The following is a 72,089-nucleotide window of genomic DNA, read 5'->3' as shown; positions in this document are numbered from 1 at the left end:
CTATCTTTTAAGTTGTTCAAGTTACACTGTATCGTTTTGATTTTTTTTCCATGGGAAAATTTGTTGAAGAAAAATAAGTTGCTAGAGGTTTAAGTAGTGCAAAATATAGGTGCTGACAATGATCATAGAGAGATATTAGAACTTGCCTCTTAGCAACAAATTTAATTCTTATTTGTTAGATTGCACCACTAAGAAAATCCTTGGGAGTCAGAAGGTAAAAATTGGTGTGTTGTTAGCTCCTGGCAACAACAAAAAATGCGGCGGCTTCATCCACGTTATGTGAATTGCTACTAATTCATGTTGTAATATTAAACTTTAATGAACTTGTATGTCTCTTTTGTTTGGACAGTCGTTCAACTTATATATAATCGATGCTATTTATTAGTAGGACCATGAATCGTGCTATTATAGTTGTAATATTAAACTTTAATGAACTTGTATGTCTCTGTGAATTGATACTAACGTTTTGTTTGGCTAGTGCATAGAGATGCCGTCGTATGTCGTGTACAAGGGTAAGGTTCCCGGAGTCTACGACGACTGGGAAGAGTGTCGGAGACAGGTTCACCGATTCAGCGGTAACAGTTACAAAGGGTACACCACAAGGGCGGAGGCGGAAGTTAGATACGCGCGCTATCTAGCGGGAGAGAGGAGGGAGCGTTGGAGGAACCGGATGAAGACCAGTTTCATTGCGATTATGCTCATCGTGATGACCGCAGCTCTCTTCTATGTGATGGTAGTTTAGATGGTCGATATCGACTTGTAATGTAAAGACAAACTCGCTACTCGCGGTCTCGAGACTTGTAATGTTCTAACTTTGTTTGGTATTTTCAATTCGGAGACTAATATGATGAATTGTATTCGGAGACTAATCTTCTATTGTATTCGATAAATCTGTTGTTTATATGTTGTGCGATCTATATTCTGTGCAATAATATATTTTGTAATCTGTGCAAATATCAGAAAAAATAAAATAAATACCTAATATTCATACTAGTGGCGCATCACTCAGCACACTAGTGGCGCATCACTCAGCACACTAGTGCGCCATTAGTATGGGTAAATATGGCCCTGGGAGGCATACTAATGGCGCACCATAAGCTATACTAATGGCGCACCAGGATCTATACTAATGGCGCACCAGGATCTATACTAATAGCGCACCGGGATCTATACTAATGGCGCACTACTTGGTGCGCCATTAGTATACCAGATACTAATGGCGCACCGTGAGCAATACTAATGGCGCACTGTCTGGTGCGCCATTAGTATACCAGATACTAATGGCGCACTTGTGGTGCGCCATTAGTAAAAAAATCTAATGGCGTGATGCTAGTGGCGCACCTATAGTGCGTCATTAGTAGCCAAAATAGGTGCGCCATTAGCAAGCCTTTTCCTAGTAGTGGTAGGCTTGCTGGACGGTGATGAGTTGGATGAGATCTATCATGTAATCGAGTTAGTTCTTGACGGGGATTGATCTCTAGTATCCACTATGTTCTAGATTGATGTTGCTACTACTTGGCTATGCTTAATGCTTGTCACTAGGGCCCGAGTGCCATGATTTCAGATCTGAACCTATTATGTTGTCGCCAATATATGTGTGTTTTAGATCTTATCTTGCAAGTTGTAGTCACCTACTATGTGTTATGACCCGGCAACCCCGGAGTGACAATAGTCGGAACCACTCCCGGAGATGACCATAGTATGAGGAGTTCATGTATTCACCGTGTGTTAATGCGTTGGTCCGGTTCTTTATTAAAAGGAGAACCTTAATATCCAATAGTTTCCATTAGGACCCTGCTGCCACGGGAGGGATGGACAATAGATGTCATGCAAGTTCTTTTCCCTAAGCACGTATGACTACATACGGAATACATGCCTACATTAGATTGACGAACGGGAGCTAGCCACATATCTCTCCGTGTTATAGCTGTTACATGATGAATCACATCCGTCATACTCATCCATCACAGATCCACTGCCTACGAGTCTTTTACTACTAGTCCTCGCTACGTTACTTTGTCTAGGCTTGTCCCTTGCTACAAAAGGGATTGGGCCACTTTGCTACTGTTGTCACTTTGCTGCTATTGTCACTATTGTTGTTACTTGTTACTTTGCTGCTGCTACTACTGTTCCTTACTACTCCGCTATTACTTGTTGCAAGACTTTGTTGGCGTCGTTGCTGAGGCTAGGTAAGCGGTACTAACATCCCGTCAACCAAGGCTTTTTCTAGCACCGTTGCTATCATACTACCTTGCTACTGATACTTTGCTTGCAGACACTAATCTTTCAGGTGTGGTTGAATTGACAACTCAACTGCTAATACTTGAGAATATTCTTTCGCTTCCCCTTGAGTCGAATCAATAAATTTGGGTTGAATACTCTACCCTCGAAAACTGCTGCGATCCCATACGCTTGTGGGACATCAAGGCTTTTTCTGGCGCCGTTGCCGGGGAGGCACAACTATATTCTCTGACTCACTTGGGATTGACGTCTGCTGGTCACTATGAGGAATCCGGAAGATCCAAGAACTAAAATCTTGCCTTCCACTACGAGGAGAGGTAAGGAATTGCCATCTAGCTCTGCACTTGATTCACCTTCAGTTTTGAGTAAATTTGCGACTTCGCCTCCTGCTAGAAATCTTGATATGTCGCCTGTGCTTGATGATGCTACTTCCGCTGCCCATGATGCTTATGATGCTATGCTAGATACTATGCCTGATGATGCTATGCTTGATACTATGCGTGATGATGCTATGCTTGATACTATCATTCACGAGAAAGGGGCCGGTAATTGGAATGCCCAGTTCCATGCTCAAATCGAAAATATAATTACAAACAAAACTCCCCCTAGATTGTTGTTGGTATGGACGGCACCCGAGTATTCAGCTACTCGTGGAGTGTGATTGATCGGTGGTTGGGGAGTCAAAACTTTACTTTTCTGTTTGGGAACCGCCTATAGTATGTGTAGCATGGAAGATGGTGAAAATTCTTAGTCATTGTGTTGACAATGAAAGCATGCCACCCAAAATTATTATCTTTGTTTTCAAAGCTTGAGATCTGGCACCTCTGCAAATCAATGCTTCGCTCTGCGAAGGGCCTGTCTATTTATGTTCCTGTTGAGTCATCCTCCTCTAACAAAAGCACCAATTAGAGAGCACCTCTGTCATTTTTATGCTTTGCTTTTAACTATGTTGAGTGTGACTATGACTGGATCTTTTGAATTATAATGTTTAGTGAGCCCTTGGTCTTTGAAGGTGCTCTGCATTTATGTTTTGCGGTCTCAGAAAGAGCTAGCGAGATACCATCTATTTGTACTACTTCATGTTGTTTTGATTGAAGTGTTGATGTTTGAGACTTATTATTATTTGCTCGGTAGTTGATTATGCCATTGATATGAGTTTACTGTGAGACCTAGATGTTATTTGCTTATGTGGTTTGATTGTGATCTTGCTGAAATTCTAGTTGTGAGTTAGACATAGTTGCAACAACAAGATCAAACAGAGTTCGTCAAAGTTTTTCTTTTGTCTCTCTCAGTTTGTCAACTGAGTTGCTTGAGGACAAGCAAGGCTTTAAGCTTGGGGGAGTTGATACGTCTCCGTCGTATCTACTTTTCCGAACTCTTTTGCCCTTGTTTTGGACTCTAATTTGCATTATTTGAATGGAACTAAATTGGACTCACGCTGTTTTCAGCAAAATTGCCATGGTGTTGTTTTTGTGCAGAAATAAAAGTTCTCGGAACGTCCTGAAAATTTACGGAGATTTTTTCTGGAATAAAAGAAAAATACCTGCGCAAAGATCCACCGGAGGGGGCGTGCCAGTGGGCCACAAGCCCACAGGCCGCGGCCACCCACTATGGCCGCGCCGTGAGGGCTTGTGGGGCCCATGTGGCACCACCGCCCCCAATCTCAGCTCTATATCTTCCGTTTCGCCTGGAAAAAATCTGAGAAAACGTTTCATCGCGTTTTGCGATACGGAGGCGCCGCCACATCCTGTTCTTCATCTGGAGGGCAGATCTGGAGTCCGTTTCGGGCTCCGGAGAGGGAAATCGTCGCCATCGTCATCATCAACCTTTCTCCATCGACAATTCCATGATGCTCTTCATCGTCCGTGAGTAATCTCATTGTAGGCTTGCTGGACAGTGATGAGTTGGATGAGATCTGTCATGTAATCAAGTTAGTTCTTGACGGGGATTGATCCCTAGTATCCACTATGTTCTAGATTGATGTTGCTACTACTTGGCTATGCTTAATGCTTGTCACTAGGGCCCAAGTGCCATGATTTCATATCTGAACCTATTATGTTGTCACCAATATATGTGTGTTTTAGATCCTATCTTGCAAGTTGTAGTCACCTACTATGTGTTATGACCCGGCAACCCTGGAGTGACAATAGCCGGAACCACTCACGGAGATGACCATAGTATGAGGAGTTCATGTATTCACCGCGTGTTAATGCGTTGGTCCGGTTCTTTATTAAAAGGAGAACCTTAATATCCCGTAGTTTCCAATAGGACCCCGCTGCCACGGGAGGGATGGACAATAGATGTCATGCAAGTTCTTTTCAGCACGTATGACTACATACGGAATACATGCCTACATTAGATTGACGAACGGGAGCAAGCCACATATCTCTCCGTGTTATAGTTGTTACATGATGAATCACATCCATCACCTATCCACTGCCTACGAGTCTTTTACTACTGGTCCTCGCTACGTTACTTTGTCTAGGCTTGTCCCTTGCTACAAAAGGGATTGGGCCACTTTGCTACTGCTGTCACTTTGCTGTTGCTGTCACTACTGCTGTTACTTGTTACTTTGCTCCTGCTGCTACTACTGTCTTACTACTCCGCTGTTACTTGTTGCAAGACCTTGTTGGCGCCGTTGCTGAGGCTAGGGAAGCGGTACTAACATCCCGTCAACCAAGGCTTTTTCTGGCACCGTTGCTACTGATACTTTGCATGGAGACACTAATCTTTCAAGTGTGGTTGAATTGAAAACTCAACTGCTAATACTTGAGAATATTTTTTCGCTTCCCCTTGAGTCGAATCAATAAATTTGGGTTGAATACTCTACCCTCAAAAACTGTTGCGATCCCATACGCTTGTGGGACATCACCTCACTAGCCCACTAAGGGCTAGTGCGCCACCCTAGGACTATTAGGTTCACTCCCGGGTGGGTGGGCCCCTTTCGGTGAAAACCCGGAACCCATTCGTCACTCCCGGTACACTGCCGGTAATGCCCGAAATCTTTTCGGAGACCAAATGAAACCATCCTATATATCAATCTTCGTTTCCAGACCACTCCGGAAACCCTCGTGACGTCCGTGATCTCATCCGGGACTCTGAACAACCTTCGGTCACCAACACCTATAACTCGACTATACCGAAACGTCACCAAACCTTAAGTGTGCAGACCATGCGGGTTCGAGACCTACGCAGACATGACCTGAGACACTTCCCGGTCAATATCCAATAGTGGGACCTGGATGTCCATATTGGATCCTACATATTCTATGAATATCTTATCGGTTGAACCTCTGTGCCAAGGATTCATATAATCTAGTATAACATCCCCTTTGTCCTTCGGTATGTTACTTGCCCGAGATTTGATCGTCGGTATCTCTATACCTATTTCAATCTCGTTACCGGCAAGTCTCTTTACTCGTTCCGTAATACAAGATCCCACGACTAACACTTGAGTCACATTGCTTGCAAGGCTTATATGTGATGTTGTATTACCGAGTGGGCCCCGAGATACCTCTCCGTCACACGAAGTAACAAATCCCCGTCTTGATCCATGCTAACTCAACGGACACCTTTGGAGGTACCCGTAGAGCACCTTTATAGTCACCCAGTAACGTTGTGACATTTGATACACACAAGGTATTCCTCCGGTGTCAGTGAGTTATATGATCTCATGGTCATAGGAATGAATACTTGACACGCAAAAAACAATAGCAACAAAATGACATGATCACATGCTACGTTCATAGTTTGGGTCTTGTCCATCACATCATTCTCCTAATGATGTGATCCAGTTATCAAGTGACAACACTTGGCATATGGTCAGAAAACCTTAACCATCCTTGATCAACTAGCTAGTCAACTAGAGGCTTACTAGGGACATTGTTTTGTCTATATATCCACACATGTATCTATGCTTTCATTCAATACAATTATAACATGGATAATAAACGATTATCTTGAAACGGGAAATATAATAATAACTATTTTATTATTTTCTCTAGGGCATATTTCCAACAGTCTCCCACTTGCACTAGAGTCAATAATCTAGTCTCACATTGCTATGCCATTTACATTGGCATGAATCTAACACCCATACTGTTCTGGTGTTGATCATGCTTCGCTCGTGGAAGAGGTTTAGTCAGTGGATCTGCAACATTCAGATCCGTGTGCACTTTGCAAATATTTACGTCCTCTCCTTCGACGTAGTCGCAGATGAGGTCGAAGCGTCGTTTGATGTGTCTGGTCTTCTTGTGAAACCTTGGTTCCTTTTCCCACACGCATCGTCACTTCATCCTTCGCCAACCTTCGCTTATTCCGCAGTCCCTACTTTGAGTTGCAAATATGAGCAACAGAATCGGTATCAAATACCCAGGCACTACTACGAGAGTTGGTTAGGTACACATCAATAACATATATATCACATATACCTGGTTTGGCGTTGGCTCCCTTCTTATTAGCCAAATACTTGGGCCAATTGCACTTCCAGTGACCCATCCCCTTGCAGTAATAGCACTCCGTTTCCGGCTTTGGTCCAGCCTTGGGTTTCTTCGTCGGATTGGCAACAGTTTTGCCGCTCTTCTTGGAGATACCCTTCTTGCCTTTGCCGTTTCTCTTGAAACCAGTGGTCTTATTGACCATCAACACTTGATACTCTTTCCGGAGTTCTGACTCTGCGACTTTCAGCATCGCGAATAACTCGCCGGGTGACTTGTTCATCCCTTGCATGTCATAGTTCAACACAAAGCTCTTGTAGCTAGGTGGCAGTGATTGAAGAATTCTGTCAGTGATAGCCTCTTGCGGGAGTTCAATCCCCAGCTCAGCTAGACGGTTTGAGTACCCAGACATTTTGAGCACATGTTCACTAACAAACGAATTCTCCTCCATCTTGCAAGCATAGAATTTATCGGAGGTCTCATACCTCTAGACCCGCACGTTCTTCTAAAAGATAAACTTCAACTCCTGGAACATCTCATATGCTCCATGACGTTCAAAGCGTCGTTGAAGTCCTGGTTCCAAGCCATACAAGACTGCACATTTAACTACTGAGTAGTCCTCCTTACGTGATTGCCAAGCGTTCAAAACATCTTGGTCAGACGTAGCGGGTGGTTCATCTCCTAGCGCAGCATCAAGGAGATAATTCTTTTTCCCAGCTTGTAGGATGAGCCTAAGATTATGAGCCCAGTCTACAAAGTTGCTACCGTCATCTTTCAGCTTAGCTTTCTCTAGGAACGTATTGAAATTCAGGGTTGCTACTGCGTGAGCCATTGATCTACAACATAAAATATTGCAAAGTGGACTTAGACTATGTTCAAGATAATTGGAGTTTAACTAATCAAATTACTAATAAACTCCCACTCAAATAGACATCCCTCTAGTTACTTGAGTGTGGAAGATCCAAATTCACCAACTCAAATCCGATCATCACGTGAGTTGAGTGTAGTTTCAGTGGTAAACATCTATATGATAATCATATCAACTATATGATTCATGCTCGACCTTTCGGTCTCTTGTGTTCCGAGGCCATGTCTGCACATGCTAGGCTCGTCAAGTTTAACCCGAGTGTTCCGCGTGTGCAACTGTTTTGCACCCATTGTATGTGAACGTTGAGTCCTTCACACCCGATCATCACGTGGTGTCTCGAAATGACAAACTGTTGCAACGGTTCATAGTCGGGGAGAACACAATTTTATCTTGAAATTTTAGTGAGGGATCACCTTATAATGCTACCGTCGTTCTAAGCAAGATAAGGTGCATAAAAGGATTAACATCACATGCAATTCATAAGTGACATGATATGGCCATGATCTTGTGCTTCTTGATCTCCATCATCAAAGCACCGGCATGATCTTCATCGTCACCGGCGCCACACCATGATCTCCATCATCGTGCCGCCATCGAGGTTGTCGTGCTATCTATGCTATTACTACTAAAGCTACAACCTAGCAATATAGTAAACACATCTGCAAACACAAATGTTAGTTTAAAGACAACCCTATGGCTCCTGCCGGTTGCCGTAGCATCGACGTGCAAGTCGATATTAACTATTAAAACATGATCATCTCATACATCCAATATATCACATCATGTCTTTGGCCATATCACATCACAAGCATACCCTACAAAAACAAGTTAGACGTCCTCTAATTTGTTGTTGCATGTTTTACGTGGCTACTATGGGTATCTAGTATGATCGCATCTTACTTACGCAAAAACCACAACGGAGATGTGCAAATTGCTATTTAACCTCTCTCCAAGGACCGCCTCGGTCAAATCCAATTCAACTAAAGTTGAAGAAACCGACACCCGCCAGTCATCTTTATGCAACGAGTTGCATGTTGATCGATGAAACCGGTCTCTCGTAAGCATACGAGTAATGTTGGCCCGGGCCGCTTCAATCCAACAATACTGCCGAATCGAGAAAAGACTAAGGAGGACAGCAAATCGAACATCAACGCCCACAAAAACTTTTGTGTTCTACTCGAGATTACATCTATGCATGAACCTAGCTCATGATGCCACTGTCGGGGAACGTTGCATGGGAAACAAAAAAATTCCTACGCACACGAAGACCTATCGTGGTGATGTTCATCTATAGCGGGAGATAGGATCCACATACCCTTGTAGATTGCTAAGCGGGAAGCCTTAAGAAACGCGGTTGATGTAGTGGTACATCTCCGTGATTCAAATCACCGTCGTCCCACGATCCGTCCCGATCTAGCACCGAACGGACGACACCTTCGCGTTCAGCACACGTACATCTCGATGACGATCTCTGCCTTCTTGATCCAGCAAGAGAGACGGGGAAGTTGATGAGTTCTCCGGCAGTGTGACGGCGCGCCGGTAATGGCGATGATCTATTCCTGCAGGGCTCCGCCCGAGCTCCGCAGAAAGCCTATCTAGAGGAAGAACTATGAGGTATAGGTTTGAGTTGCACGTGGCAAAGTTGTGTCTCAAAAACCCTAAAACCTCTAGTATATATAGGAGGAGGGGAGGGGCTAGCCTTGGGGCTCAAGAGAGCCCCAAGGGCGCCGGACGAAAGGAGGAGGAGGACTCCAACTCCAATTCGGTTTGGGGAAGTAGGAGTCCTCCTCTTCCTTCCCAACTTCCTCTTTTTTTTCTTTTTTTGGTTTTCTTTTCCTAGTACCATAGCCCACTTGGGCTGGCCTCACCAGCCCACTAAGGGCTGGTGCGCCACCCTAGGACTATTGGGCTCACTCCCGGGTGGGTGAGCCCCTCCCGGTACACTGTCGGTAATGCCCGAAATCTTTTTGGAGACCAAATGAAACCATCCTATATATAAATCTTCGTTTCTGGACCATTCCGGAAACCCTCGTGACGTCCGTGATCTCATCCGGGACTCCGAAGAACCTTTGGTCACCAACACCTATAACTCAACTATACCGAAACGTCATCGAACCTTATGTGTGTAGACCGTGCGGGTTCGAGAACTATGCAGACATGACTTGAGACACTTCCCGGTCAATATCCAATAGCGGGACCTGGATGTCCATATTGTATCCTACATATTCTACGAAGATCTTATTGGTTAAACCTCTATGCCAAGGATTCATATAATCCCGTATAACATTCCCTTTGTCCTTCCGTATGTTACTTGCCCGAGATTTGATCGTCGGTATCTCTATACCTATTTCAATCTCGTTACCGGCAAGTCTCTTTACTCGTTCTGTAATACAAGATCCCGCAACTAACACTTGAGTCACATTGCTTGCAAGGTTTATATGTGATGTTGTATTACCGAGTGGGCCCCGAGATACCTCTCCATCACACGGAGTGACAAATCCCAGTCTTTATCCATGCTAACTCAACGAACACCTTCGGAGGTACCTGTAGAGCACCTTTGTAGTCACCCAGTAACGTTGTGACGTTTGATACACACAAGGTATTCCTCCGGTGTCAGTGAGTTACATGATCTCATGGTCATAGGAATGAATACTTGACACGCAGAAAACAATAGCAACAAAATGACATGATCACATGCTACGTTCATAGTTTGGGTCTTGTACATCACATCATTCTCCTAATGATGTGATCCAGTTATCAAGTGACAACACTTTGCATATGGTCAGAAAACCTTAACCATCCTTGATCAACTAGCTAGTCAACTAGAGGCTTACTAGGGACATTGTTTTGTCTATATATCCACACATGTATCTATGCTTTCATTCAATACAATTATGGCATGGATAATAAACGATTATCTTGAAGCAGGAAATATAATAATAACTATTTTATCATTGCCTCTAGGGCATACTTCCAACAGAATCATCGATTTTTTTTCTAAGATTTAGTTCGAGAACTACTCTCTTGAACCCGATACCTCCAACACATCATCTTTTCTCGGACATCCGAACTAGTTTAATATCTCACATTAAAGCACCACTTAGGTCCATACCCAGGATAATGTGCACTTCTGGATATCTGTGTTTTCTTTCCTACCTTTTAAAGTTTGAACAAGTTTGGAGTAATAAGAAGTTTTTGTCGGTACTTTTGTGTGAGTCACCTTTTGTGATTGGTGGTATTTATGATCTCTCTATATAGATAGAACCACACATGCCTTTGTTTTGGCAAACCAAGAAGTTAATTCATTCCATTCCAGGATCTATCCAACCAATTTGTCTGAGTACTTGTGAGCCTTGGAGATATATAAAAGAATACTTTTAGGTGATTCCAAGCTTCTTCTTAGTTCTATGAATGCCTAGCTCCTTCCTTTTTTGAATACCTATCCCCAAGTGTCCATATCTCTTTCTTCAAGCTTGTCCCTTGTGTTAGAGTAAGATCATACAGGTTCTTTAGAGGGCTTCGATAGAGTCTTTTTGAGGAGTTCATCCGAGTGACTTAGATTTGTTTGTTAGTCTTAAAGAGTTGGCACTTGTTTGTTGCAAGATCATATAAAGGTTGGTTTTGGCAAAGAAAGATTGGACATGTAGGAATGCACAACCTCAAAAAACTTATCACGGTGTCATATTTTAGGCGCCAAGTACATTAACATCGGGAAGGAACACCTTTGTGGTGTTTGTGAAGCAGGGAAGCAACTCAAAGCCTCCCATCAGGCTAAGAATAAGATATTGATACCTCACACTCCACATGAATCTCTTTGGTCGAAATCACTACAAGAGTCATGGTTTTAACTCGCTTGGTATTATTATTATGGTTGATTGTTCAAGACTTACATGAGTCTTTTGGATGGCAAAGTGTAGGTTTAAAGAATCTTATATACATTTACAAGGGCTCGAAATCAAATTTATGTGAAGATTAAGAAGACTTGGAGTAGGAATGCAACAAAATTAAAGAATATTACCATTGAAGATTTTCTTGATGAAGAGTGAATTATCTATGATTTTTCTTATGTGTATAATCCTCAACAAAATGGAGTGGTTGAAAGCAAAAAAACATACCTTGAACAAAATGTCGAGAACAATACTCGATGCGTACAAGACTCCAATGTGTTTTGGGTGGATGCGGTAAATATGACATGCCATGTCATTAAATGTCTTTACCTTCACGAATTGCTCAAGAGAACTTTTTTCGAGAATACGTAAGATTGTGTCTCATTCCATTGATAGATAAAAGTGAGTTCCAAGGATACAATGTGGCATGTCGAAGCTACGTACACTAGGAGGTGTAGATGGGACGTCATGAGAAGGAAGAAGGGGGATGCTCAGCCGAAAGAGTACAGGCTAGGCTACTTGTAGTACACTATCCCTTGGTGCTGGATGGAGCCGAGCGGCGCACCTCGTCTTTGATGGTATGAACCAGATCCATCAAGCAAGGCGTGAAGCAGCCGAAGATGGATGCGTTGCGATGCTTCCAAATGAACCACACAGTGAAGGTGACTATCGACCTTAGGCCCTTGCGGAGGGAGGCCGGGGAAGATTCCATGGCCGAAGAAACTAGGATAGGATCTCTTGCCAAGTGATACGCGCGAAGACACACCCAACGGTAAGGTGATCAATTGTCACCGGTTACCATGAGCAACTGATGTGGGCGAGTCATGGGGGGTGTCGTGTCTTGCGAGGCGATCGACGGTCCAACAACGACTCTAGTTAGCCAGCAAAAGGAAGAATTTGACTCTGAGGGGTTCTTTCATATAATATCCTAGTTGGTGGAGGTTGTAGTACCAAGGAAGAGGGCCTTGTAATAAGAGCTTGCGCAGTAGACTCTGTTGTTAGTCCACTTCCAACATATCCCGTCAGGGGTCACATTAAGTATGACTATCTAGATGAGACGCCAAACATCGACATATTCGACGGGAGCAGTCGTGGAGACGACACCATGTATGTTATAGATCCTACTCTGCCTTGCAGTGCCTCGTGTGGTTATGGCGGCGATGATGAGGGACACGGGCTGAGAGTTGAGGCGCAAGCTCCAACTAGGATTTTCCATGGAGCCGATGATCCGACAAGAGCACGTGCATCCATGTGCAAGTTTCCATATGATGGAGGCACGGAAGAATTGACAAACCTCGGGGCCACAAGGTGGCTGGAGGTGGGACCATGGATGGACGAGTTAGTGGCCTGGATCCAAAGCCGCCAAATGCAAAGGGACATGGGGGTGCGGTGAAGGTCGTGCACACCCATCTCTCCAAGATCTAGATAGCGGCACACCTTTGGCCAGCTGACGAGGCAAGAACTAACGTGGGAATCTTTCCGTCCATGCCAAAGGAACTCGCAAATGACACAGTTAAGATTCTTTAGGATCGAGGGGGTCGCCATAGCAATGAGGATGTGAACTCGCATTGCCAAGAGCACGTGGCGGTAAGGGCTAGGCGCTCCTGTCGAGAGAGCAAGGATGCTTTCCAAGTGGCTAGTTTCTTCAAGAGATTGTCCGCGAGCGGAAGCAGCTGGGATGAGGCAACTTTGTGGATGAAAAGCGAGAGGCCGAAGTATCAAATAGGGAAGGGTATCAACGAGTAGTCTAGGGTCGCGATGATACCTTTAGTGGTAGAAGGAAGGCGTTGTGTGGGAGTGTCCGAGCACTTGGAAAAATTTGTCTGCAACCTCGACAATGACCCAAGCGTCTCAAGAAGGCCACGAACGACCTACAGCTCGAAACACCACCACGTTGTAAGCAAACAAGGATATGCTACAGGTCGCGTGTCGGGTGGTGAGACAAGAACCCCTTCCTGAACCGAGCATTGCAACAATGAGTTTAGGGTGTCGATGACGATGACGAATAGCATTGGCGAGAGGGGGTGGCTTTGTCGCAGACCACATGTGTGTCGAATTGGAGGCCCATTAGTCCCATTGATCATAACCCCCGTGGAGGCCGGGGGGATGAGGATGAAGACCCATTCCCTCCATCGTGGGCCGACGCGAAGGTGGTTGAGAGTATCAAGTACAAAGGGCCATGAGGCTAAATCAAAGGCACACGCAATGTCGAGCTTAAGAAGGGCTATCGGGGACTTAAGGTTGTGAAGGTGCCTCGCCGTCTGCTATACAAGCAGGAAGTTGTCGTGGACGCTCTTGCCGGTGATGAAGGCACTCTCATTGGTGGAGATGATCTCGCCAAGTCGAGGAGCAAGCCGAGGGGATAATCCCTTGGGGAAAAGCTTGGCGATCAAGTGGATGAGACTAATGGGTCGGTAATCAGATAGCGTCGAGGCATGTCCTAGCTTTGGGAGAAGGGTAATAAGGGCCTCGTTCAACTTCTATAAAGCCCAGCCGTTGAGCGAGAAAAGTTTGTGGAACACGTCGCGTATGTCATGCTTCACGATCGGCCAACATGCACGAAGGAATTCCACGGTAAAGCCATCGGGGCCTAGATCCTTGCCTCAGGGAAGCCTCTTGATCGCCTCCCAGATTTCCTCCTCGAAAAATGGCTGCTCAAGCTAGAAACGGTCAAATGAACGAGGGTCAATGGCATCAAGGTCGATGGAGAAGTCCCGCACCTTGCTGGAACCGATAACGGCCAAGAAGTGGTCAAAGGCCGCCTTGGCTAAACCAGCCTTGCTCGAGACACACGCATCACCCACCCAAAGATCAAACTACCTACGAATTTCTCACGGATAAAAGCCCCAAGTTAGTTACTTCAGAGTTTTTAGGTCCAAATGTCATATGTGTGACAAACATTCTTCTTGTATCTTTCCCCCTGAATCACATGAGGGATACTTGCTAGGTTATGATGCAAACTCTCGTACTTATCGGGTTTTCAACCATTACTTCAGGTGAAATAGAAGAAATGGTAGCTACTCCCTCCATCACAGTATAGTGGGCGTATCTCACGAGGCTCTGAGATCTATATGTTTTTTTATTGGTAGGAAAAAACGAGCCGACGAGCTGCAGAAGCGTCTAATTAATCGCAAAACTGACATATTACTAACTCCCCGTCCACTAAACGAGCGACTTCCTCGCAGCATTGGTGAAGACGGTTTTCAAAACACTCCAATTAATAGGCTAATTAATGTCATGCGTCTTATTTCCTTTTAGTTGTGAAAAATTATTGTTTTAGAGATACGTTCAATATATTGTGATGGAGGGAGTATGAGAGTCTAATGCAACGGCAACTACGTATATTACGAACATGACATAATAATAAATATGGCACAATATTAAATAACGAAAGAGATGATACATGTATCATATCATTATGGATGGATACCTATGTACTGCTCCCAACTTAATGGGATTTCTTATTTTCCTTGACCAATGGTTATCACGGCCCAGGTTAGTTATTTACAGCTAATGGTATGATATACTAATTAGTACTCCCTCCGTTTCTAAATATAAGTCTTTTAAAATATTTCACTAGAAGTCTACATACGAAGCAAAATGAGTGAATGTATACTCTAAAATATGTCTATATACATCCGTATGTAGTTCACTAATGAAAATTTTTTAAAGACCTATATTTATGAACGGAGGGAGCAGAGAACATGCAAGTAATGGTACGCCCTAGTGTTACCATGCCCTAGTGTCGAGCTCATGATCCTATATTTTTCATGATATTTTACACAGTCCCCGTACTTTGCTGACAATCATGCATGCACCGTGCACCGACGGTTTTGACAGATGCGAAGTTGCCCCTCGGATCACTCAAAGAATCCGCGAACTCATCCGTAGCCATGGATTTCCCTTTTGCCCGCGATATTTAGCGGTAACTTTATTTTCCCCGATTGGCGTGTCACCTTAATCATTGGATCTTCCTTTTTAGGGTCACAATCATCGGATCCTTGATTACTTGCTGTTGTCCCTCCCGAAGATTCGTGTTGTCTAGGCAGTAGGCACCCCTAAAAACAGTTCCTTGTCCTCGGCAAAGAACTGGCGACGACGACGAACTCAACCTGTGATTTCCATGTATAGCAGCCTAGTTATTATTCTCCCCTAAAAAAACCTAGTACTACTAGTTACTCAAAAAAACAGAAAAGTTCAGACGCCGACAGTTTTGAGGCAGGTAGAGTGGCCGGAGGTCAAGCCGGGTTAGTAGCTCCGGTGATTCATCCTGAGATACTCGATCCACCATTCCCGGCCAGTTTGTTCATTGCACCCGTCAGCGTACCCTGCAAATGGGACCCTATTGTCTGCACAATTTCCTGGGGGGAGGTAGACAAACGCACATGATGGATGGCACCACGTCCGTGTTTGCGGTGCGTCCGAGTGTGACTAATTTCGCGTAGAAGTCCTGTGCGACACGTACTTCGCGGAGTGCCGCGCTATCAAATTGAGGATCAGCTATGGCAAAAAGAAAAGAAAAAAAGATCGACGGTTCAAAGTAGACGATGGAGAAATTTCTCTTTTATACACGGCCGTACCGTACCAAGATCGGTGCACGGGGAAGCGGATGATGATTGTTTTTCACTCACCCGCTCACGTGTTGCCTACGGCTGTCGCGCTGCTGTCGATCTTCACTACTGAATCCGTGCCGGCCAAATGCGTCAGCAGCCGTATTTGGTTGGCGGCTATGCAACGGGGAGCACCTATGCGGGAGTCCCTAATGAGCACTGCAAACACCCGGTTAGGAACTGGCGCCTGCAGCGAGCTTGGTTTTGGGACGGCCCAGATACACGAGCGGGCTCCTATTGCTCGACTCCCTCTGCGTGGTAGTTCGTTGTTTCAGTTGCGGTTGATTAGTTTCAACCGTTGACTTTGAAAAAAGAAAAAAAAAGACTTAAATTTCAAAGAAAAAAATTGAGAGTCCAAAACGGTTTATGAATTTTAAAAAGAAATCATTTAAATTTTAGAAAAGTTTATCGAATTTAAAAAACAATTTTGGAATAAATATTGATTTTGAAACAACATCATGATTTTGAAACAACATCATGATTTTGAAACAAGATCATGATTTTTTAAAAAAATTCATCAAATTTTGAAAAAAAATCACCGATTAGGGAAAAAAGTTCATCAAATTTAAAAAAAAGTTCACTAATTTTGGAAAACAGTTCATCAAATTTGAAAAAAGTACCTGATTTTGGAAAAAGTTCATCGGGTTTGGAAAAAAATCATTAAGTTTGTAAAAAAATCAAATTAGAAAAGAATTCATCAAATTTGAAAAAAATCACCGATTTTCCCATCTATCCGCCGCTTACTGCGTCAACCAGTCATGTCTGGGCTTCGCAGAGGACGCTCCATGACTACGCCGGCACAGTAGGCATGTGGGTACTGTAGTGTTTTCTGGTTCTTTTCCTCCTTTTCTTTTTCCGATTTTTTTTATAAGTAATTTATTATTTATTTATTTTAATTCCTTTTCTTTCTCTATTTTGTTCTTCTCAAATTTATTTATTTTTAAATTCTAAAAAATGTTCAGAAGCTCAAAAAAACGTTTCTATTATCATTTTTATTCATAAATTTAAAAATGTTTGCATATTTTAAAAAGCGTTCACCTTTTAGAAAGTATTTACAATTTTTTGAAATGTCCAGAATTTCAAAAGCTGTTTGGGATTATCGTAAAAAGTTTGTTTTCCCAAATTTGCTTTGAATTTTCAAAAAATGCTTTTCTAATTTTAAATTGTGAAAATTTGAAAAAAGGTGACTTTTTTATTCCTAGACAGTTTTTGAAACCAAAATATGTTCATGAAAATCGTGAACAAATTTTAAGAGTGAGACTATTTTTTTCAGCACGAACATTTTATGAAAATCTTGAACAAATTTTGAAAAGCAGAACAGTTTTTGAAACATAAGTATTTTTTCCAAAATCATGATTTTTTATGTTGAGAACAAATATAATTCGTAAATCCCAAAATTGTTTTTAAACACAGATATTTTACAAAAATCATGCAATTGTTTAATACGATAACAAGTATTGAAACATGAATATTTTTTTAAATACGAACACATTTCGAACGCACATTTTTTTTTACAATTCCTGATTGTTTTTAGAAGCACCAATATCTAAATAAAAATTGTGAGAAAAATTTAAACACAAGAAATTTTCTAAAAATTCCAAACAAAAATTTGAAAATGTAAAATAAAGGAATATGAATATAAAAAAGGTAAAGCATATATAAAAATTTAACGAAAACAAGAACATTGTTTTTTAAAATTGAAATTTTGCTGAAAATACCAAACTTTTTAAAATTTATGAATAGTTCGTTAAAAAAATATTTGGAATATAAAAACATTTTCTGAAAAATAAAAAGTATTTTTCGAATTGTAAGAACAATTTTAGAACATAAACTTAGTTTAAAAAGATAATATAACCTTGAAAATGTAGGAAAATGGAAGAAACAAAAAAAGAAAAGAAAAAACAGAAACAGGAAAACGAAAAAAAACAAATAAGATCGTTTTATGAAACCACTAGGCTGGCCCCTTGCATTGCTGCTCGATCGCTCGCCTGTGCGAAGTGTCGACAGTTTGACGCAATGAGCAGCAAATAGGATATTCCTATGCAACGAGCTGCTACCCGAAATCAATAATTGATGAGTAATCATTTGAAAGATCACTCCCACCTTCTAGATTCTGACAAGTGACGCACTGCATGTGTGCCACTTATTTCGTAGATCCGTATTATTATCATGTTTTATCTCTTAAATCGTCCGTTCAAATCTCAAACCGTTTTCATCCCTTGGTTTCCTCGCGTCGAGGTCATCAAAACTATATTTCATGTTGATAGGTTTTAACGAACTTTTTTTCACGAAAGAAACCAAACGAAAAAAATGTCCCCCTTGTGAAAGAAAAACCGAGTCTCTCACGAAATAAACAAAAAACACGTTTTGTTTTGTTTCCGAGAGGCGCGGTCATACCTCTCTCGAAAAATAAAATCATGCCTCTCGCGGAAACAAAACCGTGCTTCTCTAAGAAAAAAACAGAAAACACATGTTTTTCATTTTCGAGAGGCACTCATGAAAACAAAATTGTATCTCTCATGGAAGCGAAACTGTTCTTCTCGTAGAAAAAATAGAGGACGTGTTTTTCTTTTCCAAGAGGTATGACCATGCTTCTCATAAAAGCAAAAACATACCTCTCGCAGAAGCAAAACCATGTCTCTCATAGAAAAAAACATTTTTCACGCATTTGTTTCAAAAAAAAATTCATCGAAAAGCCAAGAAACATCGAAACACAAAAAAAAACAACAAAATCAATTTAAAAAGCCAAAAACGCATAAAAAACACTAAATCCGAAGAGACCGCTTAGAACGCGACATGTGATGATGACTAAAGGCACGCCAAGTGACAACACGTGGAAGCGATCATTAAGAGGCTTTCGACGGAATACTTAATAACTAGTTGCCTCCGCTGCTACCGCGGTTGAAGGCACGAATTCCACATAAACTTAAAACTTTCTCATGCCTACAGGAGCCCAAGCCCACTAGCTTATCACCCACCCGATCGCATGTATTGTAAATGGGACGCTCTTATGTCAAGGGCAACTAGTTATCGAGCACTCCTTCGGATGCCTTCTAACGATCACTTCTGCGCCCCACCGCTTGACGCGTTCTCAGCGGCCGCCGTCAACGTTTCCTTTGTAGTGTACTTTTTTTATTTTTCCGCATGTGTATTCGGCTTTTTAGAGTGATTTTTTCGTATTTTTTGGTGTTTTGGTTTTTAATCAGTCTTTCGTAACTTTTGGGCGGGATTTTTTTTTGCAAAAATACCGCATTTTCTGTTTTTAAGGAACAAACACGTTTTCTGTTTTTTTGCGAGGGACACGGTTTTGCCTTCGTGAATGTCACGGTCGTGCCTCTCATAAAGAGGAAAAACACGTTTTCTGTTTTGTTTTGCGAGAGGCACGGTTTCGCTTTCGCGAAAGGCACGGTTTTGCCTTCGCGAGAGGCACGCATGTGCCTCTCGAGAAAGAAAAAACGCGTTTTCTATTTTTCTGCGAGAGGTACGGTTTTGCTTCTGCGAAAGACATGGTTTTACCTTCACGAGAGGCACGCATGTGCCCCTCCTGAAAGGGGAAAAACGTGTTTTCTGTTTTTTTACTATAAACACGGTTTTCCTTCTGCGAAAGGCACGGTTTTGCCTTCGCGAGAGGCATGCCCGGACCTCTTCCGAAAGGGGAAAACGCGTTTTGAGCTCTCTCTTTTTCCGTGAGAAGCACGGTTTTGCTTCTGCGAGAGACACGGTTTTGACTTTGCAAGAGGCACGACCCGTACCTCAAGGAAAGGGAAACACGCGTTTTTTTTCTATCGCGTGAGGCACGTTTTTTCGTCCGTTTTTTTGTGAGAAAAAAAAAGTCCGTCAAAACCTATCAACATGGGATCTAGTTTTGAATATCTCGACGCGAGAAAGCCAACGGTAAAAATGGTTTGAGATTTGGAGGCACTGTTTAGGAGATAAAACATTTTAAAAATACAGACCTACAAAAAAAGGGGAAAACTCTCAGGTTACGACAAGTACAATGCGTCACTTGTTGCAACCTGTGAAGGTGGACGTAATCATTGGAAGGTGTATTCGTTAACTAGTGATTTCGTCTTATGTCTCGCTGTAAGCGAACACACGGGCAATCCTCGCCTGAGGAGCCTAGATGGACCAGCCCAGCCGCACGGGAGACCATGGCCTTTTATTTTGTTCTTTCTCTATTCTAGTTTTTTGCTTTATCTTTTTTACTTTAATTTATACTTTAAAATATTCTAGATATATATGCAAAAAAACACTCTTCAAAGACACATTTGAAAAAAGTGGAAATGTATTTAAAAATATTCAATAAATACTAAAAACTGTAAAAGAATATTTTATAAATGTTGGACACGTATCTGAATTTTTTTAAAAGTATTAATAATATTGAAAAAGTATTTAATAAAATGTTGAACGAGTATACGAAAAATGTTGAACAATTATTTGAATAATATTGAATAAGTATTCAAAATGTTTATCAAGTATTTCAAATTATTAAACAAGTATTCAAAAAAATGATGAATATATATTAGAAAAATGTTGAATGAGTATTTGAAAATATTGATTTAGTATTAAAATATTGAATAACTATTTACGATATATTGAAAAAAGTATTTCAATAAAATTAAATATGTATTTAATAAAATGGAAAAGTATTATAAAATGTTGGGCAAATATTTGAAAATTGGTAATCATCTATATAAAAATGTAGAATGAAAAACAAAAAGTAAAAAAATAAAAAACCAAAAAATGTAAGAAAAAAAGAAGAAAAAAGAAATAAAAGAATACAAAGGCGAAAAGAAAAGGAGAAAACCAGCTCAGATCGTCTCTAGCTCGCTCATCTTGTGCGTCGTGGGTAGGTATGCGGGGTGCAACCACCGGATGGGACGGCTCACCGGCGTAGTCAGTCGCACGCACACAAGGCTAGAGCGACTAGATGAAGATTGGGACGAGGAAAGAGGTGAGTTTATGGGAGGTGACATTATTACGGGAGGGATTTATGGGTGAAGATGTGCAGCCTCGGCCGTGAGATGAAAAAGGCATCGATGGTGCCCCATCAGTCTGACGAACGTGTGTCATCAGACGTCAGGTAAGGAGTGTTTCCCTTTCTTTTATGCCTTTGAGCTAGGCACAATGCAAGAAGATCAAGTGTTATCAACTCCAAAAGAATAACTTGTCCGTGTAACGGACTCATAAGGTAACTTAATCTTCTTCCTATGGAAGTGTTCCATTCCCTTTTTAAGAGGAAATTGGATTTTAGTAATTCCCTCTTTCATGTCAATGATAGCACCAACGGTGCGGAGAAAAGGACGTCCCAAAAGAATTGGACATGAAGGATCACATTCAATGTCCATAATAAAAAAATCAACGGGCACATAATTATCATTGACAATAATAAGCACATCATCAATTCTCCCTAAAGGTTTCTTTATGGAAGAATCAACAAAACGAACACCAAAAGAACATGGATCATGAGGTTTTCAATCAAGCATATCATACATTCTTTTGGGCATAACGGAAGCACTAGCTCCAACATCACACAATGCAAAGCAAGAGATATTATTCAATTTAATTTTGACCATAGGATCCCAACCGTCTTCTAGCTTCCTAGGAATATAAGTCTCTAGGTTTAGCTTCTCCTCCCTAGCTTTGATAAAAGCATTGGTAATATGCTCGATGAAGGCAATATTGAGTGTACTAGAGTGGGGGTCTTTAGTCATTAATTAAAGTGGTAGTAATGTCATCTAAGCTCATTCTTTTGGTAGTATTTAAATTTATAGGACTTTCTTGTCCTATAGTTGAGGTATTAGCCTCACCATTAATGGGTCCATTGGGACTAGGAGTGCGATGGGTGCTAAAAGTTTTGAGACCCTCAACAACTTGTATAGTAGCAATGGTAGTGTGTGTAGGAAAGCTCTTAATTCTCTCTTCCTCTTCTTTTTCTCTAGCCCGTCTCTCTTTAAGTTTGGCTAACATTTTTATGTTCTCATTAATTTGGACTTGGATAGCATTCATGGGTGTGGTGTTCCTTTCGTCAAGTGGGGAAGTTCTAATTTTAAGCATCTCTACATCATGAGCTATGTTGGCCACCTTCAAAGAGAGACTATCTATTTTTTCTAGTTTCTCTTCTACACTCTTGTTTAAGGCTTTTTGAGAAGTGATAAAATCATTAAGCATGCTCTATAATTCAGAAGTGGAGTTTTTGGTGCTAGGATAATTGTTATTGTTCCCATAGTTGTTGGATGGGAACGGTCTAGGGTTGCTCCCAAAATTACTCCTATAAGCATTGTTATTGAAGTTGTTCCTAGAAATAAAATTAACATCCACTTGCTCTCTCTCTCTTGAGCAACCAAAGAATTTAAAGGAACATCATGAGGATCAATATGAGCTTGCTTAGTAAGTATAGTCATGATCATGTCAACCTTATCATTAAGGAGGAGATTGATAACCCACAAGTATAGGGGATCAATTGTAGCCTTTCTCGATAAGTAAGAGTGTCGAACCCAACGAGGAGCTAAAGGTAGGCCAAATATCCCCTCAAGTTCTATCGACCACCGATACAACTCTACGCACACTTTACGTTCGCTTTACCTAGAACAAGAATGAAACTAGAAGTACTTTGTAGGAGTGATAGGATAGGCTTGCAAGAAAGTAAAGAACACGTAAATAAAACTAGGGGCTGGTTAGATAAAGAAACAACTACGAGTGTCTAACGAGTGTGGAAAAGTGGTGGTAGGAGTTGCGGAATTGTCCCTAAGCAATTGACTACGCTACTAGATCGATAGCAAGTATCATGTTGTAGCGACCCGACTCAAAACGAGTCAAGCCTCTGTGTATCTGTGCCATCCCTGGATCAGTATGCTGGCACACACAGTACATCAATGTATATATCAAAGTGCAATCACATGTAAATAGCGTAAAACCGATATATACCTTAAATATTTCAGCGGAAACAGTCAAGGGAGTGGAGTCCCAATAAACACCAACGGCAAGTTGAGTGTAGACCGTAACCCTGAATCGTACTCTTACTCGTCGAAGAAAAATATCTGCAACATAAGACGTTGCAGCCGTGTAGGTCAGCATATTGAATATGCCGGCAAGTCACATAGGAGAGGGGTGAAAAGTAATCATCTATACTATATGCATATATGGCAGGTGGGGCTATAAGATTTTAGCGTAAAGCAAGTTTTCTCCTACATCAAGAGGGGGCTAAAAGAAAAATGTTACTACATTGTTGGTTGTTAACGAGATGGTTCCACCAACCAATTCTCGTACCCATGTTGTCAATAATACCCACATCAATATTATTATTTGTGTTGAGAATTTCAGATAACCTCAGTTCCTTTGGCTCAAGTTGTCCATGACCGTGGACACGGCTAATCGATTAGGTTTGAGTACTCTGCAAAGTTTTGCACACGTTCCCCACAAGATTTGATCGCCTCCGTGTATGTCCTCGCACTTCAGGGTGTTTGAAGACCGGATGATCAAAACATGGTATTTCAACAGGTCCCTCTGAATCCCTGTCGGTGCCCATCCAATCCTACCGTTCTTCTACATCTGCTAGCACCGCCTGTCCAGAGTCGCCGCGTTGTCCAACCAAGCCAGAGCCCATAATGACTTGTGGCTGTGCAGGTAAGCCTTGGGTCTTGAAAATATCTGTCCGTCTCTTTGAGCCTGGGTGAAGCTTTCCGCAGGATGTCATGGCCTCTCCAGCATCCCGGGTCATCCACTGGGTTCTCCAGGGAGCCAATCAACCGTCCTTCACCCAGAGTTGCATTGCGTTCGAGGTCTTGAAAATCTTGTCTTAACCGGTCTTGATTATTTAATCAACCTCGCATCACTCGTGTTATGCACTCAACCGAAATCTCGTCTACTCAAGCATAGCAATATGAAATTTTTCGTCCCGGGGCCAAGTATCGGGGTTGTTGTGTGCCTACCACATGATACTACAACCTTTACTAAAATTTCTAAGTACCTAAGCAGCATGCAATTGGGCATAGGATGGTAGAACTACGATGCATAAAACATAGGTGATAGTATGATCAAAATGACTTGCCTGGTGATGTTGACGAAGAAGATTTTCTCGAGAAAATAACTTGATAGACTACTCGTCACTCTCTGATGAAATTTATATAACAAACATATCATTCACATAAGCACTCATACTAGCAATCATTCTAGCAATCAAAAGAGAGAGTGAATAAGAATCCGAAAGAAACTTCAAATAAGACTAGGGAGTCTTCTACTACATCAAACACTAAATGGTTTTTGTCCAACAGAAAATAATAACAAGGAACTAAGATATAAGTTTAACTAAGATAAAATGAAGTATTTTTTCACAAAACTATTTAAAAGTATTTCCAAACGGGATTTGAAACCGTGGAGAAACCAATTACAAGTTATCAGGGAACTAGAATTGATTTCATGATAACAAATAAAATAAAAATAAAAACTTGTTGAGAACCTACTGTTTAACTAACAGAAACTAAACATAAACTTTCTGAAATATAAAAGAAATTAATTTAAAAACAATTATAGAAAAAAATAGCCATAATCCTAAAAGAACTAAAACAGAATCTGTTTTGGTAAAAACCCAAGTAAAAATATCTAAAAAAACTGAAACTGAAACTACTGAAAGATATGATCAATAGGAAGCAGCAGCAAAAAGAATCAAATTAAAAGCTATTTTTAAACTCCCGGAATAAGCAAAACAAGCTTTAATTCAAATCTGATCTAACTCATTTTTTATAAATCCAAACATAGACAAATTATATATCTACATAAACTGCATAAAATTTTTGATCCAACGCAAAAAGAATCACCTAATTCGGAGTTATAGACTAATAGATATGAATTTTCTAAGATTGCAATTTTCTGAAAAAACTGCAATACGGGATTTCGTGAATCTCACCATGGGTGACACAGAGGAAGAACTCCGGCGAGGTAGCTGCTCCGGCGAGGTGGGGAGGTCGCCGGCGGGGTGGGGAATCGGCGAAGGAGTAGCACGGCAGGGGGTGGGGCGCTGGAGAGGCTCGGCAGGGGTAATGGGGAAGCGCCACGAGACCTACTGTACTCCGTTCTTGACAGGAAGATGAGGATGGTGGCGCCGTGGCTATGAGCACGGAGAAGGCGAGGTGATGGGGAAAATGGAACGAGGAGAGGAGGGGCGTTCTTATAGGGGTGGTGGGAGGTGCTGGGAAGGAAAGAGCTTCGCGAATCCCGGAGGTGGGGATTCCTGTGTCCATGGGAGGGAAGTTTCTGTGACGTGAGTGAGAGGCACACGAGGAAGAAGATCTCCTGTTGGGCCAAAATAGGAAAGTTCTTAATGGGCCAGCCCTTATTTCCATTTAATAGAGATTTCTTTCCTATTTTTAAAACTAGGAAACTAAAACGGTAAAAGGGAATTCAAATCAATTCGGAATAAAAAGTTTCTATATACTAAAATTATCAGAAAAATAAAATATAAATGATGGGCATTTTTCCACGGCAAAAATAAAAACTTTAAAAATAATTATTTTCACAAAATTGCCTAAAAGATTTATTTTCTTTTGCAAATAATTTTCAAAAGACCCTCTAAGTTTTAGGGTTCAAATAACTTTCAAAATGCCCGTGGGTTTGAGGGTCATGTTCCTCCTCTCTTTTCTGTTTGACAGAATGTATTTCCCGGCATTTCTTGCACGAAGAAAACGAATAGAAATGCAAAAGAATTCAATGCAAATATCTCCATTCAAATTCTTTATAGTTGAAGAAGTCATGTCATCTTCTCTCTTTGCTTTTAAAAGATTGAATTTGAATTCACCGGAGAAGGGGAAAGTCATTTTATTCCCTCTCATTCAAAAGTTTTGAAAAGTTTCAATTTTCCACTCAAGTTTCAATCACTCAAGCAAACAAACAATCAATCTAATAATATTATTAACATTCCAAAATTTGGGATTTTACACATGTGGGACATGACTCTGCTAGCATGTCATCCCTTACTTGGAATTCTATGCACTTATGATTGGAACTATTAGCAAGCGTCCGCAACTACTAACGTTCATTAAGGTAAAACCCAACCATAGCAATAAGATATATTGGTCCCCCTTCAATCCCATATGCATCAATTTCTATGCTAGGTTTGAAGATTCTATCACTCTAGCCTGCCAATACATAGTCCTATCAACATACAACTAACCCTATGGTGTGATCCACGCGCGCGATCATATGATGGCACCAAAGGACAGCAACATAACCACAAGCAAATTAAACATCATAACAATTCATCAACGATAATCTACTCACACATCATAGGATAGCAACACATCATTGGATAATAATATGTAGCATAAAGCACCATGTTCAAGTAGAGGGTACAGCGGGTTGCGGGAGAGTGAACCGCTGAATATAGATGGGGGAAGATGATGGAGATGTTGGTGAAGATGACGGAGGTGTTGGTGTAGATGACGGAGATGATGGTCACACGATAATGTCCCGGGAGGCGTTCTGGCGCCGCCGGGAGAGAGGGGGAGAGAGCCCCCTCCTTCTTCTTCTTCCTTGACCTCCTCCCTAGATGGGAGAAGGGTTTCCCCTCTGGTCCATGGTCTCCATGGCGGCGGAGGGGCGAGAGACCCTCCGAGATTGGATCTCTCTCTCTGTGTGTCCTTCTGTTTCTGCGCTCCCAGATTCTACGTTTCACCGTTTCTTAAATTCCCGGAGATCCGTAACTCTGATTGGGCTGAAAGTTTAACACGATTTTCTTCCAGATATTATCTTTCTTGTGGCGAAAGAAGGGCACCAACCGCCGTAAGAAGTGGCCACAAGCCTGCCAGCCGAAGGGCACCAACCACTGTAAGGAGTGGCCACAAGCCTGCCAGCCGCGGCTGGTGGGCTTGTGGGCACTCCGTGCACCATCTCATGTTGATTATTCTTCCCAGAAATCATAAATATTCTAAAAAAAAATCCATGTCAATTTTTATTGCGTTCGGACTTCGTTTGGTATGGATATTCTGCGAAACAAAAAACATGCAACAAACAGGAACTGACACTAGGCACTGGATCAATATGTTAGTCCCAAAAATAGTATAAAAAGTTGCCAAAAGTATATGAAAGTTGTAGAATATTGGCATGAAACAATCAAAAATTATAGATACGACGGAGACGTATCAGAGATCTCCTCAACAGAGTTTACCTTCCTACCTGTTGGAGCCCCCTCAGTGTGCCATTGAGAATAATTTGTCATCATCTCATCCAATAGCTTTGTGGCAGCACCAAGTGTAGTTGACATAAAGGTTCCTCCCGTGGCCGAGTCTAACAGATTCTGCGAGGTAAAGTTCAATCCTGCATAGAAAGTTTGGATAACCATCCAAGTAGTCAAACCATGAGTAGGGCAATTCTTAACAAGAGATTTCATACATTCCCAAGCTTGAGCAACATGTTCATTATCCAGTTGCCTAAAATTCATAATGTTACTCCTCAATGGGATAATCTTAGCAGGCGGGTAATACTTCCCAATAAAAGCATCTTTGCACTTATACCAAGAATCTATGCTATTCCTAGGCAAAGATTGAAGCCACACTTTGGCTCCTCCTCTCAAGGAGAAAGGAGAAAGCTTAAGTTTAACAATATCATCATCTACTTCTTTATATTTTTGCATATCACAGAGCTCAACAAAATTGTTCAAGTGCAAGGCAGCATCATCTCCAGCACCGGAGAATTGATCTTTCATAACAAGGTTCAGTAAAGCAGGTTTAATCTCATAGGACGTGGGCTCAGTGGCAGGAGCAGCAATAGGAGTGCAGATAAAGTCATTGTTGTTGTGACTAGTGAAGTCACACAACTTGGTGTTCTCAATGGAACCCATAGCAGCAGCAACAAGCAAGAACAAAGCAACTAATATTTTTGCGGTTTTTTGTATGAGACTCTAAAGCAAAAACTTAGAAAGCAAACTAACAAGACTAAAAAGCAAAAGTAAAAGATGGTGTGCAACTCCCCTATCTTGAAGAGTGGAGTCCCCGGAATGGCGCCAGAAATTCGCTTGATGAAGAGTTGATGTATATACTTCTCTCCCCTCGTTGGATACCCCAAGTGGAAGGTGGAGATGTAGTCAGCAGCAAATTTCCCTCACACGGAGACTGTAAGGTTTATCGAACCAGGAGGACTCCTAGGCTCAACAAGTAGGTGTATTCCACCCTGGCGCTAGCAGAAGACGTGGACGTGCACACACAACAAATAACTTTGCTCCCAACGAGTACAGAGAGGTTATCAATCTCTCCGGCCTTGTAGTTTGCAAATGATCAAAACACAAGCGGGAAGGTGATAGTGATTGCAACGGAAAAGTAAATGAAAGCGATAAATGATGGAGGTGTAAACAATGATGGTGATATGGACCGGAGTCGTATGATGTTCACTAGTGATGTCTCTCTCCCAAAAGACGATAAACAACTATGCTAGGGTAAACAAATCACAGTTGGGCAATTGACAGAATTATGATCACACCGCAATGCTAATTATGCTCCTTGATAGTTAGAGGTTCAATAGTAATGGGCAGTATGCCAAGACAAGTAGACCGTTTATTCATCATCCTCTACTTACTAATCATCCACCTTGAGATATCTATCCAGAACACCTCTCTGGTATTAAGTTGCGAGCCCCAGGCAAAGTGTAAACTCAAAGCAGCGGACAACTACATTAACGAACTATGCGTAAGGTAAACAATCCTTGCAACCGTGGCCACAAGCACCGTTGTTTTCTCCCTGGTGGCAACAAACACATCCCCTAGTCTCATGTTTCTATCACTCAAGCTAGACATCGAACGGCCCGAACCCACAATCATGCATAACGCTCCCTCTTGGAGTTACGATCTACTACTTGGCAAAAGCAATAAAAAGCAACAGAGAACATGCATGAATCACCAAGGAACATAATATAAAAGGATAATAAAATATATAACTCATAACAATTTGAACATAATCTCATAATACATCGGACCCAACAAACCGAGCATAGCAAAAGTAAGAGGATTACATAGATGCCTTGATCATGTAGGGCAGCACACAAGGACTAACCATTGAAGCACAAGATTGGAGAGAAGACTGATAACCCACAAGTATAGGGGATCGCAACAGTTTTCGAGGGTAGAGTATTCAACCCAAATTTATTGATTCGACACAAGGGGAAGCCAAAGAATATTCTCAAGTATTAGCAGTTGAGTTGTCAATTCAACCACACCTGAAAGATTTAGTATCTGCAGCAAAGTATCAGTAGCAAGGTAGTATGATAGCAACAGTAACCAATAGCAGCAAAGTGACAGTAGTAGCAGCAGAGTAACAGCAGTAGCAACAGAGTAACAGTAGCAGCAGTAGCGACAAAGTAACGTAACAAGGACCAGTAGGAAAAACTCGTAGGCATTGGATCGGTGATGGATGATTATGATAGATGCTATTCATCATGCAACAGTTATAACACGGAGAGATATGTAACTAGCTCCAGTTCGTCAATGTAATGTAGGCATGTATTCCGTATGTAGTCATACGTGCTTAGGGAAAAGAACTTGCATGACATCTATTGTCCATCCCTCCTGTGGCAGCGGGGTCCTAATGGAAACTACGGGATATTAAGGTTCTCCTTTTAATAGAGAACCGGACCAACGCATTAACACTTGGTGAATACATGAACTCCTCATACTATGGTCATGTCCGGGAGTGGTTCCGGCTATTTTCACTCCGGCGTTGCCGGGTCATAACACATAGTAGGTGACTACAACTTGCAAGATAGGATCAAGAACACACATATATTGGCGACAACATAATAGGTTCAGATCTGAAATCATGGCACTCGGGCCCTAGTGACAAGCATTAAGCATGGCAAAGTAGTAGCAACATCAATCTCAGAACATAGTAGATACTAGGGATCAATCCCCGTCAAAACTAACTCGATTACAGGATAGATCTCATCCAACCCATCACCGTCCAATAATCCTACGATGGGATTACTCACGAACTGCAGCGACCCGACTCAAGACGAGTCAAGCCTCTGGTGTTTCTGTACCATCCCAAGATCATGCTGGTACACACACAATACATAATGTATATATTCAAGAGTGCAATCACACAGCTTTATTAATCGAAATCTCATAAAGAGTACTTTATTACAATAAAGGAGTATAATAAAGTGGTCGAAGGCCAACTCATGAGATTATCTAACGAAGACTAAGCGGAAGCATCACGTAGACGAGTCCATCCGACTCCAAGGGCATGTCGCTGAGCGTAGAACGTAGCCTCACTCCTGGTCGGAAAAGTACTCTACAACATGATACGTTGCAGCCGTGTAGGTCAGCATATTGAATATGCCGGCAAATCATCAAAGAGAGGGAGTAAAATAATAATCAACTATCTCTACATGCATATTTGGCCGGGGAGCTGAGTTTTGCATAAAGCCAGTTTTGTCCTACAACAAAAGGGGTTGAAAGCAAAATATTACTACAATGTTTGTTGTTAACGAGATGGTTCCGCCAACCAATTCTCGTACCCGAGTAGTTGTTAACACCCACATCATTATTAAGCTGTGTCGAGAGTTCAGGGGAAATTCAATGCCTTCGGCTCAAGTTGTCCATGACCGTGGACACGGCTAATTGATTAGGTTGGGCACTCTGCAGAGTTTTGCACATGTTCCCCACAAGATTTGATCGCCTCCGTGTATGTCCTCGTACTTCAGGGTGTTTGAAGACCGGATGATCAAAACATGGTCTTTCAACGGGTCCCTCTGAATCCCTGTCGGTGCCCATCCATTCCTACCGTTCGTCTACATCTGCTAGCACCTCCTGTCCAGAGTCGTCGCGTTGTCCAACCAAGCCAGAGCCCATAATGACTTGTGGCTGTGCAGGTAAGCCTTGAGTCTTGAAGTCTCCGTCCGTCTCTTCGAGCCTGGGTGAAGCTTTCCACAGGATGACATGGCCTCTCCAGCATCCCGGGCATCCACTGGGTTTTCTAGGGAGCCGATCAACCGTCCTTCACCCAGAGTTGCATTGCATCCGAGGTCTTGAAAATCTTGTCTTAACCGGTCTTGATTATTATATCAACCTCACATCACTCGTGGTATACACTCAACCGATAATCCGTCTACTCAAGCATAGCATATATAACATTGTCGTCCCGGGGCCAAGTGTCGGGGTTGTTGTGTTCCTACCACATGATACTACAACTTACACTAAAGTTTCCAAGTACCTAGGCAGCATGCAAATTGGGCAAATAAGGTGATCTACCATGCATCGAAAACATAGGAAAAATGACATGATCAAAATGACTTGCCTTGATGATAGTTGTCTTGCTCGAGCGCTTCTAAGTAACACGCTTCGCACTCCGGATGATCTACCGATACAAACACAAATCACACCATAAGCACTTCAATCATGCCACAAGTAAAAATAACATCACATGCAATGATTTGCGAAAGCCTAAGCAAAAGAATTCAACACGCGCCGGTATGGAAGAAATTTGTTTCTGTTGAAAACACCAGTAAAAATACTTTAAAAATTTGAAACTTCTACCACAGTAATACTTTATCACTAGAAAGCAGTAGCAAAAAGAATCAACTCAAAATCATTTTTCAAACTCCTGGAATAGGCAAAACAAGGTTTAAACTAAATCTGATCTAACTTATATTTGAAAAATTCAAACATAGGCAAATTATATGTTTTTAAAAACTACAGGAAATTTGTGAGCTACTGGAAAAAGAATCAATGTCATTGGACTTACGGATAAAACGTTGTGGCCAAAACAAGATTGAAACTTGCTGTTTTTGTAATTTTTGACAGAAAAACTGCAGCTACTAGTAAACTAGCACAGGGTACACGTGTCCAGATGCTATTGGCTGCGGTGGTGTTTGATGAATGGCTTCGGGCAAACGGCCGAAGGTTAGCAAGGTTCGCTGGTTAATACTTCAGTGACAAAATAACCCACTGGTTTTCTGAGATAAACCGAAGGGGTATTCCTAAATCTAATCTAGGCCATCTACTAGAGATCTAAGGGCTAAAACTAAAACAAAACAAGACAAGTAAAAAAAAGAAGGGAGGGGAGGTTACCTCGCTGGGATGCTGCTCCCATGCCTGGCTGCTGGCCGTGGTGGGAAGAGGGCGCCGGTGGGGTGGGTCGCCGGCGGGGAGGGGGGGTGCTCCGGCGGGGGTGGGGAAGGGGGCCGAAGGGTGGGGGTTCTCGGCAGGGGGGGGGAGGCGAGGTGGAGGGAGGGGGCTGCAGGGGGGCGAGGTGGAAGCTGCTGGCCTCCTGGCAATGGGGAAGCAGGGGGCGATGGGGAGGGTTCTGGCAAGGGGAGGAGCAGGGGGCGAGGTGGAGGGGTGGCGGCGAGGTGGAGGGGTGCCAGGGGCTCGGCAGGTGGAGGAGGAAGCTCCTGTTGGTGCTCTCCGGTGAGTTTCCGGTGACGACTCCGGCGAGGTGGCGCACGAGCTAGTGGCGAGGAGAGGTGAACTTTTCGACGGGAACGGAACGAGGAGAGGTAGGGGCTTCTTATAGAGGCGACGGGAGGCGCCGGGAAGGTATGTGCGTCGCGAATCCCGGAGGAGGGGATTCTCCTCTCCATGGATGGAAAGCTACTATCACGTGAGAGAGAGAGGAGGAAGAACAAGATCTCTTGTTGGGCCAAAAATAGGAAAGTGTTTAATGGGCCACGGGGTATTTCCTAATAAAAGTGATCTCCTTCCTATTTTCAAAACTAGGAAACTAAAACGTTAAAAAGGAAATCAAATCAATTCGGAATAAAGAGTTTTTATATACTAAAATTATCAGAAAAATAAAATATAGATGATGGGCATTTTTCCACGGCAAAAATAAAAACTTCAGAAAAAATTATTTTCACAAAGTTGCCAAAAGGTTTATTTTCTTTTGCAAATAATTTTCAAATGACCCTCTAAGTTTGAGGGTGCAAATAACATTCAAAATGCCCGGGTATTTGAGGGTCATGTTCCTCCGCTCTTTTCTGTTTGACCGATTGTATTTCCCGGCATTTTCTTGCGCGAAGAAAACGAATGGAAATGCAAAAAGAATTCAATGCAAATATCTCCGTTCAAATTCTTTGTAGTTGAAGAAGTCATGTCATCTTCTCTCTTTGTTTTTTAAATGATTGAATTTGAATTCGCCGGAGAAGGGGGAAAGTCATTTTATTCCCTCTCATTCAAAAGTTTCAAAAAGTTTCAAATTTCACACAAGTTTCAGTCACTCAGCAAACAAACAAACCATCGATCTAATAATTATATTAACATTCCAAAATTTATAATTTTGGGATGTTACAAACTACCACACTTAAAATGAATCTCGTCCTCGAGATTCGAAGAGGCTAGAAAGAAAGGTTAGGGTTTGGGGGTCTTCTAACAATTCCAATCTCCGGCAAGGTGGGATGCTACCACACTTAAAATGAGAGATACTGGTCCCTCAAAATGCTTTACCGATCCTTTGGGGTTTTGGCAACTGACATCGCACAGTCTTCATATTAAATCCTTTGGTGATGCTCACCCGTTGATATAAGCTTCTTCCATCACTGGGTCTTCTTAACTGTCAGTCTCGTAATCAATTCTAAATAACATAACGATGGTTCTCATGGTGGTCTACCATTTGTGGTTATCCTGCAGAGAGAGGGGTCTTGGTTTCATCCTCACCGTAAAATTTCATACGTGTGACAACAAATGTCATGTACTTGGGCTTTTCTTATACCATTCTAAGGCTTAAACAAAAGCTTCAAAGAACGTCTTCTCTTTATATGGGTAAGTCTCTCAGATTTACCATTCCGAATAGCAAGATAAATGATAAGAGTAAGTCGTCATGGTGATCAATCCATTCCGCACCCAAATCATTTCTCTGTATAAGGTTTAGCGAATCTCGCATTCTAACACTCGGGCATCCTCACAAGCGTTGCAGAATTTCTCTTGTCCACGAACGAAGTTCGGATAATCCATTGGTTCTGCAAGCTGAACGAAACATCTATCATTTCTGCACCACTCTCAAGTTGTCGTATGCTCCTAAGAAAACTTTTGCTGATCCATCATAGCTTCTTCCATAAATCATATGCATTTCATAATCAATCCTTTATTACATCCTTAATTTCTTATCAAAAACTCCAATTAAAAAGTACTCTATTACAAATGCTGCCATCCACATTGTTCGGTATGGTCGAGCATTTCTGCCAACTTTATTCATCTGCCTCTCTTGGAGGTACTTTAGTTCCACTCGAACTTTCCAATATGCTCCTTGAAATCATCCATCTTTTGCTTCATCATGGTGGTCATGAGCTTTATCTCCATCATCTCCGCACGTACTTCACTCAGGTATTCCTGGTACATTCCTACTCAGTGGATCCTGTGGGTTTACCGATTGCTACCACACTTAAATGAATTATACTCATGCCTGCATAGGCCATATTTTCTCATATCCTCATAATGTTCAGAGATCTTTGATCGAAGAGAAACAACGCATACAGTTCAACATAGGCAATCATGAGACAATAATTCCATTTATTCATGATGTTATTACAATCTCGGGGACTTCTGTTACAAAATTTCACTCCATGATCTCAATGAAAAACAAGAGTGCTTCGGATCACACTTATTGCCATGGTCAAAACTTAACTACTCCACTATAGCTTTCTTCCTTTGTGGACAATCGCTGGCAAAATGTCCTGCTTCCTTGCAACAAAAGCAAATGAGTTCTGACCAGTCTCGAGGCATCTTAGCTTCTGCTTTTGCTCCTTGGATTCCCGGCTTCCTTCCTGAGCACATGTATTTGTGGTGGCCAAATTTCATACACTTGTAACATCCGACATGACTCAGGTCTATATCTGCAGAGATTTGGCTCTTCCGAGGGTATTTTTTCTTCTTTCCGGACTCCTTCATTTTGGCCAGTTCTTCTATCTCAAGTGGATCAAACTCCACTTCTTCCGTCGGGAAGTTTCCCAGATACTCTTGGCTTCTCTTCGTGCAGTCCTGTGAATAATGTCCTTCTTCTCCACATGAGTAGCATGCATTGGAGAAAAATCTGGTCAGACCTTGTCCATCAGGGTCTTCAATATTTTCATTCATCACCGACTCTTCTAGAATCTTCTTCTTGAGTGTTTCCTTCACTGCATCTTTCTGCTGCTTGACAACTTGTTGCACCTTGGGGTAAATGTGACACTGAGATGGGTAGTGGGTGGTTCCTTCACACAAGAAACAAGTCACCTGACTAGTTGGGCATTCCTCAGCTGGGTGATTTTCTTCACAATGGGTGCATCCATCCTTGTGTTCTTCCTGGGTGTGTCCTATTTCTCCACAGATCTTGCATGCACAAGTCTTCTCCTTCGGATTGTCATAGCACTTCTGAATAAGTCGGGATCTTAACAAAGTCTTCTTGAATTCTTCCCAACTTTCTGCTCCACTAAATCCTTGTATGGCATGATGCATTTTCCACCAGATTGCAGCACTTTGTGTAAAGTACTGAAGAGCGTGTTCCACTTCATACTTCCTTGAGATCAAGTTGCTCCCGAAGTGGTTCTCCATGTTTTGAATCCATATATCAGCCTCCAGCTGGGTCATTGGTCCAGGGACTACAAGTCCAGCTTCATACTCCATCTGGTAGGGTGGAGGTTTTGGGGATGAGACGGGTAAGAGAGGGAGATACAAACAATATTTTTGAGAATAGGTTTTATTTGTGGCCGTCGGAAAACACACACCAATGACGGCTCACAAATCATCGTAACTAACGTGGGTATATAATTGGGGTTTGGCCTTCTAATGGTCATATAAATATTCGAACGCTTCAGGGTCTTCGAGTTCTTCGGGTCTTCAGAGTCTTCAATGGGTGTAGCTTCAGTTCTTCAAATGCATGGTGAAATCCTCTTTACTTTGAAGTAGAACTCCGTTGATTCTTCATGAGGTCAAAGGGGTAAGGGGATTGTATAACTATTTGAGGTGAGAGAGAAGATTTGATGAAATCAGAAGAGATGAGAAGTAACAGGTGTTGTTGAAAATAAAATTTTTGAGAGATCCTTTCCTAAGAAATTTCCAGTTTCTAGGGTCACGTCCTACAGTCAACATGTGCTCTGATACCATCTCTGTAGCGACCCGACTCAAGACGAGTCAAGCCTCTGGTGTTTCTGTACCATCCCAAGATCATGCTGGTACACACACAGTACATAATGTATATATTCAAGAGTGCAATCACACAACTTTATTAATCGAAATCTCATAAAGAGTACTTTATTACAATAAAGGAGTACAATAAAGTGGCTGAAGGCCAACTCATGAGATTATCTAACGAAGACTAAGCGGAAGCATCAGGTAGACGAGTCCATCCGACTCCAAGGGCATGTCGCTGAGCGTAGAACGTAGCCTCACTCCTGGTCGGAAAAGTACTCTGCAACATGATACGTTGCAGCCATGTAGGTCAGCATATTGAATATGCCGGGAAATCATCAAAGAGAGGGAGTAAAATAATAATCAACTATCTCTACATGCATATTTGGCCGGGGAGCTGAGTTTTGCATAAAGCCAGTTTTGTCCTACAACAAAAGGGGTTGAAAGCAAAATATTACTACAATGTTTGTTGTTAACGAGATGGTTCCGCCAACCAATTCTCGTACCCGAGTATTTGTTAACACCCACATCATTATTAAGTTGTGTCGAGAGTTCAGGGGAAATTCAATGCCTTCGGCTCAAGTTGTCCATGACCGTGGACATGGCTAATCGATTAGGTTGGGCACTCTGCAGAGTTTTGCACACGTTCCCCACAAGATTTGATCGCCTCCGTGTATGTCCTCGTACTTCAGGGTGTTTGAAGACCGGATGATCAAAACATGGTCTTTCAATGGGTCCCTCTGAATCCCTGTCGGTGCCCATCCATTCCTACCGTTCATCTACATCTTCTAGCACCGCCTGTCCAGAGTCGCCGCGTTGTCCAACCAAGCCAGAGCCCATAATGAATTGTGGCTGTGCAGGTAAGCCTTGAGTCTTGAAGTCTCTGTCCGTCTCTTCGAGCCTGGGTGAAGCTTTCCGCAGGATGACATGGCCTCTCCAGCATCCCGGGCATCCACTGGGTTTTCCAAGGAGCTGATCAACCGTCCTTCACCCAGAGTTGCATTGCGTCCGAGGTCTTGAAAATCTTGTCTTAACCGGTCTTGATTATTATATCAACCTCACATCACTCGTGGTATACACTCAACCGATAACCCGTCTACTCAAGCATAGCATATATAACATTGTCGTCCCGGGGCCAAGTGTCGGGGTTGTTGTGTTCCTACCACATGATACTACAACTTACACTAAAGTTTCCAAGTGCCTAGGCAGCATGCAAATTGGGCAAAGAAGGTGATCTACCATGCATCGAAAACATAGGAAAAATGACATGATCAAAATGACTTGCCTTGATGATAGTTGTCTTGCTCGAGCGCTTCTAAGTAACACGCTTTGCACTCCGGATGATCTACCGATACAAACACAAAGCACACCATAAGCACTTCAATCATGCCACAAGTAAAAATAACATCACATGCAATGATTTGCGAAAGCCTAAGCAAAAGAATTCAACACGCGCCGGTATGGCAGAAACTTGTTTCTGTTGAAAACACCAGTAAAAATACTTTAAAAATTCTGAAACTTCTACCACAGTAATAATTTATCACTAGAAAGCAGTGGCAAAAAGAATCAACTCAAAATCAATTTTCAAACTCCTGGAATAGGCAAAACAAGGTTTAAACTAAATCTGATCTAACTTATATTTGAAAACTTCAAACATAGGCAAATTATATGTTTTTAAAAACTACAGGAAATTGGTGAGCTACTGGAAAAAGAATCAATGTCATTGGACGTTGGGATAAAAAGTTGTGGCCAAAACAAGATTGAAACTTGCTGTTTTTGTAATTTTTGACAGAAAAACTGCAGCTACTAGTAAACTAGCAGAGGGTACACGTGTCCAGATGCTATTGGCTGCGGTGGTGTTTGATGAATGGCTTCGGGCAAACGGCCGAAGGTTAGCAAGGTTCGCTGGTTAATACTTAAGTGACAAAATAACCCACTGGTTTTCTGTGATAAACCGAAGGGGTATTCCTAAATCTAATCTGGGCCATCTACTAGAGATCTTAGGGCTAAAACTAAAACAAAACAAGACAAGTAAAAAAAAGAAAGAATGGAGGGGAGGTTACCTCGCTGGAATGCTGCTCCCGTGCCTGGCTGCTGGCCGTGGTGGGAAGAGGGCGCCGGTGGGGTGGGTCGCCGGCGGGGAGGGGGTGCTCCGGCGGGGGTGGGGAAGGGGGCCGAAGGGTGGGGGTTCTCGGCAGGGGGGAGGCGAGGTGGAGGGAGGGGGCTGCAGGGGGGCGAGGTGGAAGCTGCTGGCCTCCTGGCAATGGGGAAGCAGGGGGCGATGGGGAGGGTTCTGGCGAGGGGAGGAGCAGGGGGCGAGGTGGAGGGGTGGCGGCGAGGTGGAGGGGTGCCAGGGGGGCTCGGCAGGTGGAGGAGGAAGCTCCTATTGGTGCTCTCCGGTGAGTTTCCGGTGACGACTCCGGCGAGGTGGGGCACGAGCTAGTGGCGAGGAGAGGTGAACTTTTCGACGGGAATGGAACGAGGAGAGGTAGGGGCTTCTTATAGAGGCGATGGGAGGCGCCGGGAAGGTATGTGCGTCGCGAATCCCGGAGGAGGGGATTCTCCTCTCCATGGATGGAAAGCTACTGTCACGTGAGAGAGAGAGGAGGAAGAAGAAGATCTCTTGTTGGGCCAAAAATAGGAAAGTGTTTAATGGGCCAGGGTGTATTTCCTAATAAAAGTGATCTCCTTCCTATTTTCAAAACTAGGAAACTAGAACGTTAAAAAGGAAATCAAATCAATTCGGAATAAAGAGTTTTTATATACTAAAATTATCAGAAAAATAAAATATAGATGATGGGCATTTTTCCACGGCAAAAATAAAAACTTCAGAAAAAATTATTTTCACAAAGTTGCCAAAAGGTTTATTTTCTTTTGCAAATAATTTTAAAATGATCCTCTAAGTTTGAGGGTGCAAATAACATTCAAAATGCCCGGGTATTTGAGGGTCATGTTCCTCCGCTCTTTTCTGTTTGACCGAATGTATTTCCCGGCATTTTCTTGCGCGAAGAAAACGAATGGAAATGCAAAAAGAATTCAATGCAAATATCTCCGTTCAAATTCTTTGTAGTTGAAGAAGTCATGTCATCTTCTCTCTTTGTTTTTTCAATGATTGAATTTGAATTCGCCGGAGAAGGGGGAAAGTCATTTTATTCCCTCTCATTCAAAAGTTTCGAAAAGTTTCAAATTTCACACAAGTTTCAGTCACTTAGCAAACAAACAAACCATCAATCTAATAATTATATTAACATTCCAAAATTTATAGTTTTGGGATGTTACACGAACGGTGAAGAGCATCATCGAATTGGCGATGAAGGAAGGTTGGTGATGACGATGGCGACGATCTCCCCTCTCCGGAGCCTAGAACGAACTCCAGATCTGCCCTCCAGAGGAAGAACAGGAGGTGGCGGCGCCTCCGTATCGTTAAACGCGATGAACTCTTCTCCCTGATTTTTTTCCGGACGAAAGGGACTAAATAGAGCTCAGATTGGAGGTGGTGGAGCAACGCGGGCCCCACAAGCCTGCCAGGCATGGCCAGGGGGGGCCGCGCCTGGTGGGCTTGTGGGCTCTCAGCTCCACCCCTCCGGTATATTCTTGCGCTAGTATTTTTTATATATTCCACAAAAATTCCCCGTAAATTTCCAGGTCATTCCGAGAACTTCTATTTCTGCGCAAAAACAACACCATGGCAATTCTACTGAAAACAGCGTTAGTCCGGGTTAGTTCCATTCAAATCATGCAAATTAGAGTCCAAAACAAGGGCAAAAGAGTTTGGAAAAGTAGATACGACGAAGACGTATCAACTCCCCCAAGCTTAAAACCTTGCTTGTCCTCAAGCAATTCAGTTGACAAACTGAAAGAGACAGAATAAAAACTTTTATGAAATCTGTTTGATCTTGTTGTTCCAACTATGTCTAACTCATATCCAGAATTTCAGCAAGATCACAAGCTAACCACATAAGAAAATGACATCTAGGTCGCACGGTAAAGTCATATCAATGGCATAATCAACTAGCGAGCAATAATAATGAGTTTGAAACGTCAACACTTCAATCAAAAAACAATCATGAAGCAGCACGAACAGATGGTATCACGCTAGCTCTTTCTGAGACTGCAAAACATAAATGCAGAGCACCTTCAAAGACCAAGGGCTGACTAAACATTGTAATTCAAGGCAAAGAAGATCCAGTCACAGTCATACTCAATCACAGTTAAAAGCAAAGAATAAAAATGACAGAGGTGCTCTCTAATTGGTGCTTTTACAAGAAGAGGATGACTCAACAGGAACATAAATAGATAGGCCCTTCGCAGAGGGAAGCATTGATTTGCAGAGGTGTCAGAGCTCAAGCTTTGAAAACAGAGATAATAATTTTGGGTGGCATGCTTTCATTGTCAACGCAATGACCAAGAGTTTTTCACCATCTTCCACGCTACACATGTTATAGGCGGTTCCCAAATAGAAAAGTAAAGTTTTGACTCCCCCACCACCGATCAATCACACTCCACGACTAGCCGAATACTCAGGTGCCGTCACCAACATCAATCTAGGGGGAGTTTTGTTTGCAATTATCTTTTCGATTTGAGCATGGAACTGGGCATTCCAATTACCGGCCCCTTTCTCGTGAATGATAATGAATAAACACATATCAAGGATAACACGCCTAGCATGGAAGATACTGATAGCCCCCTGTCACCACATGAGCTGTTCGGGCATGCAAAACGGATTGTTTCTTGAAGATTTAGAGAGTGGCACATGCAAATTTACTTGGAACGGCAGGTAGATACCGCATATAGGTAGGTATGGTGGACTCATATGGAACAACTTTGGGTTTATGGAAGTGGATGCACAAGCAGTATTCCCGCTTAGTACAAGTGTAGGCTAGCAAAAGACTGGGAAGCGACCAACTAGAGAGCGACAACAATCATCAAAATGCATTGAGATTAACCAACATTGAGTGCAAGCATGAGTAGGACATAAATCACCATGAACATGAATATCATAGAGGCTATGTTGATTTTGATTCAACCACATGCGTGAACATGCGCCAAGTCAAGCCACTTGAATCATTCAAAGGAGGATACCATCCTATCATACTACATCATAGTCATCTCAAAATTCATGTTGGAATCCAAGACAAACCATTATAAGCTCCTAGCTAATTAGTTGTCATTGCAAACATGTTTCTCTCACAACAAAGCTGAACTAGAAACGATGAGCTAGTCATATTTACAAAAACAAAATAGATCGAGTTCATACCATCTTTTCCAGGCTCAGTCACTTCATCATATATCGTCATTATTGCCTTTCACTTGCACGACCGAACGATGTGAACAATAATAAGAGTGCTCGTGCATTGGACTAAGCTGGAATCTGTAGGCAAACACAAAGGAGAAGACAACCTAATATGGCTCTTTGACAGATAAACAGATATGCATGCAAGAGCAACTAAACATTGTAACCATGGTCTTCTACCTTGACCCAAAGAAAAAGAAAACTATTTACACGGGAAATCTCCCAACAAGCAAAAGAAGAACGGGAAATCTTTTTGGGTTTTCTCAAACTAGACAAACACACGAGAAGAAAGCGAGAAAAAGAAATAAACTAGCATGGATGATACAGTGGAAAAGTGTGAACACCGACTAACAAAGCGAAAGTGCAATCAAGAATATAAAGTCGGTGAGAAACACATACTCCCCCAAGCTTAGGCTTTTGGCCTAAGTTGGTCTACTCCCATGGATGGTCCGGGCGATACCCAAAATCATAATGAGGGTTGTACGGGAGCGCTGCACCACTGCCTGAATAGCTGCCGCACGGAGGTGAGCAACCTTTGCCTCCCTCTCATACTCCTCTGCCTCTCCTCTGGTTATGTAATATATCCGTTTTACCTGAAAGTCAAAGAAGGCAGGAGCAGGAAGGGTAATATGGAAAACACGATGTCGGTTAAATATTAACCAGTATAGGAGGGATTCATTATCCCTCTCAAGGAACTGATAGCGTGTCACAGCGACGCGATCAAGGAAAGCTGTATGGAGCGGGGGATCTCCTTCGCGGATGGGTACTCCAAGAAAATTTGCTATGTGAGTGGCATATATCCCACAAAAGAAACCCCCTTCATTAGCATTAGTATTCAGCCTCCTTGCTATTATAGCTCCCATGTTGAAACTTCTATCACCCGTTACTGCGCTCTTAAGAATACTAAGGTCGGGTGCGCACAGGTGACAATGCTCAATCTTGCCATTAATGTTCACATGGTTGTACCTGTGCGTTCCTCTGTTGGTAAGGATCGGGTTCCCGAATCACGAGACGGGGACCTCTCTTGCTTGAGGAACTACCATGATAGTTTCTCGTGAACATCTTCCTTTTCTGAAATTTTCAGTGACTCAAAGGAAAAGTGAACAAGGCTCGAAACTCATGGCAACTACTCCAACAAGTGCCTAGAGGCCATATTACGCATCAAAACTACTTGGACCAGCTAAAATTAGCATGCAAAGCTCAAGAACAGGGTCACCAAGGCAGCAAAAATACGCAACGAATAAGGCACTAGAGCAAGAACTAATTGGACCAATGGAGGAGTCACATACCAAGGAGCAATTTCCCCAAAACATCTTCGTGAATGGTGCTTTGCACAAGGAGATCGAAAATCCCAGCAAGAAGAGCAAGAACACGGGTTTGAGCTACGAAACGATTTTTTTCCTGGAGGTAGGAGAGGCAGATGGGAGCTAGAATAAGTGAAGGGGGTACACGTGGGCCCCATAAGCCTAGTAGGCGCCACCAGGGGGGTGCCCGCCCCTCCAGGGCTTGTGGCCCACTGGTGCAGCCCCCTGACTAGCTCTTCGTCTTAGAATTTTTCAAAAATTCCAGAAAAAATCATACTTGATTTTCAGGACATTCGGAGAACTTTTATTTTCGGGGTACTTTTCTACGGGACGCTTAAAAGCAGAAAGCAGGGAAAACTAAACTAAATCTATCATTTTTCTTCTAAGCAACCGAAGGTGAAAGCTTGGAACAGAGGTTTGTGACTCCTCGATTCATCCATCTCATGGTCATCTGAATAAATCCGCCAATGAGGTTGATCAAGTCTCCTTGACAAACTTTTTCGTATCGCAAAAGAAAACGGAGAATTTTCGAATAGTCACTAGGTTACCTCAATGGGGATGTGCATATCCCCAACAAGCAAATCATAGTTCATCTTAGCAGTAGGTATAGGGCATTCAAAGCTCCCAATAAGAATCGATGAAGTTTTTTCGATAGAATTTATGCAATGTACTCGATATTGTTTCTTCGGAAAGTGCACCGTATGCTCATTACCGTTGACATGGAAAGTGACATTGCCTTTCTTGCAATCTATAACAGCCCCTGCAGTGTTTAAAAAGGGTCTTCCGAGGATGACCGCCATGGCATCATCCTCGGGAATATCCAGAATAACAAAGTCTGTTAAGATAGTGACGTTAGCAACCACAACAGGCACATCCTCGCAAATGCCGATAGGGAAAGCAGTTGATTTGTCGACCATTTGCAGAGAGATTTCAGTGGGTGTCAACTTATCCAGTTCAAGTCTACGATAAAGAGAGAGAGGCATAACACTAACACCGGCTCCAAGGTCGCATAAAGCAGTTCTAACGTAGTTTCCTTTAATGGAGCAAGGTATAGTGGGCACTCCGGGATCACCTAGTTTCTTAGGAGTTCCACCCTTGAAGGTATAATTAGCGAGCATGGTGGAAATCTCAACCTCGGGTATCCTCCTCTTATTAGTCACAATATCCTTCATATACTTATCATACAGAGACATTTTGAGCATATCTGTCAAACGCATTTGCAGAAAGACAGGTCTAATCATTTCGACAAATCGCTCAAAATCCTCATCATCCTTTTTCTTGGATGGTTTGGGAGGAAAGGGCATGGGTTTCTGAATCCATGGTTCCCTTTCTTTACCATGCTTCCTAGCAGCAAAGTCGCTATTATCGTATCTCCTATTCTTAGGTTGTGGGTCATCAAGATCAACAGGTTCAATCTCCACATACTTATCATTGCTAGATTGAGCATCATCATGAACATCACTATTGATATTATCATTAGGCTCATGTTCATCACCAGATTGTGTTTCGGCATCAGAGACAGAGACATCGTTTGGACTCTCAGGTGTAACAGGGTTGCTAGCGTGCACGTTCCTATCATCTTTCTTCTTCTTCCTAGGATGACTAGGTTCATCAGTGCTAACTCCTCGAGAATCTTGTTCAATTCTCTTAGGATGACCCTCGGGATACTAAGGTTCCTGGGTCATTCTACCGCCTCTAGTGACGACTCTGACAGAATTGTCATTCAACTCATTGAGCAAGTCATTCTGAGCCTTAAGTACTTGTTCTACCTTAGTGGTAACCATAGAGGCATGTTTACTCAAGAGCTTAAGATCATTGACATTTCTATCCACACAAGCACTTAAATGACTAAGCATACGAGCATTCTGTTCCAATTGTCTGCTAACATAATCATTGAAACTTTGTTGTTTGGCAACAGAGTTATCAAATTCATCCAGGCATAAGCTAGCAGGTTTATTAAAAGGAATATCACTCTCATTGAATCTACGAAGAGAATTTACCTCTACTACCTGTATCGGGTTATCAAGACCATGGATCTCTTCGATAGGTGGTAGATTTTTGACATCTTCAGATTTAATGCCTTTCTATTTCATATATTTCTTAGCTTCTTGCATATCTTCAGGACTGAGGAATAGAATACCTCTTTTCTTTGGAGTTGGCTTAGGAGGTGGTTCGGGAATAGTCCAAGCATTCTCATTGCACAAGATATTATTCAATAGGATCTCAGCTTGTTCTACGGTTCGTTCCCTAAAAACACAACCGACACAACTATCTAGGTGGTCCTTAGAAGCATCGGTTAGTCCATTATAGAAGATATCTAGTATTTCATTCTTCTCAAGAGGGTGATCAGGCAAAGCATTCAGTAGCTCGACAAGCCTCCCCCAAGCTTGTGGGAGACTCTCTCCTTCAACATGCGCAAAGTTGTATATTTCCTGCAAGGCAGCTTGCTTCTTATGGGCAGGGAAATATTTCTCACAGAAGTAGTAGATCATATCCCGGGGGCTACGCACACAACCAGGGGCAAGAGAAGTGAACCAGGTGTTAGCATCATCCTTTAGAGAGAAAGGAAACAACTTAAGGATATAGTAGTGGCGGATCTTTTCCCCACTCGTGAATAGGGTGGCTATATTGTGCAGTTTAGTAGGATGTGCTACAACCGTTTCAGACTCATAACCGTGAAAAGGATCAGATTCGACCAGAGTGATTAACTCAGGGTCGATAGAGAATTCATAATCCTTATCGGTCACAAAGATAGGCGAAGTAGCAAACTTCGGGTCATATTTCATCCTAGCGTTCAGAGATTTTTCTTTCCACTTGAGCAGTAATTTCTCAACATCATAGCTATCCTTACAAGCAAGAAAGTCCTCAGCTATCTCTCCCTCCATAACATAACCCTCAGGCATATCAGGCAATTCATATCTAGGAGAGCTAGTTCTAACAGGCAAAATAGCAGGTTCTACTTCAATAGTATCAACAGTTTCAGAAGTATCCTCACATCTAGTAGCAACTCTAGCAATTTGTGCATCAAGGAATGCACCTAGTGGCAAAGTAGTATCAAGCATAGCATCAACACAAGCATCATGGAGAGCAGAAGTAGCATCATCAAGCACAGGCGACATATCAATATTTCTAGCAGGAGGTGGTGTCGCAAACTTACTCATAACTAAAGGTGAATCAAGTGCAAAGCTAGATGACAGTTCCTTACCTGCCCTCGTAGTTGAGGGCAAGACTTTAGTTCTTGGATCTTTCGGATTCCTCATAGTGATCAGCAGACGTAAATCCCAAGTGACTCAGAGAATATAGCTATGCTTCCCCGGCAACGGCGCCAGAAAATAGTCTTGATAACCCACAAGTATAGGGGATTGCAACAATTTTCGAGGGTAGAGTATTCAACCCAAATTTATTGATTTGACACAAGGGGAAGCCAAAGAATATTCTCAAGTATTAGCAGTTGAGTTGTCAATTCAACCACACCTAAAAGATTTAGTATCTGCAGCAAAGTATTAGTAGCAAGGTAGTATGATAGCAACAGTAGCAACAGTAACCAATAGCAGCAAAGTGACAGCAGTAGCAGCAGAGTAACAGCAGTAGAAACAGAATAACAGTAGTAGCAGCGACAACAATAGCAGCAGTAGCGACAAAGTAACATAGCAAGGACCAGTAGGAAAAACTCGTAGGCATTGGATCAGTGATGGATGATTATGCCACATGCTATTCATTATGCAATAGTTATAACACAGAGAGATATGTAACTAGCTCTAGTTCGTCAATGTAATGTAGGCATGTATTCCGTATGTAGTCATACGTACTTAGGGAAAAGAACTTGCATGACATCTATCGTCCATCCCTCCCGTGGCAGCGGGGTCCTAATGGAAACTACGGGATATTAAGGTTCTCCTTTTAATAAATAACCGGACCAATGCATTAACACTTGGTGAATACATGAACTCCTCATACTATGGTCATCTCCGGGAGTGGTTCCGGCTATTGTCACTCCGGGGTTGCCGGGTCATAACACATAGTAGGTGACTACAACTTGCAAGATAGTATCAAGAACACACATATATTGGCGACAACATAATAGGTTCAGATCTTAAATCATGGCACTCGGGCCCTAGTGACAAGCATTAAGCCTGGCAAAGTAGTAGCAACATCAATCTTAGAACATAGTGGATACTAGGGGTCAATCCCCGTCAAAACTAACTCGATTACATGATAGATCTCACCCAATCCATCACTGTCCAACAAGCCTACGATGAGATTACTCACGAACGGTGAAGAGCATCATGGAATTGGCAATGAAGGAAGGTTTGTGATGACGATGGCGACGATCTCCCCTCTCCGGAGCCTAGAACGAACTCCAGATCTGCCTCCAGAGGAAGAACAGGAGGTGGCGGCGCCTCTGTATCGTAAAACGCGGTGAACTCTTCTCCCTGATTTTGTTCCAGATGAAAGGGACTAAATAGAGCTGAGATTGGAGGCGGTGGAGCAATGTGGGCCCCACAAGCCTGCTAGGCGCGGCCAGGGGGGCCCGCGCCTAGTGGGCTTGTGGGCTCTCAGCTCCACCCCTCCGGTTGATTCTTGCGCTAGTATTTTTTATATATTCCACAAAAATTCCCCGTAAATTTCCATGTCATTCCGAGAACTTTTATTTCTGCGCAAAAACAACACCATGGCAATTCTGTTGAAAACAGCGTTAGTCCGGGTTAATTCCATTCAAATCATGCAAATTAGAGTCCAAAACAATGGCAAAAGAGTTTGGAAAAGTAGATACGACGGAGACGTATCAAAGACATCACATAGCTACTGGTCATGGACTCATGGTCCAAGGAGGACTACTCACGGCACGTCCGGGAAGCGTCCATGGCCGTGGAGAAGCTCCCAGAGGTCAGTCCTCCCTCCGGCAGGGTGCCGGGAAGAGGTCTCGTGACGCTCCCGATCTTGGAAGCGCTGCGGCGGCGAAACGATGGAGAAATTCGCGATTCCAGAAATTCTACGAGGGTTTCCTCACAGAACACTAAGTATAGGCCAAAGGAGGGCACCGGAGGAGGTGGGCCCACCCAGGCGACCTCCTGGCACGGCCTAGGGCCTGGCCGCGCCAGCAGGCCGCTTGGGAGGCCCCTCGCCCCCATCTGGCCCTCCTTCGGTGATCCCGAAGCTTCTGTTTCGCTGATTTTTTATATATTTTTCTGGATTTTTTCGGGCTTCGGAACATTGGGTAAAATCCCCTGCAAAATAGACATCAGCAGACAGAAACTGGCACTGGGTGCACTTAGTTAGTAGGTTAGTCCAAATATGTGTAAAATGATATAAAAGTGTAGCAAAACATATAACAATGTCACATGGAACAAGCAGAAATTATAGATACGTTTGGCACGTATCTCATGGGCCTTTGACAAAGGCTTTGGCCAGCCCACCAGGGCTGGTCGACCTCTTCTCCCAGCCCAGAAGACTCTTGGGTCGTCACACCCCTCCCGGTGGTCCCTCGGCACCCTCCCGACACTCCCGGTACACTGCCAATGAGCCTGAAACCTTTCCGGTGACCAAAACATCACTTCCTATATATCAATCTTTACCTCCGGACCATTTAGAAGCTCCCCGTGTCAATCAAGATCTCATCCAAGACTCCGAACAACCTTCGGTTACCAACACTGTTAGGGCATATTTATGCCTAAGTAATTTTGGTGATAGATGGCAGTTATGCAAAGGACTAATCGTGTGTGTTAAGATTTCAGATAACACATGTCAACGGCACAAGACGACTCGCCCCCCTCCATGGAACAGAAGCACGGTGTACTCTATGATTCTCTTGCTTTGAGTCATAGGAACGCCATACTATTAAGAGGGGACCCGTAGTGGAAAGGTTTGGGTGGAATCAATTTTGCACGCACACACTTTACCTCCTTCCCTTTCCCTGCAACTTTGGAGTGGTTCCCGCCTCTCGTTTATCTCCTCTAAGCAAAAAGGTCTCTCAGCGGTAGTACCGCTGGAGCTGGCGGTAGTACCGCTAGCCCTAGCGGTAGTACCGCTAGTGCTGGCGGTAGTACCGCCCCTGGTCAGCGGTAGTACCGCTCTAGGAACTTAGTACCGCCTTCCTAGCGGCTGTACTTCCTCGTACTTTTTTCGAAGACTTTCTTGGCGGTGGTTGGCCCGGTAGTGCATCTGCACTACCATGGGCCCAGCGGTAGTACCGCTGCTGCGAGCGGTAGTACCGGTGCAGCCAGCGGTAGTACCGCTAGGCTCGGGCTGTGAGTGGGAAAACGGTTGGATTTCCCCCCCACTATATAAGGGGTTCTTCTTTCTCTAGAACCCTACCTTTGACCCTCCCAAGCTCCATTGTTGCTCCCTAAGCTCAAAAGTGCCCGATCTCTCTCCCTAGCCAATCAAACTTGTTGACTCTCTAGGGATCGGTTGAGAAGGCCTAGATCTACACTTCCACCAAGAGAAAAATTGATTCCCCCACCAATCCCTTGCGGATCTTGTTACTCTTGGGTGTTAGAGCACCCTAGACGGTTGAGGTCACCTTGGAGCCACATTCCATTGTGGTGAAGCTTCGTGGTCTTGTTGGGAGCCTCCAAGCTTTGTGTGGAGTGATACGTCTCAAACGTATCTATAACTTTTGATGGTTTCACGCTGTTATCTTGTCATCTTTGGATGTTTTATGTACCTTTTATATCTTTTTTGGGACTAACTTAGTAATTCAGTGCCAAGTGCCAGTTCCTATTTTTTCTGTGTTTTTGGCTCTTTTCAGATCTGATTTTGGAACGGAGTCCAAACGGAATAAAATCACCGAAATGATTTCTTCCCGAACGAAGGAAGATCAGGGGGCCTGTGGGGCAAGCCAGGAGGGCTACAGGGAGCCCACAAGCCCCCACTCCGCCACCACGGGGGCGGCGGTGGGCAGGCTTGTGGCCTCTCTAGCGCCCCCCTGACCTAGATCTTGCGCCTATATATTCCCTAAAAATCAGAAAAAAAAATCAAGGGAGCCACGAAAATACTTTTCCGCCGCCGCAAGCTTCCGTTTCCGCGAGATCTCATCTGGAGACCCTTCCCGGCGCCCTACCGGAGGGGACTTTGGAGTTTGAGGGCTTCTTCATCATCATCATCGCCCCTCCAATGACTCATGAGTAGTTCACTTCAGACCTACTGTTCCGTAGTTAGTAGCTAGATGGCTTCTTCTCTCTCTTGGATCTTCAATACAATGTTCTCCATGATCTTCATGGAGATCTATCCAATGTAATCTTCTTTGGCGGTGTGTTTGTCGAGATCCGATGAATTGTGGATTTGTGATCAGATTATCTATGATATATATTTGAGTCTTTGCTGATTTCTTATATGCATGATTTGATATCCTTGTAAGTCTCTTCGAGTCTTGGGTTTTGTTTGGCCAACTAGATCTATGATTCTTGCAATGGGAGAAGTGCTTGGTTTTGGGTTCTTACCGTGTGGTGACCTTTCCCAGTGACAGTAGGGGCAGCAAGGCACACATTGTGTAGTTGCCATCAAGGGTAACAAGGTGGGCTCTGTCGTAGATATGAGATTGTCCATCTACATCATGTCATCTTACTTAAGGCGTTACTCTGTTCTTTTGGACTTAATACACTAGATGCATGCTGGATAGCGGTCGACATGTGGAGTAATAGTAGTAGATGCAGAAAGTATCGGTCTACTTGTTTTGGACGTGATGCCCATAGATATAATCATTGCCATAGATATCGTCACGACTTTGCGCGGTTCTATAAATTGCTCGACAGTAATTTGTTCACCCTCCGTCTACTTGCTTTCTTGAGAGAAGCCACTAGTAAACACTACGGCCCCCGGGTATATTCACACCTATCGTTTCCACTTTCGCTTTTACTTTGCTTTGTTACTTTGCTGCTTTCAGTTCTCACTTGGCGAACAATCTATAAGGGATTGACAACCCCTTCATAGCGTTGGGAGCAAGCTTTTTGTGTTTGTGTAGGCACTTGTGATACTCCTTCACTGGATTGATATCTTGGTTCTCAAACTGAGGGAAATACTTACCACGCTGTGCTACATCACCCTTTCCGCTTCGAGGGAACACCAACGCAAGGCTCCAAGGCCACGGGGGAAATCCTTTGCATATTTGCCTAGGAAGTCCCTTAAGGCGTAGCCGTAGCAGAAGGATTCCTCGTGCCGTTGCTCAGGAGTATCAAGCAACACTCCTATTTCTGGCGCCGTTGGAAGGTCTTTTGTTGCAGTAGCAGAAGTATTTCTCGCGCCGTTGCCGGGGAAGAGAGATCTATCCAAGTAGGTCTCACAAACTCATCTCTTGCATTTACTTTTTTTCTAGTTGCCTCTCGTTTTCCTCTCCCCCACTTCACATTTGCCGTTTTCATTTGCCTTTCTCCTTTGCCGTTTTCTTTTGCCTTTGCCGTTTTCCTTTACCGGTTTTCTTGCTTGCTTGTGTGCTTGTTTGTTTGTTGAAGTCATCATGGCTGAAAACACCAAACTTTGCGACTTCTCGAGTATCAATAATAATGATTTTATCAGTACTCCGATTGCTCCCACCACTAGTGCGGAATCGTATGAAATCAACGCAGCTTTGCTGAATCTTGTTATGAAAGAGCAATTCTCTGGCCTTCCTAGTGAAGATGCCGCATCCCATCTCAATACCTTCATTGAGCTTTGCGATATGCAAAAGAAAAGAGATGTGGATAATGACGTGATTAAGTTGAAACTTTTTCCTTTCTCGTTGCGAGATCGCGCAAAAACTTGGTTTTCTTCTTTGCCTAAAAATAGTATCGATTCTTGGGATAAGTGCAAAGATGCTTACATATCCAAGTATTTTCCGCCGGCTAAGATCATCTCCTTACGTAACGATATCATGAATTTCAAGCAACTTGATCATGAACACGTTGCACAATCTTGGGAGAGGATGAAGCTTATGATTAGAAATTGTCCCCCTCATGGCTTGAGTTTGTGGATGATTATACAAATCTTTTATGCTGGCTTGAATTTTGCTTCTCGCAATATCTTGGACTCCGCCTCAGGTGGAACGTTCATGGAAATCACGTTAGGAGACGCTACAAAACTCCTAGACAATATCATGACCAACTACTCTGAGTGGCACACTGAAACGTCACCTGCTAGCAAAAAGGTACACGCTATAGAAGAGATTAAGTCGCTTAGTGCTAAGATGGACGAGTTCATGAATTTGGTTGCTAGTAGAAACGCTACTGTAGATCCTAATGACATGCCACTATCTTCCTTGATTGAGAGTAGCAACGCTAGTTTGGACGTGAATTTTGTTGGTAGGAACAATTTTGGCAACACAATGCTTTTAGAGGAAACTATGTTCCTAGTCCTTTTCCTAGTAGCCCCTCTAACAACTATGGCAATTCCTACAACAACACTTATGGAAATCACAACAAATTACCCTCTGATTTAGAGAGTAATATAAAAGAGTTCATCAACTCTCAAAAGATTTTCAATGCGTCCATAGAGGAAAAACTACTCAAAATTGACGATTTGGCTAAGAGCGTTGATAGGATGTCTTGTGATATTGATGCTTTGAAAGTTAGATACGCTCCTCCCAAGGTCAACTTGGATGAAACTTTGAAAGCTATGCGTGTCTCCATGAATGAGAGCAAAGAAAGAACCGCCCAATTCCCGCTAGGCATGAATGGTTTAAAAGGGTGCGTTCTAGTGATGCAAATCACGAAGATCTTAAAGTGCTTGGTGTGTCTCCTCTTTAATCTTTGTTTTCGCGTGTCAAACCTATTTATGGAGGGGCTGGATATGAGTCCACTTTGGTTGAAAAACGCCCCAATGATTCGGATTCCACCTATCTTGATGATAAAGGTGTGGAGAGTGGAGTAGTAGAAATCAAAATTTTGGGTAGTAATGAAACTCCCACTTTGGATTTCAAGGAATTCAATTATGATAATTGCTCCTTGTTTGAATGCATTTCTTTGATGCAATCCATTGCAAACTCTCCACATACTTATAGCCAAAGAAAAGCCTTTACCGCGCATATCGTAGGTGCTATGATGAAATCTCTTGAAGAGAAGCTCGAACTAGAAGTCTCTATACCTAGAAAACTTCATGATGAGTGGGAACCTACTATCAAAATCAAGATAAAAAACTATGAGTGCAATGCTTTGTGTGATTTGGGTGCTAGTGTTTCCGCGATTCCAAAGTCTCTATGTGATATTCTTGGTTTTCATGAGATTGAAGAGTGTTCTCTTAATTTGGATCCTGCGGATTCTACTGTCAAGAAACTCATGGGAAGGATCAATGATGTTCTTATTGTTGCAAATATAAACTATGTACCCGTGGATTTCATTGTACTTGACATAGATTGCAATCCTTCATGTCCCATTATTCTTGGTAGACCTTTCCTAAGGACTATTGGTGCTATCATCGATATGAAGGAAGGGAATATTAGATTTCAATTTCCTTTAAAGAAGGGCATGGAGCACTTTCCTAGAAAGAAAATAAGATTGCCTTATGAATCTATGATGAGGGCTACTTATGGTTTGAGCACCAAAGAAGACTATACGTGATTCCATCACCTTTCGCCTAGCTAAGGGCGTTAAACAAAAGCGCTTGTTGGGAGGCAACCCAATGAATCTATCCTTTTTCTTTCTGTTTTGTCTTTCCACACTTTCATAATTCTTTTATGATTGTGTTTTTTGTGTTTTTTTTGCGTTTGTGCCAAGCAAAACCGTTATGATTAGTCTTGGGGAAGATCGTTTGGTCATGCTGGAAAAGATAGAAACTTTCTGCTCACAAAAAGATTTTTTTCTGTAAGAGCTTTTGAGTTGATTCTTTTTGCTGCTGATTGCTACGCAAATCTTCAGACTGTCGTAATTTTTCAGAATTTTTGGAGTACCAGAGGTATACGAAATATACAGATTGCTACAGACTGGTCTGCTGTTAACAGATTCTGTTTTTCTTGTGTTGGTTGCTTATTTTGATGAAACTATGGATAGTATCGGGGGGTATTAGCCATGGAAGATTGAAAATACAGTAACCCAACATCAGCCCAAGTAGAATTTAAGTTTGCTATAGTACCTAAGGAAGTGGTGGTTTGCTTTCTCATACTAATGTTATCACGAGTTTCTATTTAAGTTTCGTGTTGTGAAGTTTTCAAGTTTTGGGTGAAGTTCTTATGGACAAAGAGATAAAGAGTGGCAAGAGCTCAAGCTTGGGGATGCCAAGGCACCCCAAGAGATTCAAGGATGTCGTAAAAGCCTAAGCTTGGGGATGCCCCGGGAAGGCATCCCCTCTCTCGTCTTCAATCCATTGGTAACGTTACTTGGGGCTATATTTTTATTCACCACATGTTATGTGTTTTTGCTTGGAGCGTCTTGTATCGTAGGAGTGTTTTATTTTTGTTGTGTCACAATCATCCTTGCTGCACACCTAGAGAGAGAGACATGCACTCACCGTGATTTTGTCGAGCTTCACTTATATCTTTTGGTAGACAATTCAGCTCACATGTGCTTCACTTATATCTTTTGAGCTAGATACTTTTTCTCTATGTGCTTCACTTATATATTTTAGAGCACAACGGTGCGTGGCTTGGTAGTTGATCTATGCTTTGAAAGTAGTCTCAAAAGGGGTAGTTATCCAAAGGGATACGAAAACTTCCACCTTCACGTGCATTGAATAGTTAGAGAAGTTTGATTCATCTCAATTAGTTTTGAGTTGTGGTTTTGGTAATATTGAAGTTATGCTAGTAAGGTGTTGTGGATCTAGAAATACTTGTGTTAAAGTTAGTTATTCCCGTAGCATGCACGTATGGTGAACCGCTATATGATGAAATCTGAGCATGATTAGTCTATTGATTGTCATCCTTTGCATGGCGGTCGGGATCGTGCGATGGTTTATACCTACCAACCCTTCCCCTAGGAGTATGCGTTGAATGCTTTGTTTCGATTACTAATAAAACTTTTGCAACAAGTATATGAGTTCTTCATGACTAATGTTGAGTCCATGGTTTAGATGAACTTTCACCTTCCACCATCACTATCTTCTTAGTGCCGTGCAACTTTCGCCGGTGCACAAAACCCACCATTAGCCTCCCTCCAAATAGCCACCATACCTACCTACTATGGCTTTTTCAAAGTCATTCCGAGATATATTGCCATGCAACTACCACCATGACATGTCCCACCACGTCTACATTGCCATTGAATGATCGTAAGATAGCTAGCATGATGTTTCCATTAATGTCTATGCCATGCTAGATCATTGTCATGGTACACTACCGAAGGCATGTTGGGGAACGTCGCACGGGAAACAAAAATTTTCCTACGCGCACAAACACCTATCATGGTGATGTCCATCTACGAGAGGGGATTTCCAATCTAAGTACCCTTGTAGATCGCACAACAGAAGCGTTAGTGAACGCGGTTGATGTAGTGGAACGTCCTCATGTCCCTCGATCCGCCCCGCGAACCGTCCCACGAACCGTCCCGCGATCCGGCCCATGATCCGCTCCGATCTAGTGCCGAACGGACGGCACCTCCGCGTTCAGCACACGTACAGCTCGACGATGATCTCGGCCTTCTTGATCCAGCAAGAGAGACGGAGAGGTAGATGAGTTCTCCGGCAGCATGACGGCGCTCCGGAGGTTGGTGGTGATCTAATCTCAGCAGGGCTCCGCCCGAGCTCCGCAGAAACGCGATCTAGAGGTAAAACCGTGGAGGTATGTGGTCGGGCTGCCATGGCAAAAGTTGTCTCAAATCAGCCCTAAAACCTCAGTATATATAGGAGGTAGGGAGGGGAGGAGGCAGCCTCAAAACCTAAAGGTTTGGCCGAAATTGGAGGTGGAGGAGTCCTACTCCAATCCTACTTGGAGTAGGATTCCACCTTCCCACTTGGAAACTCTTTCCATCTTGTGTTTTTTCCTTCTCAAACCTTATGGGCCTTAGTGGGAACTTATTCCAGCCCACTAGGGGCTGGTTTATCTCTTACCATAGCCCATGTGACCCCTTGGGGCGTGACACCCCTCCTGATGGTCCCCGGCACCCCTCCCGGCACTCCCAGTACACTACCGATGAGCCCAAAACTTTTCCGGTAATACACAAAAACCTTCTGGTAACCAAATGAGGTCATCCTATATATCAATCTTCGTTTACGGACCATTCCAGAAACCCTCGTGACGTCCGTGATCTCATCCGGGACCCCGAACAACATTCGGTAACCAACCATATAACTCAAATACGCATAAAACAACGTCGAACCTTAAGTGTGCAGACCCTGCGGGTTCGAGAACTATGTAGACATGACCCAAGAGACTCCTCGGTCAATATCCAATAGCGGGACCTGGATGCCCATATTGGATCCTACATATTCTACGAAGATCTTATCGTTTGAACCTCAGTGCCAAGGATTCATATAATCCCGTATGTCATTCCCTTTGTCCTTCAATATGTTACTTGTCTGAGATTCGATCGTCAATATCCGCATACCTATTTCAATCTCGTTTACCGGCAAGTCTCTTTACTCGTTCCGTAATACAAGATCCCGCAACTTACACTAAGTCACATTGCTTGCAAGGCTTGTGTGTGATGTTGTATTACCGAGTGGGCCCCGAGATACCTCTCCGTCATACGGAGTGACAAATCCCAGTCTTGATCCATACTAACTCAACGAACACCTTCGGAGATACCTGTAGAGCATATTTATAGTCACCCAGTTACGTTGCGACGTTTGATACACACAAAGCATTCCTCCGGTGTCAGTGAGTTATATGATCTCATGGTCATCGGAACAAATACTTGACACGCAGAAAACAGTAGCAACAAAATGACACGATCAACATGCTACGTCTATTAGTTTGGGTTTAGTCCATCACATGATTCTCCTAATGATGTGATCCCGTTATCAAGTGACAACACTTGCCTATGGTCAGGAAACCTTGACCATCTTTGATCAACGAGCTAGTCAACTAGAGGCTTACTAGGGACAGTGTTTTGTCTATGTATCCACACATGCACTGTTTTTCCAATCAATACAATTATAGCATGGATAATAAACGATTATCATGAACAAATAAATATAATAATAACTAATTTATTATTGCCTCTAGGGCATATTTCCAAGAAGGCATTCTATATAGAGTCATTGTTGCTCTAAGTTTTGAGTTGAAAGTGTGATGATCATCACTAATGGAGCATTGTCCCATGTGAGGAAATAAAAGAGGCCAAAGAAGCCCACCAAAAAAAAAGGCCAAAGAGCCCACCAAAAAAATAAAAAAATGAGAGAAAAAGAGAGAAGGGACAATGTTACCACTTTTCCACACTTGTGCATATTAAGCACCATGATCTTCATGATTGAGAGTTTCTCGTTTTGTCACCACCATATAGCTAGTGGGAAATTTTCATTATATGATTTGGCTTGTATATTCCAATGATAGGTGATGGGGTTATAGTCCCAGGATAGGGTCATAGGCCTGCCCTATAGGTCCTACCCAAGGACTACCCTTCATAGAGGACGAGGCCCTTGGACAGTTCCGACTGAACTAAGGACTCCCCCATCATCCAGTCGGTGACGAGCACTCGGAGCATATTTAACGTACCGACTGGATTCCACTCTGGACATCGTAACCTCCCAAGAGGGCAACGGTCATACGTTTTCATACACCATTATTAACATTTAAGGCTTACATTACCTGTAATGTAGGCATTTATTCGCCACTATTCCACCCCTGTCGACCGGGCCATTATGAAGGGCAGCGCACTCTATATAAGCCGCCCTTCCCCACTGGTGCGGGGGTTGGCTTTTACGGTAATCCTATATTTCACTCGACACTAAGCTCCCAAGAGCACTGAGACGTAGGGCTTTTACCTCCACCGTAGAGGGGCCTGAACTCATACATCCTCGCCGTAGCTAAGGCTCTGCCCATCCTTTCGTACCCTACACTTCTACTATCAGACTTATACCCACGACAGTTGGCGCCCACCGTGGGGCAGGCGTCTAAGCGACTTCCGGCGAGTTTGCGATTTCATCTTTTCATCATGTCGTCCGGCGGAGATCTGTGCATGCGTCACGAGATCCTATTTGGCGCACTCTCCTTCATCATCGACGATTCGGCATGGCTTCGGGATGCGCCCCTCGACGTCGAGGCGCTCCCCAGTCGCGGGGCTACGCACTTCCGTGCCGGTTCTCGCAGCATCCTCCTTCTCCAACCATTGCCCCGGTGTCGATCCTCGCCCCCGTCACGCGTCGCAACAAGCGATCCCGTCGCCCCGGTTCCAGCGTTGGGTGCGACACGCCCAGGCACGACAGAGCGCGTCCTCTCAAGTAGCGGTGCTCGAATCGGTTGTGGTCGCGCCACCATCTGAGTGCTTGGACTCCGTTCCGACTGAGCTACCTTCCGAGTACCTGGGTCGCGGGCCTGCAGCCAAAGTTCTCATGGCTGATTCCCATGAAAGTCCCCTCCGGACTGGTCGGAACGAGCATGAGGTCGGAGAATCATCCGGCGCTCGTCGTCAACACCGTCGTTCTGTCAGTCGACGCACTCGCCAGAGCGACGTCGAGGTGTTCCGCACACCCGTCCTCAACCTGGCTGAGGCTGCCAGGATAGCCGATTCTCTCCAGCCGACTGATTCGAAGGCTGGCAGAGGGATCGACCAGATCCGTGCCCTGTTGCATACGGCGCAGCAGGAAAATTCGGCGGTCTGCCAGTCGCACAACAGGATCCACAACAGTTCTGTTCACGCGAACACGCATTGGTCGGTTTTCAGCCCCGACTCTCATCAGCGACGCAGAGGGGGCAACCGTTCCAGGAATCCCGAAGATCGTCGCCGTTCACGCACCCCTCCGCGGGGTGGGCCCTACGGACCCCGACAGCACGGTGATCGTCGTTCAGTCGGCGACGCGCATGATCCAAGGCCCAACGCAAGAGGGTACATCGCCTAGAAGAACGTCGACAGGAGTCGAGCCCACCGTGATGGTCACGATAGAGACCGTCCGAGTGGAAGCAAGACCGTCGTCTCGGGTCCCGAGTTCTTAAGTCGGGCCATCCGTTCAGCTGACATCCCTCCCAACTTCCGATTGGCGACGGGAATCAGCAAGTTCACGGGAGAGTCCAAGCCAGAAACGTGGTTGGACGACTACAGAGTGGCGGTCCAGATCAGTGGCGGAGATGACCAGGTCGCCATGAAACATCTCCCCCTGATGCTCGACGGCTCGACGCGAGCTTGGTTGAACCAGTTGGCTCCGTCAAGCATCTACAGCTGGGCAGATCTGTCCCGAGTCTTCATCAGGACCTTCGAGGGCACGTGCAAATGCCCTGCTGGTCTCGTGGAGCTCCAGCACTGCATCCAAAAGCAGAACGAGCCCTTGCGCGATTTCATCCAGCGCTGGACGACCCTCTACCACACGGTGGAGAACGTCACGGAGCATCAAGCAGTCTGCGCCTTCAAGGCAGGCGTGCGGTACAGGGATCTGTACCTGAAATTCGGTCGGACAGGCGACATCTCCATGAGCAAGATCATGGAGATAGCCGCACGCTATGCAAATGGCGAAGAGGAGGACCGCATACGTAGCGGTAAGCATAAGTCAGTCGCCGATGGAGATGGGAACAACAGTCGGAAGCAGAAGCAGAAGGCTCAATCCACTCCGCAGGCAGAGGCAGTAGCCGTTACAAATGCCAAGTTCAAAGGCAAGGGGAAGGCTCAGTACACCCCCAAGAAGAGGCAGTCAGGAAATTCCATCCTGGATCAGCCGTGTCCAATCCACACGAAGATGGACGAGGAAGGCAACGCCATATTCCCGAAGCATACCACTCGGAAGTGTCGTCTCCTGATCCAAGGATTCGGTGAAGGGCAACCGAGTGAAAAGGACACCGAGCAGGATGATGAGGACAAGGAGGATCCGTTCCCCCAAGTCCATGCAACGTTGATGATTTTTGCTGATGTGGAAAGAAAAAGTCGACTGAAGCTGGTGAACAGGGAGGTGAACATGGCAACCCCAGCCACCCCCACGTTCCTCAAATGGTCACAGACTGCGATCACCTTTGATCAGTCGGACCATCCAGCACACGTGCCCACCCCAGGGAGGCAAGCTCTAGTCGTCGACCCGGTGGTGGAAGGAGTCCGACTGCGCAAGGTCCTCATGGACACTGGCAGCAGTTTGAACATCATGTACGCCGACACTCTCAAGGGAATGGGCATTCCGATGTCCAAACTTAGCGAGAGCACTATGCAGTTCCACGGAGTCGTCCCAGGACGAAAGGCCAAGTCACTCGGTCAGATCGCGTTGGATGTCGTCTTCGGTTCTGACAAGAACTTCCGTAAGGAGAAGCTGACATTCGAGGTGGTGGACTTCCAGAGTGCATACCACGCGATTCTGGGCCGTTCGGCGTATGCGCGTTTCATGGCCCGTCCATGTTACGTGTATTTGAAGCTGAAGATGCCAGGTCCCAAAGGTGTGATCACGGTTACAGGCAATCGGCAGCGAGCCGAGGAGTGTTTGCAGCAGGGGTCGAGGATTGCCGATCAGCAGATGGCTATTCTCGAGCTGGATGAGTACAAGAAGACCGATGACCCCGCTGACGTGATGCGTTCAAAGAAGCCAGCTTCCGAGTCCGTGTTTCAGTCGGCGGGCGACACGAAGAAAGTCAGCATCCACCCGACAGACGACACCGCCGCCCCGACGAACATCTCCACCACCCTTGATCCAAAATAGGAAGCCAAGCTCATCCAATTCCTCCGTGAGAACTGGGACATTTTCGCATGGAAGCCCGCTGACATGCCAGGTGTACCCAGGGAGTTGGCTGAGCACCGACTGCATGTGGATCCTGCTGCTTGGCCCGTCCGAGAACGCCTGCGTCGGTCCGCCGCGCACAAGAGGAAGGCAATCGGAGAGGAGGTGGCTAAACTTTTGGCAGCCAACTTCACTCGCGAGGTGCACCACTCCGAGTGGCTCGCTAATGTGGTCATGGTGCCCAAGAAGGACAAGTCTCTCTGTATGTGCATCGATTTCAAGCATCTCAATAAGGTCTGTCCAAAACATTACTTCCCGCTCCCCCACATCGATCAAATTGTCGATTCAACTGCGGGTTGTGAGTGTTTATCATTCCTTGATGCCTATTCGGGCTATCGTCAGATCCGTCTGTATGGTCCGGATGAATTAAAACAGCCTTCATCACCCCATTCGGGTGTTTCTGCTACATCACTATGCCATTCGGTTTGAAGAATGCAGGAGCAACTTTTATGCGCATGATCCAAAAATGCCTCCTTGACCAGATCGGTCGAAATGTGGAGGCATATATGGACGATATCGTAGTCAAGTCGCGCAAAGGTTCCGACCTGCTGACTGACTTGGCAGAAACATTCGCCAACCTACGTAGGTACGATATCAAGCTCAACCCAGCCAAGTGTTCATTCGGTGTTCCCAGCGGGAAGTTACTCGGTTTCTTCGTTTCCGAACGAGGGATCGATGTCAACCCCGAAAAGATCGGGACCATCGTCCGAATGGAACGGCCGGTAAGAATACATGATGTTCAAACGCTCACAGTTTGCCTAGCGGCTTTGAGCAGGTTTATCGCTCGACTCGGCGAGAAGGCGTTGCCTCTATACCGACTCATGAAGAAGTCAGATACCTTCGAGTGGACAGACGAAGCCCAAATTGCATTCGACGACCTCAAAGCCCTGCTTTCCACCCAGCCGGTTCTTACTGCCCCGCTCAGTAAAGAACCCCTTCTTCTGTACATCGCGGCTACAAATCAAGTCATCAGCACCGTTCTGACAGTCGAACGCGAAGAAGAAGGCAAAGCGTACAAGGTTCAGCGGCCAGTATATTATGTCTCCGAAGTCCTGACTCCTTCCAAGCAGACGTATCCCCATTATCAGAAGCTTATTTATGGGATCTACATGACTGCAAAGAAGGTGGCCCATTACTTCCAAGACCACTCGGTGTCTGTCATATCTGATGCTCCGTTGTCGGAAATTCTCCACAATCGGGATGCATCGGGCCGAGTGGCAAAGTGGGCAATGGAGATGCTATACTGTGACATCAAGTTCGAAGCCAAGAAAGCTATAAAGTCTCAAGCTCTGGCTGACTTCATAGCAGAATGGGTAGAACAACAGCAACCGACTCACATCTACTCAGCCCATTGGACTATGTTCTTCGATGGGTCCAAGATGTTGAATGGCTCCGGCGCTGGCGTAGTGATCATATCCCCAAAGGGTGATAAACTCAAGTATGTGTTGCAGATACATTTCGATTCCTCCAACAATGAAGCAGAGTACGAAGCTCTCCTTTACGGGTTGCGCATGGCCATCACACTCGGCGTCCGTCGCCTGATGATCTATGGCGACTCAGATCTGGTGGTTAATCAAGTAATGAAGGAGTGGGATGTAAGGAACCCCACCATGACTGCATACTGCAACGCAGTAAGGAAGCTCGAGAAGAAGTTTGAAGGTCTGGAACTTCACCATGTTCCCCGATTGAAAAACCAAGCAGCAGATGAATTGGCAAAACTTGGATCCACTCGGAGACCAGTCTCGAGTGATGTCTGCCTCGAGCACCTACATCTCCCCTCGGTGAAGGAAGATCCCTTTACAGAGGAGCCAGTACAACCAAAGAGCTCAACAGATCCGACTGAAGTCGAGGTCCCCGCTGTGGTTGATTTGATCATGGAGATTCTTGTTGTCATCCCCGAGTGGACTGTGCCGTTCATTGCGTACATCATGAGGCAAGAGTTACCAGAAGACGAAGTCCAGGCTAGGCAGATCGTCCTCAGGTCGAAGTCCTTCACCGTCATTGATGGCCAGTTGTACAGGGAAAGTGTTTCGGGCGTCCTTCAGCGGTGTATCTCCCCTGAGGAGGGACAGTTAATCTTGGAAGAAATTCACTCGGGAACCTGCGGTCATCATGCCTCCTCAAGAGCAATCGTTGCCAAAGCATTCAGAGCTGGTTTCTTCTGGTTACAGGCGAATGAAATGGCAAAAGATATGGTCGACCGATGCGAAGGCTGTCAGTTCTATTGGAACATGTCCCACAAGCCAACGTTTGCGCTGAAGACAATTCCTCTTGTTTGGCCATTCGCCGTGTGGGGATTAGACACAGTCGGACCATTCAGAACAGGCCAAGGATGATTCACTCATCTGCTAGTAGCAGTCGACAAGTTTACCAAGTGGATCGAAGCCAACCCCATCAAGAAGCTCGATGCCCTTACGGCCATCAAGTTTATCAGAGACATCATCGCCAGATTCGGGGTTCCGCACAACATAATCACCGACAATGGCACGAACATTGACTCGGACAGATTCAAAGGTTTTTAAAAAGGCCAAGGTATCCGAGTGGATTTTGCATCCGTGGCGCACCCCCAAACAAACGGGAAAGCAAAGCGGGCGAATGGACTTATTCTTCAAGGGTTGAAGCCTCGACTCCTGCGAGAAGTTGGACATGCCGCCGGCGTGTGGGTCACCGAGCTGCCTTCGGTGCTATGGGGTCTCCGCACAACTCCGAATAGATCTACAGGGCGATCCCCGTTCTTACTCGTTTATGGAGCAGAGGCAGTCCTTCTGAGTGATTTGCTTCACAACTCTCCACGAGTCGAACTCTTCTCCGAAGCCAAAGCAAAGCAAGCCAAGCAAGACGGAGTGGATCTTCTAGAAGAAGAGTGCGAGATGGCACTGACTCGCTCAACAATTTATCAACAAGATCTGCAGCAATTTCACACGCGGCACGTCAGGAGTCACACATTCCAAGCAGGCGACCTAGTGCTCCAAGTGGATCAGCAGAGACCACACAAGTTGGCTCCCGCCTGGGAAGGACCCTTCATCGTCTCTAAGGTGCTGAACAACGGAGCATATCGACTCTACAACATCGACAGGGAAACGGACAAGCCGCGAGCATGGAATGGAGATCTCCTGAAGCGCTTCTACACATAACCGCCGACGGGGGCAATGTAAAGAGCAAGTATCATTGAAGTAATACAAAGCAAATTGATTTCTTGCCGATTCAAAATTCTTCCACGTTTGCAGACTCCATCCTAAAAAACTCGCTCTGAGTGCGCACTAAAAGTCACACTCGGGGACTTAGCTGCGACCCAGAATCGCCTAAGTACAAACTCGCTCCGAGTGTGCACTAAAAGTCGCACTCGGGGACTTAGCTGCGACCCAGAATCGCCTAAGTACAAACTCGCTCCGAGTGCGCACTAAAATTCGCACTCGGGGACTTAGTGCGACCCAGAATCGCCTAAGTAAAAAACTCGCTCCGAGTGCGTACTAAAAGTCGCACTCGGGGACTTAGCTGCGACCCAGAATCTCCTAAGTACAAACTCGCTCCGAGTGTGCACTAAAAGTCGCACTCGGGGACTTAGCTGCGACCCAGAATCGCCTAAGTACAAACTCGCTCCGAGTGTGCACTAAAAGCCGCACTCGGGGACTTAGCTGCGACCCAGAATCGCCTAAGTACAAACTTGCTCCGAGTGTGCACTAAAAGTCGCACTCGGGGACTTAGCTGCGATCCAGAATCGCCTAAGTACAAACTCGCTCCGAGTGTGCACTAAAAGTCGCACTCGGGGACTTAGCTGCGACCCAGAATCGCCTAAGTACAAACTCGCTCCGAGTGTGCACTAAAAGCCGCACTCGGGGACTTAGCTGCGACCCAGAATCGCCTAAGTACAAACTCGCTCCGAGTGTGCACTAAAAGTCGCACTCGGGGACTTAGCTGCGACCCAGAGTCGCCTAAGTACAAACTCGCTCCGAGTGTACGCTAAAAGACATTCTCGGAGACTTAGCTGCGATCCAGAGTCGCCTAAGTAAAAAAGCTTCCTCCAAGTGTATACTCGAGATCCACTTGGAGGTTTAGCAGACCCTCATTGAGGCTCATGTGGATGTGAAGACAACTGACAACTACATGAGTATCAACTCACTCCGAGTGCACACGAAAATTCACACTCGGGGACGTAGCTGCGACTCAGAGTCGCCTAAGTAAAAAAGCTTCCTCCGAGTGTGTACTCGAGATCCACTTGGAGGCTTAGCAGACCCTCATTGAGGCTCATGTAGATGTGAAGACAACTGACAACTACATGAGTATCAACTCACTCCGAGTGCGCACGAAAAGTCACACTCGGGGACTTAGCTGCGACTCAGAGTCGCCTAAGTAAAAAACTTCCTCCGAGTGTGTACTCGAGATACACTCGAAGGCTTAGCAGACCCTCATTGAGGCTCATGTGGATGTGAAGACAACTGACAACTACATGAGTATCAACTCACTCCGAGTGAGCACGAAAAGTCACACTCGGGGACTTGCTGCGACTAAGAGTCGCCTAAGTAAAAAGCTTCCTCATGTTTGCCATTGGCTTCACCAAGAAACGCCAAACAAAAACCACGAGCCAAAATCGTGTCAAAAAAAACTTGGTGGCGAAAGAAGAGCAAAATATTTGATTCGAATTCAAAGTTGGATCTATGATCAGTCGGCTCGGTGTGAATCAAGCTTATCCACACCGAACCACGAATGTGACGGCCAACAACAGTGGCAAAAGTTTGATACAGATACCACTCGGCATACCGAGGTAAATGTGCGTTCACCATCAAGTTTTTTTCAAGCGTCACCGGGACTGGCAGGCTCCACAAAGGTGTCAAGGTTGATTCCGTCTGCAATGCGAGTAGCTGTGTCCAGGAAGGTCTCCATGAAATCTTCGAATCAAAGCTTCTTGGTGTTGGCAACCTGCAACATCTTCAGCTTTTCCTCGCGAGCTTCCTTGCAGTGCACTCGGACCAGAGATAGCGCCACGTTCTCACTACAACGAGCGGCAGACTTCTTCCATGCCTGCACTCTGCTCGGGACGTCCTCCAGCCGAGTCATCAACCCATCTATTTCTTGCCGAGAATCGTCTTCAGGCCACAGCTCCTTGTCGATCCGGTTGATGACTTCTCTCAGGTGGCCAATGAAAGGTCCCACCCTGCTAAGGCGAATATGCGCTCGGAGCAAGTCCCGGTTGGCTTCGTCGCCGAGTGGAACGTTCGGAACAACCGACCGTTCAATATAGGCTGCTTCAGCCTCAACGTCCCGACAGAAGTCTGCAAAGAAAAGACAAGCAGAAGTAAGCGCAGAGTGGACTCCAAAGTCAAGAAGCGCTCGGCAAAAACTTACCACCAAGCAGCGCAACCATCTTCCTTGCCCAGTCGCTGACGTACTTCTCCTGCGCCATGCACCGAGTGTTCATCAACTTCAGCTGGCCCATCCATTCGGATCTTTGACTCTTCAATTTTTCAACTTCGGCTAGCAATGCCTTGTTGGTCTCCCGAGACTCCTCCAAAGACTTCTCTCGGTCAGCAAGAGCCCCCTTCACACCAGCCAGGTCATTCACAGCCGCCTCCAAGTCCGCAGCAAGCTGAATCTTCTCAGCTTCAGAGCATTGTACGCAGATCCCATTTCGCAAGTCTTCTGTCAAATAAGCACGAAGGGAAGATCAGACACATTCAACAAGGAAAACAATCAAAGCTCAAAGTTCTTCAGACCCCTGCCGATGCAAGCAATCGACAACGGTCTCGAGGACTACACCGAGTGGGTTCACTAAGAGTGACCCCACTGGCATGAAGCTCGAACAGGTCGGCCCTATTGAGCTACATGACAAACAGACAAATCTATGAGACTACTATTACCCGACCTGAGTAACACTACTCTCGGGGACTACACCCAGTGGGTGCACTCGGAGTGCCCCCACTGGTACCATTCGGGCAGATCAACTCTGATCTGTTCAGGTCACGGAAAATACATATAAAGACAATTGTCGGTGCAAGCACTCGACAGAAGTCTCGGGGACTACACCCACTGTGTTCACTCGGAGTGAATCCACTGCAAAATCATCCTACTGTATCCGAGTATATCACTGAAACCCCCAGTGGGTGACAAGAGGAAAGTAAACACTTACTAGCGCACTTACTCGGATATCGTCCCGAAGCTCCAAGCTTTTCTTGTACAAAGACGTGACGGAGTCGTACGCTCCCTTGGCATCACCCACCATCAGCTCCACCTACACCATGGCGTCCTTGGCGGCCCCCACCTGGTCTTCCGGGAGATGTCGGGCGTCATATTGAACGGTTGACGGACCCGGCGCGACAGAAGACTCCCTGGGCATCCCGAGCTCAGCTCCAGTCGGTCCCGCCGTGAGGGGCACCGTCTCAGTCGGCGGCACGTTCATGGTGGGAGCAGCAGTAGATGGGACAACCTCAAGGACAGGTGCCAAAGCTGGCTCCGACCCCCTTTGGTCGTCGTCCTCCAGATGGATCACCTCCGAAGGAAGCTCGACTGAACAAAATGAAATTACAGAAAAAGGTCAAGATCAAAGACAGCACTCGCGAATCAATAATACAAACTCTCGGAGTCGTGACAACGTACCTTGCTGGGACGTGGCAGCGTTATCCGTGTCCATGGGGTCATCGTCCTGGCACGGCAGAGAGGTGGTAGAGGTAGCAGCTCTATTGAGTGAAATCCACTCGACAGGTAAGCATGAGTTCAATCAGATACTGAAGGAAGATAGAAGAACAAGACACTTACGCTGAGGCGACTAGAACAGCGATCCTCATCCGAGGCAAAGCTTTCCGAGGCTTAGGCCCACTGGGTTTGGCCACCTTAGACGGCTGGTCCGTGGGCTCGGCAGCCGCGTCCCTGGTCCTCATCACACTCCAAGCACTCGGAGTCACGGGAGGGGCTGGCGGAGCACTCGGGGCCGCTGGAGGAGCCGGCGGAGCAGCAGGATCGTGACGGCGCTTAGTTCGGTGCTCTGGTGGTGGAGGTGGCGAGCTCTGCTCCCCTTCCACCTCCTCCTCCTCCTCCGACTCCTCCTCTGTTTCCCCACTGTCGGAGACGTACTCGGCGCTATCCGCGCTGCCCTCCTGGCTGCCCTCCTCTTCCTCGGCTGGATTCCCATTCGAGACAGCAGAATACCAGTTAGTCCACTCCTGCACAAAACACAGTCGGCAACGTCAGTCAGCAGGACAAGAAAAGTAATAAATCTAAGAAGGTTAAAAGCACTCGACAAGATGCGCTTACCTCATTCGGAGGAGGATTGTCAGCGTGGAAGGGCTTCACCCGCCGGGCTGTTGGGGAACGTCGCATGGGAAACAAAAAATTTCCTACGCGCACGAAGACCTATCATGGTGATGTCCATCTACGAGAGGGGATTTCCGATCTACGTACCCTTGTAGATCACACAGCAGAAGCATTAGTGAACACGGTTGATGTAGTGGAACGTCCTCACGTACCCTGATCCGCCCCGCGAACCGTCCCACGAACCGTCCCGCGATCCGTCCCACGATCTAGTGCCGAACGGACGGCACCTCCGCGTTCAACACACGTACAGCTCGACGATGATCTCGGCCTTCTTGATCTAGCAAGAGAGACGGAGAGGTAGATGAGTTCTCCGGCAGTGTGACGGCGCTCCGGAAGTTGGTGGTGATCTAATCTCAGCAGGGCTTCGCCCGAGCTCCGCAGAAACGCGATCTAGAGGTAAAACCGTGGAGGTATGTGGCCGGGCTGCCGTGGCAAAAGTTTTCTCAAATCAGCCCTAATACCTCAGTATATATAGGAGGTAGGGAGGGGAGGAGGCAGCCTCAAAACCTAAAGGTTTGGCCGAAATTGGAGGTGGAGGAGTCCTACTCCAATCCTACTTGGAGTAGGATTCCACCTTCCCACTTGGAAACTCTTTTCACCTTGTGTTTTTTCCTTCTCAAACCTTATGGGCCTTAGTGGGAACTTATTCCAGCCCACTAGGGGCTGGTTTATCTCTTCCCATAGCCCATGAGATCCCTTGGGGCGTGACACCCCTCCTGATGGTCCCCGGCACCCCTCCCGGCACTCCAGTACACTACCGATGAGCCCGAAACTTTTCCGGTAATGCACGAAAACCTTCCGGTAACCAAATAAGGTCATCCTATATATCAATCTTCGTTTCCGGACCATTCCGGAAACCCTCTTGACGTTCGTAATCTCATTTGGGACTCCGAACAACATTCGGTAACCAACCATATAACTCAAATACGCATAAAACAACGTCGAACCTTAAGTGTGCAGACCCTGCGGGTTCGAGAACTATGTAGACATGACCCGAGAGACTCCTCGGTCAATATCCAATAGCGGGACCTGGATGACCATATTGGATCCTACATATTCTACGAAGATCTTATCGTTTGAACCTCAGTGCCAAGGATTCATATAATCCCGTATGTCATTCCCTTTGTCCTTCGGTATGTTACTTGCCCGAGATTCGATCGTCAGTATCCGCATACCTATTTCAATCTCGTTTACCGGCAAGTCTCTTTACTCGTTCCATAATACAAGATCCCGCAACTTACACTAAGTCACATTGCTTGCAAGGCTTGTGTGTGATGTTGTATTACCGAGTGGGCCCCAAGATACCTCTCCGTCACACGGAGTGACAAATCCCAGTCTCGATCCATACTAACTCAACGAACACCTTCGGAGATACCTGTAGAGCATCTTTATAGTCACCCAGTTACGTTGCGACGTTTGATACACACAAAGCATTCCTCCGGTGTCAGAGAGTTATATGATCTCATGGTCATAGGAACAAATACTTGACACGCAGAAAACAGTAGCAACAAAATGACACGATCAACATGCTACGTCTATTAGTTTGGGTCTAGTCCATCACATGATTCTCCTAATGATGTGATCCCGTTATCAAGTAACAACACTTGCCTATGGCCAGGAAATCTTGACCATCTTTGATCAACGAGCTAGTCAACTAGAGGCTTACTAGGGACAGTGTTTTGTCTATGTATCCACACAAGTATTGTGTTTCCAATCAATACAATTATAGCATGGATAATAAACGATCATCATGAACAAAGAAATATAATAATAACTTATTATTATTGCCTCTAGGGCATATTTCCAACACGGGCTCCTTCGGGGTTATCACACGCGCATGTGACGCCGCGGACCCATGCCCTCACAGTCTCCCCGGTCACGCACTCTGGATGAGACCAAGTGGAGTCCGAAGGCCCCGCGTAGTGCCACATGGCATGGTGTCGGGCCTGCAGCTGCTGGATGCGCCGACCCAGAAAAATCTCCAGCAGGTCCGTGCCGGTGACTCCCTTGCGGACGACGGCTATCAGCGCGTCGACCAAAGGCTGGATCTGGATCCTTTCCCCATTAGAGAGCGCAAGCTTCCTGGGAGGGCCCGAACGGTCTAGGCTAAAAGGTGGCAACCCGCTCGAGGCATTCGGACAAGCAATGTCCTGGCAATAGAACCAGGTCGACTGCTAGTTCCTAACTGACTCGGACAACTGGAGGGGGGGGGGTAGCTACTCTTTGTTTTCTTCTGGAAACCTAAACCCCCGCAGAGCTGGAGGAGATGGGTCTTATCGTCCGACTGGCTAAGATTTTTGACGGTTTGGGATCTAGTGGAGAAGACGTACTTAAAGAGCCCCTAGTGAGGGGGACATCCAATAAAGCACTCGCAAAGGGTGACGAATGAAGGAAGGTGGGCTATTGCGTTTGAAGGAAAATGATGGAGCTGCGCCCCGAAGTAGGTCATGATACCTCGGAAGAAGGGGTGGGGAGGCAAGGAGAAGCCCCTGAACACATGGCTGAGGAGCAGAATGCGCTCCCCCTCCTTCGACGCCGGCTCCGTCTCGCCTTCCGGCAGCCGCCAGGACTTGTTGACGATCATGCCATGCTCCACCAACTCCAGCAGGTCGTCCTCCGTCACCGAGGAGGGGAGGAAATCCCCCTGGATCCAACCCGCCGGCAGCGCCCGCTGCCGCCGCTGGGTAGGAGCCGCCCCCTTCTTCTTCTTCTTCTGCGACTCAAGTTTGCTGGTCTGCCCCTTCGTCATGGCGAAGGCGACGGGTCCGCGGAGGAGGAGGGGAAGGAGGAAGCTTGGGGCGTGCAGAGAGCTGCGGGAGGAGCAGGATTAATGCGAGGAAGATGAGTAGCACAACAGAGAATCCCGCCGGAGAGGCTTAAATAAGCTTCCGACTGGGTCACTAACAGGTGGACCCGAAATCTTATCTCCCCAACCAGCTGCTGCAATGTTAGTGGAGAAGATAAAGGCGCGGTAATCGAGGCGGCGAAACCTACTCGATGGCAATGTCGTCATCCCCGCTAAGCGCGCGGCAACCGAAATTTGAGGATCCCGGAAAATCCGGCGCTGTCAGTTTGACCAGTCACGTCGAAAGATTTCGCGGAAGCACTCGGTCTCTGACGGTTCGTTTCACCGATACCTTCACTCGGATCACTGGTTGAAAGGACAAAATGGATCGAGGCAAACAACGCCAAAGTCACCTCCATACCAGTCGGATCCATACTCCGGACATCACTTCATCGTTCCAACCCCGATCCATTCGGGGACTAATGATGGGGTTATAGTCCTAGGATAGGGTCATAGGCCTGCCCTATAGGTCCTACCCAAGGACTACCATTCATAGAGGACGAGGCCCTTGGACAGTTTCGACTGAACTAAGGACTCCCTCATCATCCACTCGGTGACCAGCACTCGGAGCATATTTAACGTACCGACTGGATTCCACTCTGTACATCGTAACCTCCCAGGAGGGCAACGGTCATACGTTTTCATACACCATTATTAACATTTAAGGCTTACGTTACCTGTAACGTAGGCATTTATTCGCGACTATTCCACCCCTGTGCACCGGGCCATTATGAAGGGCGGCGCACTCTATATAAGCCGCCCTTCCCCACTGGTGCGGGGGTTGGCTTTTACGGTAATCCTATATTTCACTCGACACTAAGCTCCCAAGAGCACTGAGACGTAGGGATTTTACCTCCATTGTAGAGGGGCCTGAACTCATACATCCTCGCCGTAGCTAAGGCTCTGCCCATCCTTTCGTACCCTACACTTCTACTGTCAGACTTATACCCACGACAATAGGCTTCCTCAAAATTGCCTTAGGTCTTCGTGAGCAAGCAAGTTGGATGCACACCCACTAGTTTTCTTTAAGAGCTTTCACATACTCTTAGCTCTAGTTCATCATTTGTATGGCAATCCCTACTCATTCACATTGATATCTATTGATGAGCATCTCCATAGCTTATTGATATGCCTAGTTAAAGTGACCATCTTGTTTTTTTGTCTTGCAACCTCCACCACACTCCACACCATCTATAGTGCTATAACCATGGCTCACGCTCATGTATTGCGTGAGAGTTGAAAAGGTTTGAGAAAGTAAAGGTGTGAAACAATTACTTGGCCAATACTGGGGTTGTGCATGATTTAAATTCGTTGTGCAATGATGATAGAGCATAGCCAGACTATATGCTTTTATAGGGATAACTTTCTTTTGGCCTTGTTATTTTGAAAGTTCATGATTACCTTGCTAGTTTGCTTGAATTATTATTGTTTCCACGTCAATAGCAAACTATTGTTTTGAATCTAATGGATCT

Source organism: Hordeum vulgare, chromosome 7H (genome assembly GCF_904849725.1).
Source record: "Hordeum vulgare subsp. vulgare chromosome 7H, MorexV3_pseudomolecules_assembly, whole genome shotgun sequence".
Classification (NCBI taxonomy): Eukaryota; Viridiplantae; Streptophyta; class Magnoliopsida; order Poales; family Poaceae; genus Hordeum; species Hordeum vulgare.
This window is presented reverse-complemented; position numbering follows the sequence as displayed.